This window comes from Phascolarctos cinereus, unplaced genomic scaffold, assembly GCF_003287225.1.
Source record: "Phascolarctos cinereus isolate Bilbo 61053 unplaced genomic scaffold, phaCin_HiC Scaffold_1;HRSCAF=81, whole genome shotgun sequence".
Lineage (NCBI taxonomy): Eukaryota > Metazoa > Chordata > Mammalia > Diprotodontia > Phascolarctidae > Phascolarctos > Phascolarctos cinereus.
This window is the reverse complement of record NW_027555514.1, coordinates 101,553,486-101,625,574: the sequence shown is the minus strand read 5'-3', so window position 1 is coordinate 101,625,574 and position 72,089 is coordinate 101,553,486. Positions and strand designations below refer to the sequence as shown.

The window sequence follows — 72,089 nt, the reverse complement described above, 5'->3', positions numbered from 1 at the left end:
AAAACATTTCCATAATAGTCATGTTGTGAAAGAAAACATAGATAAAAAAACAACTCAAGGAAAAGAAAGTAAAAAAGTATGCTTTACTCTATACTCAGACACCAACAGTTCTTTCTCTGGGGATGGATAGCATTTCACACCAGAAGTCCTTCAGAGTTGTCCTGGATTGTTGCATTTCTGAGAATAGCCAAGTCATTCACAGCTGATCATCTTACAATGTTGTTATACCTTTGTACACAATACATTTCACTTTGCATCAGCCTATGGCACAATAGTATTCCATTATAATCACAATTTGTTCAGCCATCCCCCAACTGATGAGCATCCCCTCAACTTCTAACTCTTTGCCCCCAGGGAAAAAAAAGCTGCTATAAATATTTTTGTATATATAGGTCTTTTTCCCTTTTTTTTTTTTAAATCTCTTTTGGGATACAGACCTTGCAGTGGTATTGCTAGGTCAGAGGACTTGCATGATTTTATAGCCCTTTGGGGATAGTTCCAAATTGCTCTAGAGAATGATTGAATCAATTCACACCTGACTCTACCAACAGTGCATTAATGTCTCATTTTTCCCACATCCCCTACAACATTTGTCATTCACCTTTTCTGTCCTATTAGCCCACCTAATAGGTTTGAGGTAGTACCTCAGAATTGTTCTAATTTGCAATTCTCCAATCAATAGTGAGAGTATTTTTTTCATATGGCTATATATAGTTAGCTTTGATTACGTCTTCTGAAAACTGATCATATCTTTTGATCATTTATCAATTGTGGAATGGCTCTTATTTTTATAAATTTGAGTCATTTCTCTATATCTTTGAGAAATAAGGCCTTTGTCAGAGAAACTTGCTTCAAAATTTTTTTTTCACAGTTCCTATTGCTAACTGTATTTCCCTCTATCCTGTCCTCTCTGTTTATTCTATTCTCTCTCTCCTTTCACCTTGTCCCTCCTCAAAAGTGTTTTGCTTCTGACTATCCCCTCCCCCAACCTGCCCTCCGTTCTGTCACCTCCACCCTTTCTCTTATCTTCTTCCCCTCCTACTTTCCTATAGGATAAGATAGATATCTATGCCCAATTGAGTATGTTATTCTCTCTTTGAGCCAATTCTGATGAGAGTAAGGTTCACTCAGTCTCCCTCACCTTCCCCCTCTTCTCTTCTACTGCAAAAGCTTTTTTCTTGCCTCTTTTATGTGAGATAATTTACTCCATTGTACTTCTCCCTTTCTCTTTCTCACAGTACATTCCTTTCTGACCCCTTAATTTTATTTTTTAGGCATCATCTTTTCATATTCAACTTACACCTCATGGTGCCCTTTGTCTCTGTCTCTCTGTCTCTGTCTCTCTCTGTCTGTCTCTGTCTCTCTCTGTCTCTCTGTCTCTCTCTCTCTCTCTGTGTCTCTCTCTCTCTCTCTCTCTCTATATATATATATATATATATATATATATATATATATATTTATATACATACACACACACATTCCTTCTAACTACCCTAATAATGAGAAAGGTCTTATGAGTTACAAATATCATGTTCCCTCCCATGTAGGAATATGAACAGTTTAACCTTGTTAAGTCCCTCACAATTTTCCTTTCCTGTTTACCTTTTTATGCTTCTCTTGAGTCTTGCATCTGAAAGTCAATTTTTTTTATTCAGTCCTGGTCTTTTCATCAAGAATGTTTGAAAATCCTCTATCTCATTGAATATCCACTTTTTCTCCTGAAGGTTTATGCTCAAGTTCTGCTGTATAGGTGATTCTTGGTTGTAATCCTAGCTCCTTTACCCTCTGAAATATCATATTACAAGCCCGCCGATACTTTAATGTAGAAACAGCTAAATCTTGTGTTATCCCAACCGTGGCCTTATGATACTTGAATTGTTTTTTTGCTTTTCTGGTAATATTTTTTCCTTGACCTGAGAATTCTGGAATTTGCTATAATATTCCTGGAAGTTTTCATTTTGGGGTCTCTTTCAGGAGATGATTAGTGGATTCTTTCAATTTCTATTTTACGCTCTGGTTCTAGAATATCAAGGCAGTTTTCCTTGATAATTTCTTGAAAAATGATGTTTAGGCTCTTCTTTGATTATGACTTTCAGGTAGTCCAGTAATTCTAAAATTATCTCTCCTGGATCTATTTTTACAGGTCAGTTGTTTTTCTGATGAGATATTTCACATTGTCTTCTATTTTTTCATTCTCTTGGTTTTGTTTTATTGTTTCTCAATTTCTCATAAAGTAATTAGCTTCCATTTGCTACATTCTAATTTTTAAGGAATTATTTTCTTCAAATGAGCTTTTGGACCTCCTTTTCCATCTGGCCAGTTCTGTTTTTTAAGGCATTCTTCTCCTCATTGACTTTTTGGACCTCTTTTACCATTTGGCCTAGTCTGTTTTTTAAGGTGTTATTTTCTTCAGTATATTTTTTGTGTCTCCTTTTCCAAGCTGTTGACTTGTTTTTCATTATTTTCTTGCTTCAATCTCATTTCTCTTCCCAATTTTTCCTCTACCTCTCTTACTTGATTTTAGAATCCTTTTTGAGCTTTTCCATGGCCTAAGACCAATTCATATATTTTTGGAGGCTTTGGATATAGGAACTTTGACTTTGTCATCTTCTTCTGAGTATATGTTGATATTCCTTGGAATATCAAAATATCACCATAGTAACTTTCTACAGTCAGAGTTTTTCCTGTTGTTTCTCATGTTCCTAGCCTATTACTTGAATTTTAACTCTTTTGTTAAAGTGGGGCTATGCTTCCAGGGTGGAGGGCATACTGTCCCAAGCTTCTGGGGTTTTGTGCAGCTGTTTTCAGAGATACTTCCAAGGACCTGTAAGTTTTCAGTACTTCCAAGGTGCTATGATCTAAGAAGAGGTGTTTACTACTCTCCTGGCCCATTTTCTGGTCTGTGAGTGACCACAAGCACTCTTTCCTGCCCTGGAACTGTGGGTAGGGTTCCCCCTCCACTGTGGCCACAAGCTCTGCTATGCTAGTGTTTCTCTTTGCCCTGGGACTGCCCACCAGGACTGCCCCCCAAGGACTACAATGTGGATCTGAGTATGGGCAAAGCAATAGGGTCCTGCCTCAGTGCTAGCAAAGAGACCCCTGCAATCTCTTTCTGACCAGTTGTTTGAACCCGTTACCATGTGTGGGCTGAGAACTCTGGAAGTAGCCACTGCCAATGCTGATTCAGTCACTCCCAAGGCCTGCTCCTGATTTGTTGGAGCTGGGGCAATACTGGCGTGGCCTGCATTGGACTGTGCTCTACTCTCACCCAGGTGAGACAGACTTTTCCTGCTGACGTTCTAAGCTGTTTTTCATGTCTGTGGGCTGAGAAGTCTGGAAACTGCCACTGCTGCCAGTGATTCAGTCACCCCCAAAGCCTGCTCCACATTTGCTTGGGCTAAGTCCATGCTGGTGTGGCCTCTGCTGGACTGTACTCCTCTCTCACATGGGTACAATAGACCTTTCTTGCTGACCTTCCAAGTTGTCTCGGGCTGCAAATTTGTTTCACTCCATCTTTTTGTGGGTTTGGCTGCTCTAGAATTTGTTTAGAGTCATTTTTAAAGGTATTTGGAGGGGGCCTGGGGGAGAGCACAGGAGATGGCCTTTATACCGCAATCTTGGCCCCCCCCCCACTTCTCATCATCTAAAAGAAAAATCCATTAAGCAAGAATATTTGGTAGAAAGGTACTCAATAGTTTAGGTAAGAGATGATGAGGGTCTGAGGTGTATAGTGGCAATTGTGGTGATCATGGATGCTAAATAAGAGGTGGCCATGGGCAATGCCCAGAGAGAATGTAAAAATAATAGAGTAAATAAGACTTATAAATTGATTGAATGAAAGAGAATAAGGAGTCAAATACATATGACTGTAAAACTGCAAATATGGATACCTCTCAGAATGATTGTGCCGTTGGCTAAAATAAGGAAGTCAGGAAGAGAAAAGAATATAGAAGAAAATGTTTTAAGTTCAGGTTTGGATATATTTAGCTTAAGATGCTGGTGGAACAGCCAGGTAAAGATTTCTAATAGGAGCTAGAGAAATGCAAGTCTGGGGCTTAGAAGAGAAGTTAAAGTTGAAGATACATCTTTGGGAGCCATCTGCATAGGCATGATAGTTGAAGCTATGGAAGTAGATAGGATCACCAAGGGAAAAAGTATAGAGAAAGGGGGGTCAGTAGCAGAGACCTGGAAGAAGGAAAGAGAAATCAGAGAAATGGCAGGTGAGAAGATGACTAGGAAGAGTATAGTGTCATAGAAATTGAGTAGAAATTACCAGGATGAAGAGGAAGTAATCAATAATATCAAATGTTGCAAGAGGGCAAAGACCAAGGATTGGATCTAGTATTTCAAAATTCATTGACCATCTTTGAAAGAATTTCTGTGGAGAGATTAAGATCAAAACCTGATTGCAGTGGGATGAATGAAAACTCAGTGGGAGTTGAGGCAATACTGAGTATAGACTACTTGTTTAAGAAATTTGACAATTTAAACAAGAAGAGAGATGATACTAGAAGTAGTAAGGTCAAGGGAATTTTTTTTTAAAGAATAAGCATGGCTTAATTATGTTCGTAGGCAATGGGAAAGAATAGAGATGGAGACAGGTTCAGTATGCAAAGAGAGATGCAAATACTGGAGAGAGGAACTCTATGGATTAGAGGAGATATGTAATTAAGAGTACAGGCAGATCAGGAAAGGAAGGAGGAAAGGCAGATCGAAAGCACCAAGTGGTTTTTAGGTGAAGAGGGAAGAATTTGAAGGAAAACCTGTGAGAAAGCTGCAATTTCATATGTATGTGTGTGTGTGTGTGTGTGTGTGTGTGTGTGTGTGTGTGTGTGTGTGTGTGTATATATATATATATATATATATATATATATATATATATATATATGGAGAGAGAGAGAGAGAGAGAGAGAGAGAGAATGAGAGAGGATCAAAACCTAAAAACATAAGGGGAAACATTAGGGCTTGAGGAGAGAGAATAAAGTTTGTGTGACATCACCTGTGGTTCAGAGTTTCCCGAGGACTTTGGGCTCACAACAGACTGGCTTCGATTTTGGAAACTTGATCCAAAGAAAGCATTATGTCTCTTTGGCTTGTGCCTCCATCCTGGAGTTTTCCTTGGGGGAAATCTCCAAAATCAAGCTTAGATATATGTTTGTGTTTAGGTTTCCTCAAATCTTACATAAGCACTCAAAGCACTACGACTATGGGTTATCAGATGGCCTTTAATATTCATCATGAAAATGAAGGATGAGAAAGACTGACAGAAACCCATGAGCAAACCTAGAAACTTACAGCCTTCAAAAAATCCATTAGACTCTTTCCAGAGGGTGAAGACATTTGGGAGGTGGAGTTGATTAACACACAATTCCCATTACATTAAACTTGCTCTGTGGCCTGACCAACCACAGCAATGGCAGGTTTGGCAAGGTTCAAATGTCTGCACCTTCTCCCCCTGCCTCTCAACTCCTACCCAACATAGCTTCAGCTATAGTTTGTTGTTGTTCAGTTGTTTCAGTCACTCTTCTTCACCCTATTTGGGCTTTTCTCTGCAGAGAGCAGTATTTAGTCTAGCTAACTTATTTTAAAGATGAAGAAATGGAGCCCCATAGAGATTAACTGACTTTCCCAAAGTCAGACAGTTTAATGCTAGGATTTAAATCTGGTTCTAAAGGGTTAGTAATTAATCACTCAACAAATGTTGGGAGTATAAAGACAAAAATGAAACTATCTTTGCCCTCAAGGACTCATATTCTATTGGGGGAAATAAGCATATGTATATATACTATTCTTCTGGGGGAGACAAATGTGCATAAATAAATCAATACGAAACAGATGTAAGGTAATGGGTGGAGAAGACACTAGAAACTTATGGGGATAGTAGTGCTTGAGCTAAATCTGGAAGGAAACTAGTAATTCTGAGCTTTAGGTTCTCTGTGGAGGATCTCTAAGGCTTCATCGATCTCTTAACATTCTATAAATTTGAGTGGTCAAACATTGCCTTCATGCTCCCGTTCAGATAGACTTTTCCAACATATGTCTTGATCTCCCACAGGAATCCAGACTGCATGAGGACAAAGGTTCTCAGTGTCATATTGCTTTGATAGGTCCTTGATTTGACTCATCCTAGAAAGTAGAGGTAGAGGGATTCAGCTCCCATTTCAGGTGATGCTGAGGGCAGATAAGTGAATTGAGGTAAATGGAAGGATAAAGGATAGAATTCATGGGAAAGATAATGATTGATACATTTTTGCACGTATATGTGCGTGCATGTGTACGTGTATTATATAAATGTGTCTATCAATGAAGTGCACTAGCAGTCATGTGTTCCTTCTCTTCAGCCTCTCCCTTTTCTTCTAGGTGCCTCAAAATCATCTGGCAGGATTATACCTTCAATGACCGGCAGCCCACTGAGCAAGAGCTACCTTATGAAAAGGTCATCAGTCACCCGAATTTCACTTCCATTTCTTCTGAACATGATATCATGCTGATCAAGCTGGCCACATCCATTCAATTAACAAAAAAAGTTTCAAAGTGTAAAATTGCCTCCTGAAGATAACAATATGGATACAGAGTGCATCCTTTCAGTCTGGTCATGGAGTGATAATAATTTCAGTGAGTGACTATCAGATTGATCATGCTATTTATGTTAGAGACCAATCTAATTAGTTCAATCCAACAATCATGTACTGTGTTCCAGGCTCTGTGCTAGGTCCGGAGGGGATATAAAGATGAAGTGAAAGATAGTCGCTGCCCTCAGAGGGCAGAACTGGACATTCTGAAGGAGATAGGGAAATAATGGAAACTCACTAGGGTAGGACTGGATTTCTGAGCCCCATAATAGCTAATAATATCTATCATTTACACAAAGTTTTAAGGTTTGCAAAGTGTTTTACAGATGTAATCCTCAGGGGTTACTACTACCTTCTTTTATTATAGTGGACAATGTCACTTAATATTTTTGAGCCCTGGTTTCCCTGTCTACAAAATGGAAAAAATAATTTCTGCTTTATGTCATAGGGTTGTTATAGATGTGAGACCACTTGAAACCTTATAAGCGTTAAATAAATATAAGGAATTATAACAATAATAATTATTGTTATTATTTTATTATGAGTGGCAGTGATAATACTTTAGAAGGGGCAGGCAGAGTGAAGGGAGAGCTGGATCTCCCTTTCTTGCTCAGGCTGGAAATAATAGCAGCCATTTATGTACCTGATCTCACTACTGATTGACATGGGAGCTTTGATCTACTCCCTCTGTGACCTGGGCCAGTTCACCTGTCCTTAAGCAGCCTGGTGCTCTTCATCCCACCCCACTTCCAGGTAAACACTATATTGGTTCCTGACTTGTTTAGACAATCCCACTCCCCCTTAGACACTAATCTTACTTTAGCTCAGAACTTCTGTACTCAAGTGATCCACCAGCTTTAGCCTTCTCAGTACCAGGGATTATAGGTATTCATTATCATTTATGGGGGTGACAGTGGATAGAGTACTGGGCCTGAAGTCAGAAAAAAACATATTCCTGAGTTCAGATCTGGCCTTAGACGCTTACTAGCTGTGTGACCCTTGGCAAGTTTGCCTCAGTTTCCTCATCTGTAAAATGAGCTAGAGAAGGAAATGGCAAATCAATCCAGTATCTTCGCCAAGAAAATTCAAGTTGGACATGACTAAAAAAATGACTGAACATCATTATCAGTTATACTAGTTGCATAATTAAACAAGTATAAAAGCTATTCCTAAACTATTCTAATGCTTCTTCCATCACCACTCTCTATCCTTAGGGATCAGTGACAAACCCTATTATGTTTAATATTTTTACCATTGACTTGTATGACAGCATTAACCGTTGACTTCCCATTCTTTTCCCATCTCCTTGAGAAATCCCAGTAGAATATAAGCCTCATGAGGACAGAGGCTGTCTTTCACAGATTTGGAGAGGGATAGGGTAACATTGATGACAGAGTCAGGCTCTCAAAAGATCTTGAGAAGCCAGACTGTTGGGTTGAATCTAATGATATGAAATTGAATAGAAATAAATGTAAAATTTTACACTTAGGTTCAAAAAGTCAACTTCAGTGAGCGCAAGCTGGGGAAGATGTGGCTAGTAAATTCATCTGAAAAACTAAGGGAGTTTAAGTAAATCATAACCTCAATATGATTCAACAGTGTGATACAGCAACCAAAAAGGCTACTTCGATCCAAGCATTGCATTCAGAGACAACATAATATCTTGGGAAGTAATAGTTCAGTGGCACTCTGCTTTGGTCATTATACTCAGTTCTGGCAACCACAGTTTAGGAAGGTTATCGACAGAATGGAGACCATCCACAGGAAGGCAAACAGTGAAGGGCTTCCAGATTGTGCCCTATCAGGGGTATCTAGGAGGTTCAGGGGGTAGAGCACCGGTCCTGGAGTCAGGAGGACCTAAGTTCAAATCCATCCTCAAACACTTACTAGGTATGTGATCCTGGGCAAGTCACTTAACTCTGATTGCCTCTTTAAAAATAAATAAATAAAGATTGTACCCTATGGGCATCTATTGAAGGAAATGGAGATATTTAACCTGGAATAGGTAAGACTTACTGGACTGGTAAATTTTCTCTTCAAGCAAGCAATGGAGGAGGCAGTGTGGTATAGTGGAAAAGGGTGCTGATTTGAGAGTCAAAGGACTTAACTTTGACGCTCACTACCCATGTGACCACAGATAAAGCACCTAACTTCTCTGGGGCTCAGTTTACTCAACTGAGGAAAAAATAAAGATGAAATAAGGGAAGGCCTCTGAGAGATCCTTTCTGGCTTTTGATATATGATCTTATAAGCTTGAGGACTATGAAGCTGAAGAGGAATTAGACTTGTTCTCTTATCAATGGGCAAATTTAAGCCTGATTTAAGGAATAACTTCCTAATAATTAGAATGAGCTACCTAGGCAAGTCATGAATTCTCTAAGGAAAAGCTAGGAGGCCACTTGTTAGGTGTTTTGTGAGAGGGATTCTTGTTCAGCTGTGAGTTGGCCTTCATGGCCTCTGAGGGCCCTCCCAGTTCTGAGATTCTGTAATTTTCTAGCTCCTTGCAATGGGCTATAGGGAAGAGTTCATTTATAAGTGGTACATATGACAGATATGAATCATGTCAGGAGGTAGAATCTGATGAAGAAGAACCATAGAGGGGAAGGGGAAGATCATAGTCAAGACCTCCCACAAACTACTCTTAGGCTATCCTTGGTCAGGCCAAATGCCAAGTTATATAGGCTAACTCAGTGAGACAATTCTTACATTATGTTATATCTTCTACTTGTTCTTAAATAGGTGTCAGGAAGATAACAGAAAAGAAGGCAGGAAAGAGAAAGTCAAATACAAAGGAAAATCTCTCTCTCTCTCTCTCTCTCTCTCTCTCTCTCTCTCTCTCTCCTCTCTCTCTCTCTCTCTCTCTCTCTCTTAGAACAGGATCCTAATATTCTACAGATCTTTAGAACTGATTGGATCCCTAGCAGTCAGTGCATCTATGGCTATCCAGGAAAACTCACAAAGAACATGCTTTGTGTGGGAATTATAACAGAAATATCCTACAACTGTCTGGTAATTCTTCCGGGTTCCATTTATCCTTTTTTCTTGGTCATTGTTTGTCATGTCTTCTCTCTTTGTTCAGATAGAAATCTTTCTTAATGGTCGAGATAAGAAATGAAGGAGAATGGGTCCCGGAGAATAATACTTATTCCTCTCCTGCCTTTGATTACAAATTGGGGGTCCTTAAGAAAGCAGAAATGGAGAGGAATAGAAGGTCTTTGGGTCAAGCTGCTTTCTAATTTCCCCTTGGGGTAGGTTAAGGAAGGATGGGGAGACAGGGACAGTCAGTGGGATGACCAAAAGGCTAGCGTAAAAGTAACCATTATACTTAGAGACTTAGGGCCCACAAATTACCCTAAGTCAAATCCCCTGGGCTTCTCTGCACCAGGCACTGACCTCATTTATTGGCTGACGTGAACTTAGCTCCAGGGATATCTTTAACCTCCTTTCTCTTCTCTCTCACAGGAAGTCTCAGCTTCTCCAGCCATATGTGATGGATTCTTACAGGGGATTTTGTCCTGGACTGATGGGTGTATCCTCACCAAGGTCCATAGCTATGTCTCCTGGATCAAGAAGATTACCTCTACAGACTGAGTTTCCTTTGACCTCTTTGATCCCCCTGGAAACTCACACCCTGTCCCTATGATGTACATTATGGGATTTAGAGCCCTGACTTTGGACCCTGTCTCTGGTTACAGAACAGGGTCCCAGCAGAGGACTCTGGTTCTACTTCTGTGTCCCTGTCCCTCTTGTGACTCTCCATTTCTTCGATACTGCAAACATCTGGAAACTCCTGGACTTGATCAAAGAGTGAGGCTCATGTGGAAAGAGATAGATCCCTCCAAAATCTCAAATATATTGTTTTTTATTTATAACCCCCCTCTGTGTTACACTGAGGTGTGTGTGGCGGCTGTGTGGACCTGGATAGAAGGGGCAAGATCTGAGAATCAATGTAGAAGGATGCTGGCAAACAACATACAGCTATCGAGACAGAGATTGAATTGCAAGCTCATAGCTTTAGAGCTGGAAGAGTGCTTAGAGACCATTTAATCCAATTCCCTCTCATTTCATGTATGAGTAACCCAGAAAGGTCAGGTGACTTTGTCTTAGGCCACACATCTGATGAGAGGGAAGTCAGAACTAGGAGGAGCAGGAACATAACACACAGATCCAATCAGGTAAGAGACTGAGTTTGAAGAAGGCTCAGTCAAGGCAGAGGGAAGATGAAGAAGGTAAAACTAAGACTATGGCCCGTGAGTCCAAGGAGTTATTCAAATTGATACTGGAGACTTCAGTGTCTGACCCTGTGGGCAGGAAATGATTTTGTATTTAGGTCTCCAAGGTCACTGTTTCCAAAGGAGGCTAAATCAGACCTGGCACATTGTTGTTTAGTCATTTTTCAATCACATCTTTGTGACCCTTTTTTTGAGTTTTCTTGGAAAAGACCCTGGAGTGGGTTTGCCATTTCCTTCTCCAGCTCATTTTACAGATGAGGAAACTGAGGCAAACAAGGTTAAGTAACTTGGCCAGGGTCACACAGCGAGTAAGTGCCTGAGGCTAGATTTGAACTCAGGAAGATCTTCCTGACTTCAGACCTGGCACTCTATCCACTACACCACCTGGCTGCCCCATACTAGGTTTTTAATAAACTTGTTGAATTGAGACCCCGAAGGTGAGTTATGTCTAACAGACGAGGTGTGGCCAGGCCACAGTGCATCCGGAAAAAAAATCACTGAATTTTAGTGGACAGAAAAGTTTATATGAGTTCACATAGGGATGTGTGTGTATGGGGGAAAGCTATAGTAGTCTTAAGCCGGAAGAAGAGAGGAGGCAGTGTCCAGGAATAGAGATTTGCTCCCTGACTGCATCATCAACTGAGGGTCCCTTGTGAAGCTGTGTCTTGTAAGAGGGTGCTCTTAGCACTTGCCAGGCGACCCTGTCATTCCTTAAGGAGGCTTTGTTTCTCAAGGAGGCAGGGCTTTGTTCTGGTAGTAACTGAGAAGCTTAAGAGCTTGACAAAGCAGGAAACTTGGAGAGGTCTGGTTAAGTCCTTGCTGGTTCCCATAGAAAGTTATCCTGCTTTTTAAAAAGGTTTGCCTGGGGGGTAGCTAGGTGCTACAGTGGATAGAGCACTGGCCCTGGAGTCAGGAGCACCTGAGTTCAAACCTGACCTCAGACTAGCTGCTTGACCCTGGGCAAGTCACTTAACCCATATTGCCTTAAAAATAAAAAAGCCTTCAGGGTTTACCAGCTAGCCTTCCTCTGCCTCAAAGGAGCCCATCTTCCCAAAGGCACTAAGCTTCATAAAAATGTCTTTTACCTCCTGTATCCTAAGAAGTCAAGTCTAATGTGGGAGTTATGTTCTCAGGGTGTAGAGGGGAGCTTAGGGGTAAGTTCTAGGATATGCATAATCTCTTCCAAGTTCTTAGGTCAAGGGACTGCGAAGTCTTGGTAGGTCAGTTAGCCAACTAGCATTTATTGAGCACCTACTATATGCCAGGCCCTGTGTTAAGCACTGGGGATACAAAGAAAGGCAAAACAATACTCTTTATTTTCAAATCCCTCACAGTCTAATGTGACCATGATAATGATGCACAGAAATCCAGGATACTGCATTTTTAGCTATGGTACTCAAATTATGATTGGAGATCCTTGAGAAGACATGGAGAATATCAAAAGCACTAAGAGCTATATAATAATAGAAATTTACAAGTTATACTTTCCAAATGAAGTTTCCCTAGGAGGGTAGATCTGACACAAAGGATTTTTGAAATCATCTAGTTAGACTTTGGCATTTTAAGCATGGGAAAACAGATTCAGAGAACATCTTATCTGCAGTCACCCTGTTATTTATTAGAAGACCTGGGTCAGGAATCTGAATTTCCCCCCTACCCTCCACCCCTGTTTTGCAAAATATCTCTGAAAACATCTTTAAATCCCCCAAATGAACAACTTGCTTGACTTTTATTTGTCTCAGTTTTTACAGGTATTGTAGCTATTATGCTAGGTACTTGTGGAATGTCTGACCTGTTGCTAAGGACAACAGTGATGATGTGGATAATGGAGATCCTAGTGATAATATGGTAGAGAAGGGCCAGTGCATATAGTACAAATGACCCTTATCATTAAAGACGAACTGTAATGAGCAGGCAAGACAAACCAGGTTTCTCTGGGGAAAGATGTAGATAACCTGCCTCTGGGTTGTTCTACTTTGGGGAAAAAGGAAAAAAAAATCTCTGAGCCCTGGAACCCCCTGCTCGGACTCAAGCTCCTGTCCTACAGCAAACTCCTTCCTAAGACCACTGACTTCTCTGTAGTACCACTGGGGAGGGGAAGAGAAGAGGAGGAGACTGGGCTTCTCTTCATTCTCCTTGTGGGTGAGTGTCTGTGGATTTCTGTCTTTATTTACCAGAAAGAAATTTAAATTGTTCCAGATTGGGAGAGGGAGGAGTGCAAGTAGGGGTGAAAAGTAGGAGGATCACCTAAAATCACTTATGGATGCCCTGTGTTCTCTTTGCCCAGGCTCTGCCTTTAAAAAGCATCAAGTACTTCTCCCCACATCCATCCTACCACCCCTCCCCCTGCCCCATTTCCAGGTGATTGGGCAAGTTTCCATTTCCTACTTAATACTTATTGCTGTCCTCAAAAATTGAAAACAGTATGGGATCTCTCCTTTGAACTCATTTTACTACAAAACATGACTCCATTTCCCTCTGGTGACCCGTTTCCTATTCTAATAGGAATTCTAAGAAAATAAAACTCAGGATCTTGGCCACTTCTTGAATCTTAGAAGCTTGTGGTAAGTTCTTTTTTACCCTCTTACCCAGACCACTGTCCTTCTGAAAGTATCTGTGGAGAGTTTGGTGGGGTGGGACCGCTTCACTTTACCATTCCTATTCCTCCTTTCTTGCTCCTTCTGTTTCATAGTAGAGTGAAGGCAAGAATGAGATAGAGCAATCAAGGTCTGGGATGAGGCTTGGGGTGGGGTGGCCAAGGAAAACCAAGATGGAGGCTGTACTCTCTTTTTTTTCTGATCCTATAATCTGTCGTTCTCCCCTTCCTTCCCCTCCCCTCCCTTCCCAACCAGATTCATTTTCCTCTGGTCATGGAGCTGGGCAAGATGAAGGTCTTGACCCCCACATATTACAGATGGAGAACCATTTCAAGTCCTGTGAAGATTTCACCCAGAAGGAATGCCTGCCAGTAGCTGCTCACTGTTATTTACGGTGAGTATTAGGGGCTCTAACCTTCAACTTCCACTTCCAAGCTCTGATGGAGCATCCTCTTCGTCGGTCTTTTCCAGATTTGTCTAGCCTATAAAGTCATCCCATTTTCCTTTAAGTGAGATAGTTGTTGGCCCAAAGACATGAAAGGGCTAGTAGTTTCTTCTCATCCAAAAAATCTATAGAAATGAACAATTAGCAAAGTGAGAACTACCTATACAATAACAGCAACACTGTAGCTACAAACAACTTTGAAAACTGTAAGAACAATGATCATGTAATAACCATTCATGATGTCGAGAGAACTGATGATGAAACACATGCTAACCATCTTCTGATTGAGACATTACACGTTCAGGGCACAGAATGAGACTAGCCACACCTCGTGTTTACATACACACATACGTATTTCAAATCCTTAGGTCATGGGACTAGGGAGTTTTGGTATGTCAATTAGCCAACTAGCTTTTTATTAAGCTCCTACTATGCACCAGGCCCTGAGTTAAGCACCAGGGATACAAAGAAAGGCAAAACAACAGTCTGTACTTTCAAAGGGCTCACAGTCTAATGTTACCAGGACAATAATGAACAGAAATCCAGGATATTACATTTTTAGCTGTACTTCTTGGGTCATGGTTGGAGACTGAGAAAACATGGAGAATGTCAGAGGCACCGAGGGCTACACAATAATTTAAACAGAAATCTCCAAATGATATTTTCCAAGTGAAGTTTTTGTAGGAAGGTAGATTTTACATAAAGGATTTTTTAAATCACCAACTTTGGCATTATATATTATGTATGTATACATACATACATTATGTATGTATAAATAAATACCTACCTACATATATATGGTATATATGTATATACATATATGTGTGTTTACATGCATAGTCCTTATAACAAATATGCTGTCAAGCAAAACAAATTCCCTCGTTGGCTATGTTCACATAATATATGTGACTCTGCAAATTCATCAGACAGCTAGATGGTGAAGTGGATAGAGTGCTGGACCTTGGGTTAAAAGACCTGAGTTCAAATCCAGCCTAAGACACTATAGCTGTTTGACCCTGTGCAAGTCACTTCACCCTGTTTGCCTCAGTTTCCTCATCTGGAAAATGAGCTGGAGAAGGAAATGGCAAACCCACTCCAGTATATTTGCCAAGAAAATCCCAAATGGGGTCATGGAGAGTCAGACATGCCTGAAAATGACTGAACAACAACAACAAATTTATTCTTCCACTACACTCAACCCTTTCATCCCCTTTGCAGAGACATCAGATTGATGTTGAGAAATTGCACGAGGAGGATTAAGAAAAGGAAAGAGCTGATCACTAATTCTAGCCGGATCATTCAGCACAGATTTTTTCCAGGCTCATTGCCTGGTCTCAGCCTACAGTTCTCCAGGATGTCCAGTCAATGTCCCTACCTACTCAAAATGTTCCTACAGGCACTAAACATAAGATGTCTAGTGGTGGTGAGTACTTATCTGGAAGAAGAATGGAGCCTAGAGGGGGAGGAGGAGTATATCCATGTTAATTGTTTCTAACAGACTAATTACCTCCAGTTTTGTTCAATTTATCTTGGGTTCTTTTCTTTTTCTGAATCTAGTTTCTCTGAAAATATTTAAAATCCTTTCTCAGGGCCCTTTAAAAACAACGACAACAAACCTCATTTCCTCCCAAGTCCACTCCATTCCCATCAATGTTTACCTAAGGATGAAGAGGAAGCAGAGCAAAAAGTGTCTGGATGACAAACAAAGGTGTGTGGAGAAAACCTTGGACTCTCCTAAGTCAGAAGACAGGCCACCTGGTCTTCTAGACATGCCAATGATTTTATTTTGTCTGTTTGTTGTACCTAGACATACATTATTTCATCTCTCCATCTCTTGTTCTCTTCTGAAAAAGTCATTCTTTCCATTGATACTGTTGTAGCCACTGTGCATATTATTTTCTTGGATGTGCTCACTTTACTCAGCCATCAGTTCATGTCTTCCTATGCTTCTCGAGTTCCTCACATTTATCTTGTTATGGCACAAAATATTCAATGACATGCATGTACCCAGAATTTGTTTAACCATTATCCTAGTTGATGGGTATCAACTCTGCTTCCAGTTTTTTGTTACAACATTAAAAAGTACTGCTACAAATATTTTGGTGCAAAAGTGACCATTTTTTTTTTCTGCCTTTGACCTTAGCTAGACTATTGTAGTAGTTTCCCAGTAGGTTTCCTGTATCTTGTCTCTTCTTCCTCTTGCCTCCAAGAATCTCTAACACAGCTGATAAATGAAACTTTTCCTAAGGCACAACTCTAATCATTTTTTTTTCCTGATCAAAAACCTCCAATGGCCTCCAAATACAGGAGGGGTAGGAGGTGGTGACCACAAAAAAACCTTAAACTTTAAGGTATTGTGCTATTGTTGTAATGTATACGCAAGATCTTCTCTCTCAATATCGTTTTACATATCTGGACACAAAAAGAATTTGAAAAGAATAATGGTTAGAGGGAAGGGTTAGAAGGAAGGCAGAAACTTTGCATCTGATACTATGGAAATTCCATTCCTTTTTTCCTTCAGGTAAAAAACCTTGGTCTAAATTTTAAAGCCCTCTGATTGGAGAGAAAAAATTCCAGAAATTGGAGCTAGGGAAAGTCAACCAGAATAGGAAATACACGAAATTCTTTAAGTCATTCAAAAAACTTTGCCTGGAAATCTGGTAACTCTGTTCTTGTATCTTAGCTTTTATGTGCCATGTAAGTCAGTGTTAAATGGAATAAACTTGTAAGTTCACCACAACATTCTCACTTCAAAATTGTGAGAATCTGTCCCAGACTCATCTGAAATGTATATGTACCTCCTACTCTCTGTGAAGAAAGGGCTTGTTCAGTGAGTTAGCAGGTGGTGTTAAGGGTTCGCATTAAAATTGGTCTAGAATCTCTACATTTTAGCACATTGTTATATTGATTTTCGTAACTATATGTTCTGCAAAGCAGTTAAGACATCTATTTCATGATTAAGGCTATTCACTAATTAATCCTCTGGCACCTGCTTTTAAGCACTTGCATTTAGTGCTAGCCAGTATAGCAGGGCAATACCATACATAAAAAAACTGCATTAATTTGGAGTAGAAGACAATATAAATTTGAGAGGTGTGAAGCTTTATTCATGCTCTGATGAAAGAGGAATCATTTCTGATCACGGAGGCTCCTTAAAATAAGTCTTCTCCCTGATTAAGTCTAAATTAGGCAGATTTTACTATACTGTATTTTGTTGTCTTCTCTCCCAAGATGGAAATTTTGTGGGGCCAGGACAGTGACTTTTTCTCCTTGAATTCCTACATTGCATTTATTCAAGGACTACTTAAAATATATTTGTCCTTGTCTATCTCTATCCTCTCCAGAACTGTACAGGAAGCAGAACAAACAAGATTTCACACAGTGAGGGATATAGAGTTAAAGCTACCTTCCCACTCCATGCTAGAAATAAACCATGAGTACTGGCCCCTCACTCATCAAATTAATTCTCTGGTTTAATTTTTTTTTTAAATTTGCCAATGATCAAAATTCAATAATACAGATATTCCTGCTTTATAAATTTGGCCATCCAGAACATATACCCTTATTTATAGTGTTATTCTGATTGTACTGCCTTTCTCTTTCTCTCATATTATTTTATATAACATTATGTTTTTAGGACATCAATTAACAACATTAAGTGGCATATAACTATAATGGGCAGGCTGTCATTTTTTAGACCCTCCAATCTCTTGATTGGTGTTTAATGTATTCTAGGTGGTTAGGGGAAGGGCAAATCTTTGGATAAATGTAATTTAGGGATTGCATGCTTGGCTACCCCTAGGATATGCCCAGTTGAGAATGGTTAGTGGGGTGTTCATTAGATTAGAAAGTCAAAGCTGATCTAAGAGTGTCCCTCCCATCACTAGGCTCTTCTTTAAGGACAATGTGCCCGACTCCCTAGGCTCTATTACTGAAATATTATAAAATCATAAGATTTTAGATTTTTAAAATACCTTAGAGATTTTTCCTACTTTCAGTAGTCTAATACCTTCACATAGATGAGAAAATACCCTATGAGAATATATTTTCAATAAAGTTGTGATCTTGGTAATGATAGAATTGAGATTTAAACTCAAGTCCAATGATGATCTCTATAATTGTTTTTTCACTATGACATACTGTCCCCATGGTGGGGGTGGGGTGTTGGGCTCTGTTTCATCTTAAGGCCAGGGGATATCTCAGCCAGAAGAGTATCTCTGACCATCTTTTCCTTCTCTCTGTTTCTTAGGAAATGGTATTGGCTGCTGTCAGCTGCATTGACAAGATCCAGAGCAAGAAAGGTTAGGCATTTCACAGGGGCCAACATCAGTGACATTTACCACTATATCCTCTCAGTCCAGAAAATTTTATCAACAGCATGAATTGTCTCTATTGCCTCTGGAGCCTTGTTGCTGTTGGAAACAAAAATCAATGTGATACTGAGTTATATTAAAAAGCATATCACATTCAAGGGCACAGAAATAACCCTTACTTGGCATTGTGTTATCATTTAAGTGTACTGTGTTTAATTTGCAATATCATCAAGAGATTGAAGAGACTACAGCAGGCTCAAAGAACTGTGGGAAAGATATGAAAGGGATGGAAAACAAGTCAGTCTGAAGAAGGGATGGCAAAAGGATTGTTCAGTTACCATGTTCAAGTAAATAAAGAGTTTCCATGGGGAGGATGCTAATCAATATGTCCATTTTGCCCATGAAGGACAGAGTACAAGAAGTGGATGTAAGTTAAAATGGAAGAAATATTGTTGGAACTAAGGAAGGATTCCTTGATCAGTCTTAGAGACACACTGAGATCCTCCTCTTCACATCTTTTTTAAAACAGTGAAAATAACTGACTCTTTTGTTTGCATTTGTTATGTCAAAAATATCCATTTCAGTATTCAGCTAAAAAGTCTCATATTTATAGATATTTCATGGATTGAATTTCAGATATTCTTCCTGATGGCACATAGGGAGAGAGATTAATACCACTAGTGAACAACATTTGGATTTACACTGGGGTGTTTTTGTCTTCATATCCTCAGCCTGCCTGCCTGGCATATAAAAAGTGCTTAATAAAATAAAATAATAAGTGCTTTAAAATGTTAATGAAATAAAATCAAATTAAGGGCAAAGAGTGCTCAATAAAATGTTGTGACTACATGACTCAAGTCAGCCTATCAGGTGAAAAGTTTATATAGTCAAAATTATTCCTGAAAATCCCTTAAGCCCAGAAGATGACAGAATCAAGTTCAGAGGGAGATGCAGAGTAGGATGGCATATGAACTAAGTTTTGAATTTATTACTTATCCCCTCCCGGCATAGAATGGAATTTCCCAGTTTCATACGTGATCTTCCTTGTATGTAGAAATGTTCATGTTTGTTGCTGTTTAACTTCAGAATAACAAAAATTCAAAATAAAAAACAAATCTCTTAACTTGTCCACAAAGTGCAGTACAGTATCTTTACACAGTTGGAGCTTAAAAGGAGCTAGAGTCTTTTAAAAAAAGAACACTGTATCAGAGCACAGGTGGAAATGGTCAACATTGGATGGACTGTGGGAAGACAGGCCCACAAATTCACTGCTTATGGAATTATTCAATGGTTTTTTGGAATTGTACAAAAAAAATTCTACTTAACTGTTCTTGTCCTTTGACCTTGTCATCTTACTACCGGTTGTATACCCCAACAACAGAAAAAAGGTCCCATTTATTTATACATAATAGCCTTTTCTGTGCTAGCAAAAAGAAAAGAAGGGGGGATAAAGTGTGTGTCTATCAGTTAGGGAATGGCTGAACAAACTATGGTATATCCCCAGAACTTATCACAGTGACTGGCACATAGTAAGTACTTACCAAATGTTTGCTGATTGATGTTTTTTGGGATTATGAAAGTAATAGAATACTATTTCACTGTACAAAATAAGAATTATCAGGAATTCATGGAGCTGTTATAGAATGAAAAAAGCAGGAGAAACAGAAAAATATACAGTATATAAATACAATAACATGCAATATACATAGACACATAACACATTATAGTATAAACGCAAGAATACACACACATCTAGATATATAACATGTTACAGTATAAACACAACACACATATATACACAGATACATATTTTTTGTATATAGGTATGTGTGTATCTAGCTATGGGTGTATGTAAATATATGTATATGTGACTTATATACATATATGTATATGCACATTATGTGTGTATTCATGTGTGTGTATACACACACACACACAACCACTTGGCATGTGTAAAGCTTCCCTTCCTAGCTGTTTCTGGCTACATGTGACTCATTGCTGAAGGACTTAGTTTTGAAATGACAAGGTCTGGCTTCCGTATGAGAAGATGAACACTCAGAAGAGGATATGACTGAGCCTGGTTCCTTTTGACAGATGACATGAAATGGGAATTGTTTGGAATGCAGAAGTAGGGTGAAATATAACCATAGCTGTTCAACAATCCTAAAATCTGCTTTTTATTGTGATGAGGTTCAGTCATCAACCTCCTTGGAAGAATAGAATTGTTAGTATAGGTGAAGTTGCTGATCCTATTTTAAGTCTTACTGTGAATCTTTTGTCCTTTGGAATTTCTCTTGTGCATAAAATAAATACCTGTTCTAGAGCATACACTGAATATCTTTCTATTTCCTTCTTTGTTAATACTTAGACATGAGCCAAAGCCTAAGATTTATGCAAAATTTTAAGAGTGGGAAAAAAGGGAGATTAACCCTTCTCATTCAGGGCCAAGCTCCCCTAGACCTCAATCCAGCCTAGAATTGGTCCAGAGTAGAGGGTGGACACAGTGCCTCAGACCTGCTGGACTCAGTGGCCCTTCTTTTTGTTAGATATGGGGAACTACTCCATTTTTGAGGGTCTAATTTCAATAAACCCTACATGTTTAACCCCTTTGGGGACCTCCACATGTGATCAGTGATCTCTGGCTTTGTTTTGTATTTAACTAAACCTATTTGTCTTATTGTCAGTTGAATTAGGAATTTCTGAGTGGAGTGACAGGTCTCCACTGGGAAAATTTCAAACGTCCTATGTGTTCAATAATCCCCAGGAAATGTTTTGTCGAGTTCTCAAGTGAGATCACCCAATGTGTTACCAGAACCCTTGGACAAATTTTGGTGTAGCCTGAATGTTGAAGGAATACCTGAAGATAGTTTGTCTGGGCCTCTGGTCAGATTGTCCTATGCGATGAAGCTAGGTGGTGCTGTGGATAGAGCACTAAGCCTGGAGTCAGGATGACTTGTCTTCATGAGTTCAAATCTGGTCTCAGATACTTACTAGCTGTGTGACCCTGGGAAAATCACTTAACCCTGTTTGCCTCAGTTTCCTCATCTGTAAAATGAGCTGGAGAAGGAAACGGTAAATCACTCCAGTATCTTTGCCAAGAAAATCCCAAATGGGGTCATGAAGAGTCAGGCACAATTGAAATGACTGAACAACGATATGATGAAGGGAATAATTGAAGGATTTTTAGCCTGAAGAGTTTGGTTTCAGGAGCTGACTTCCAGTGGACCTTTAGGTCACTAATCCTTATGAAGAGAGCCTCATATTATTTTGGGAGTTCATTTGAGACTAATCCTGCTCTGAGAAGGAAAACTTGATTTTCCTTTTCCCTATTTTTCCTTTGAGTTGTTTGTTTCATTACCATTTTTTTCTTCTTTTTTTTTTGGGGGGGGGTTGGATGGGCCTTTTAAAAATAAGCTTCATAAAACATCACTAATTTGTTGAATTCACATAACTTTGTACCTGAGTATAATTCTGGTCTTCAGGATCATTAGCTGTGGTTGGTCTAAGACCTTCCTAAAGGCTCTTAAATTTGGGACAGTATAAAGGACTATAGTCTGAAGAGATTATTGATGGCATTTGGGGGACAACAAGAACTGTGCTACATGAACCTTTTGAGACTGTTAGAACATAGCTTGAAGGAGACAATTGAAAAGCATTGAAAGAGCAATGCTCAAACTTCCCTCAAATTCTACAATTGGAAACTTGAAAAACTTGCCCAAAACAACCCCATTGATTTGGTAAGGGTAGCAAATATTTGGCTGGGAGAAGAGTATTGCCAGGACCATTTCAGAGCATCCACAAAGCTACTCTTCCTGACTACTTGCATTGCAGCCAAGTGTTACTCAGCACTGGACAGCATGGTATCTTGAGATGACAAAGCTAGGATGCCCTGGGGGAATAAACATAGACCATATCCATGTCTCCAGATCAGAGGAGTCCCTTAAGGAAAAAAGAGTAGATACAGTACTCCAGCTCCTTAGGCTAGGTAAGTGGTTTTAAATATTAGATTTTTTTAAAAAAAAGAATAAGGAAGACATTGTTTAAAAAGAATTAACTGAAAAGAAAACACGACCAATCCAAAGATTGATTGGATGAAAACAGAAATTGGAAATTTTGTTTTTTGCAAAACAATTTTTTGTAATTTCTAAGAGATCACAGAGGGAGAGGTTTTAGACTCTGGAGATAAGAAAGTATTTACCCGTTTTCAAAAGGACACAAAATGTATTCATTCTGAAACTAAAAACTGGTGAGAATGATATCAATGCCCTACAAAATTCTTAGAAGAGATTACTAAACAAATGGTTTATAAGAACTTACAAAGGGAAGTGATGATCATACTTACATGGATTCACTAAGAATAAGTCATACCAAATTAACCACAATTCCTTTTTGGATTTCAGAAGGGAAATCAGCAATGTGTTTCATACTAGTCTCATTGACAGAATTAAAGACTCTGGGATAGAAGATATAATGAGTCACATGAATTTGTGGTTGGTCGCGCAGCTGTATTTAAGTAATATTGATTAATGGATAAATATCAACTTGGAGGGAACTGTCTAGCGATCTAGGGAAGGGCTTTGCTATTGGTCTTACTCCATTTAACATTTCTTTCAAAGATTTAGATGAAAGCATGAATGACATGATTATGAAATTTTGAGTCAGGTGACTCATCTGAGAAGGATATCTAATATTCTAAATTACAAAAATAAGGATATACAAATATTTTGACAGGTTGAATATTTTGACTGAGTATATAAATTCAAAGGTAAAACAAATCTTGCCCTCAAGGAGTTTATGTTCTATTGTTATATTCTATTCCAAGAGACTGAAGTTAGCAACATGAAATTTGATAGAAATAAATGGAAAGATCTTCACTTAAGTTTTTAAAAAAATCATTATCACAAGTATAGAATGAAGAGGATCATGGTTTTTTGTTTTCATTAAAAAAATTTTTTTTGTTTCAACAGATTGAAGTGGTTGCCAGAAAAGCTAATGAAAACTTTGTTTCTGTTAATATACAATAGAATATCATACTATCCAGAAAGTGAGAGTAAAAGTCCCCTTTGATTCTGTATGGGTCAACCATATTTGGAGTATTATGTTGAGTTCTGATTAGCAAATTGATTGTAATGGGAATGTTCTAAAGAGGATGAACATGATGAACATGTTCTAAAGAGAATCAACAAAGTATACCCAGTTTCCTTTAACCACTGGTCATCTGACAGTTTATATACCTATCACCATTCCTAGTAGATACACATTCCTAAGTAAATCTCTTTTTGCTAACTGTGAATGACCTACCAGTGTCTCATTTTGTCCTTATATCACTTCCAGGGAAATGGCTTGATTTAGGCTTAACCCAGAATAAATGGGAAAGTCGGCATATAGGTCAGTAATTATTGATATCATCTCGATTTCTTTTTTTGGGGGGTAATATCTGTGTTTTCTCTGTGCTTTTGGTATATTTCTTCCCATATACGTTGAAAGTCATTTTCTTCATGTCATACCTCAGTAGGTGCAAAATGATTCATATCCTGCCAGATATGGTTATTCTGTCAGTCATTTTTTTCTTAAATGTTTTTCTTTGTTAAAAGGAAGCTTTCAATGAAGAGGCTAGAGATATTAACAAGTGACACATGGTGTAAAAAAAGCTATCAATAAAACATTTTAACATAAAACAAAAACATATTATGCTAGACTATTTCTTTTTCTGATTGGGTTACTAAATTGATAGATCAGGCAAATGATGTAGATATTATTTACTTAGATTTTAGTAAAACATAATAAAATCTATCATTTTTCTTGTGGAAAAGACAGAGTTTTGGTCAAGGTGACAGTATGACTCAATAGACTGTGAACTAACTTAATGGCTGAATCAAAAAAATAGCAATTAATCTTTTTATTGACACTGACAGTCATCATCTTCTCTTTCATACTCTCCTCTTTCTAGATTTTCATGACGATACTTTCTCAAAGTTCTCTTTCTAATTGGCTGACCATTTCTTCTCAGTCTCCTTTGCTGGATTTTATGCTACAACCACTAATCATGAGTGTTGTTCAAGGCTCTGTCATGGGCCTTCTTTTCTTTTTCCACTATACTATTTCACTTGTTGATCTTATCAGCTCCCAAGGAATCAATTACCATCTCTTATAGATGATTCCTAGATATTTTTGTCTAACTTTAATTTCTCTTGACCTCTAGTATTACATCTCCAACTGCCTATTAGACATATTGAACTGAACATCTCATAGTCATATTAAATACAACATATCCAAAGCTGAACTCATTTTCTTTCCCCTCAAACACTCCCATGTTCCTAACTTTCCTTTTATTGCCAAGAGTACTCCCCCTTATTGAGGCTTGCAACCTGGGTGTCATCTTTGATGCCTCATTCTCATTTTCCATGTCAAATCTGTTACCAAATCCTGTCTCGTTGATTTGACCTTCACAACATCTCTAGTATATTGCCCCTTTTCTCCTCTGACACTGCCATGTCCCTGGGGTAGACCTTCATCACCCCACACCTGGACTATTGCAATAATTCTGACTGGCCTTGTTGCCTCAACTTTCTCCCCACTCAAGTCCATCTTCCTCTCAGCTATTAAGCTGATCTTCCTAACGCACAGGTCTGACCATATCACATACCCTCCCCACCTTCCAACCAACTTGGGTGGCTGGCTCCCCTATCACTCCAGGATCATTATAAAATTCTTTTTGTCTTTTAAAGCCCTTAATAACTTGTATCTCCCTTGCCTTTCCAATCTTCTTACACCTTTTCTACCTCTATGTACTTTATAATCTTGTTACTCTGGCCTCTTTGCTATTCCTTACACTTGGAAGGTGGTTTCTAGTGGGATATCCAAAAGATCTATGCTTGGCCCTGCACTGGTTCATGTTTTTATCAATAGTTTGGACAAAGATGGTATGCTTGTTAGATTCGTAGATGACACAAAGCCAGGAAAAATTGCCAATGAGCTGACTGAGAGAGTCAGGATTCAGAAAATCTTAATAAGCTAGGACAGTGGGCCATACAGAAAATGAAATTTAACAGGGATAAAAGTAAAATCTTAATTAAGTTAAGATATTCAGTGGGTATTGAGTTTAATGTGCTTTTATGTATCTCACTACCCATATGTACCTTGGCTGCTCTAATAAGGGTAGGTACTTGTCTAGTCTATTGCTCAGGACAACGAGGATGATAATGATAATGACAATGGAAGGGAGAAGGTGTGGTCATTGAGAGAGGAGGGTCTTATGTAAAAACAAGTGTATGTATATACATACACACACACACATATTATGTATATTCCATATGGTTGGTTACTTAGAGGGGAATCCTGTAGTGGGGGGGAAACTGGGTCCCAGTTTCCCTGGAGAGAGCTGGAGATTACCTGAGCTTGGAATATCCTACTCTGGGGAAGAAGGCAAAAAACTCTGGCCCTGAATCCCTTTCTCCCATTTAGGTTCTGGATCTCATTAAAACTCCTTCCCCAAACCCCTTGCCATTCACTATTTCTATGCAGTACCATTGTGGAGGGAGGAAGGAAGAGGGAGGAGGATTCTGAGTTTCATGCCTTCCTCGTCTGCTCACTGGGACAGACTCTTGAAACAACAATGAAGCTCATTCTCTTGATCTCCTTGTGGGTGAGTGTCTGTGAATCATTAGTCGGGAAATCTCAGCTTGTGTTGGTGTTGCTATTGTTGTTAACACTTCCTTCTCAAAGAGGACCAATGACCTCACAAGGTATGAGCAGAATCAAGAGACAATGGTTCTGAGTAAAGATGGCTTCTTTCACCTGAATTTGCACCTTAGAGAAGGGACGGATAAATCTCCCCACATTTCCAGGATACAGAGAAAGTTCTGCCTCCAGTCCCTTTGGATGATTACTCCTGAACTGGTAAATTGCCAACAGTCTGGGTCTGTGGTTATGAGAACACATGGGCCCCACTCTTTCCTAGGGAAGTCTTATTCTTATCACAGGAACATGAATCTCAGGTAGGACCTCTGCCTTTTCTCAAATCATAGGATCATAGATCTGGAGGGTCATTAAACCTTGGAGGTTGTCTTGTCCAAGTTCCTTACTTTCTAAATGAGGGAACTGAGTCCCAGAGAAGTTAAGTTACTTGCCCTAGATTACATAGGTAGTAAGTAGTAGAAACACAAACCTAACTCAGGTGTGGTGACAAGGGTTCAATACTCATTCCACTATGCTCTGTGGGGGCCCCTCCCCCTAGAAGTTTAGAATTCTAGCCTATGCTGAGTTCACTCTTTCCAGCCCACTTATATTTATGGGAGTGTCTAAAGACATCAAGTTTGGTTGGTGGGGTGGGCAATCCTCCTCATCCATTTTCATTCATTTCCCTTGCTGTTTATGTTTGATATTTATCACAGAGTAAAGGAAAATAATGAGGTAGAAATACAAAGGCCTGGAACAGGGTGCCAGGAATATTTAGAAGGCTAGCAGGAGGTTTGAGAAATGCTATATTTTTGATCCTCTAATGTGTCTTCCTGCTCCCTCCCCCCAGGAACGTTTTACTCTGATCATACAGCCAAGCATTAAGAAGACCTTGCTCCTTAAGCCAGCGTGCATCAAAAACCACTTCAGTCCCTGTGTAAGTGTCCTTATTCATGGACAGTGTTTGTTGGCAGCTACTCAGTAGGGACAATGGGTCTTGATTACCGAGCCATTTTTTTAGGTTATCCTAAAAGTTTCAGATATTTAAAAGATCTTAGATACTGTTCCCACCTCAAAGAATGCAAACTCCTCATTTTACAGATGAGAAAACTGGCTCTGGCAAGACTAGTACTTTGCACAAGAATGCATGTGTAGCTGTGTCTTTGCAAGCAGCAGAGCTGGGATTCTCAGTATAATACTCATTGTAGTCTCTCTGGGGCACATTGGGGCATGTCCCAACCAAAAGGACTAGGAATTTCTCAGCTAGGAGAATGATTCGACACTGTCAGTTCTTTCTTTATTAAGAAGTGGTACTGGCTACTGTCATATGCAATGACAAGATTCAGGGCAAGATCAGCCATTTCCTTAGAGATAATATCAGCGTCTACATCAATATCTTCTGCTGTACCCTGAGCATCTGGAAATTTTTCCTCAGGATAAGTTGCCACTATGTTTTCTGACCTATGCTATCAGAAAAAAGTCAATGATGGTACTGGATTGCATGAAAAGGAATATGACAGTCAAATGCCTAAATATAATCTTTCCACTGTACTCAGCATTAAGCAAATCAGTTTGAGGAGCATTGTATATTTAATTTCAGTCTTCATATTTTCAAAAGAATGAAGAAACTAGAATGAGCCCAGATATGGAAAAAGGATGGAAAAAGAGGTGCTATGATGAAAGGTTAGAGTAACAGTGAGCTGTATTAGCCTCAAGAAGGGATAGCTAAGGGATAAAATTTAGCCTGTTCCAATAAATAGAAGGTTTCTATAGATTAAATTTGGTGGTTTCTCCTGGCCTGGTTTCGAGTAACTCAATGGTTAGGGTTAGTGATGTATTATACACAAGAGGGCAAAGGGATCTGGATCCTTATTTTTTTTCAAATGCCAGTTAGTTAGTTAGTTGTTGTTCTCCTTCATGATGTCAGGATCAGATACAGCGTGTCTGACTGTGGCTAATCAGACTAATACGAGGTCGGAAGGCTCTACCACAAGTCAGGCACAAGCAGTCCTTTTGAACATTTAAGTGGAGATATCTCTAAATTTGCATATCTCACATTTATTTTGAGCTACTGCAATTTGGGTATGGTTTATTTTCACAAAAATCATCTTCTAATGTCTTATCATGGCATAGGATGACCTTGGATTCTTGAAGGCTATGCCAATGGAGAGCAAACTATGACAGGTTTTATCATTCTGGAAAGAAGGCAAATACAATAGCATTGAATTAGATGAGGTCAAATTGGAGGGAGATATCTAATGAAGAGATCCATAAAGGTACTGTCTTTGGCCTTTGTGCTGATCAATATTTTTATCAATGACTTGGATGAAAATATAGATGGCATGATTATTATGATTCAAATGACATGAAATTTGGAGGAATAGTTACACATTGGATGATGAGTCAAAATCCATAGGAGTCTCAACAAACTCAATCAGCTGAATTCAAATGAATATTTAATAGATATAGTGGAAAATTCCATATGAGTTTTACAAGTTCATCTTCATCAATCCATAATGGGGCAGGGAGTGTAGCTAGACAATAGTTCTGTGAAAAAAGATTTGAGGGTTTTAGTGGACTGCAAGCTCATTGTGAATCAACTTTGTAATCTGGTAGCCACAAAAGGTAATACAATCTGAGGCTGGTTCAGGGAGGCATTATATCCAGAATAAGGGAGGAAAAGGTTCTGCCATACTTTGCCCTGGTCAGAACTTATTTGAAGAATTGTGTTAAGTTCTGAACACCAGTTTAGAAAAGGCATAGATAAGCTGGTGTATGTCTAGAAAGTAATTAGGCTGTTGAGTAGACTATAAACCTATCTTAAGATCATCAGTTGTAGGAACTAGGACATTAAGCCTGTAGAAAAAAACTTTTAGAAGGAACATGAGAGTTGCCCTCAAATATTAAAAGGATTATAATTTTTAATGATGTTTCCCATTATACATAAAATCATTTAAACATATATATTTTTAAATTTTGAATTCCAAATTCTTTCTCTCCTTCCCTCCTCTCCTAACTCATTGAGAAACCAAGCAACTTGGCACAGGCTGTACATGTGCAGTCCTACAAAGACTATTTTCATATTAGTCATGTTGTGATAGAAAAATATAGATCAAAAACAAACAAACAAAAAACAAGAAAAATAAAGAAAGTTTAAAAAAAAAGTATGCCTTGGTCTGCATTCAGACACCATCAGTTCTTTCTCTGGAGGTGAATAGCATTTTTTCATCATATGTCCTTCAGAATTGTCTTAAATCATTGAATTTCTGAGTCATTCACAGCTGATCACCTTATAATATTGCTGTCAATGTGTGTACTCTTCTCCTGATACTGCTCACTTCACTTTGCATCAGTTCATGTAAGTCTTTCTGGGTTTTTCTGAAAGCAATCCTGCTCATCATTTCTTATAGCACAATAGTATTCCATCACAATCATATACGATAATTTGTTTAGCCATTCCCCAATTGATGGACATCTCCTCAGTTTCCAATTCTTTACTACCACTCAAAGAGCTGCTATAAATATTTTTTTGGTGCATATAGGTCCTTTTCCTTTTTGTTTTTTTATCTCTTTGGGATACAGACCTTGTAGTGGTATTGCTTGGTCAAAGGTATGCATGGTTTTGTGTAGCTCTTTGGACATAGTTTCAAATTCCTCTCCAGAATGGTTGGATCAGTACACAACTCCATCAACAGTGTATTAGTGTCCCAATTTTCCCACATCACCTCCAACTTTGTTTTTTTTTAAACTGTCACATTTATTATACTGTAAAATACAATGATTATCCCTCAAGTTCCTGTCTCTTGATAAAAGGGTATCAGTTGATTTTTTTAAATTAAAAGTGTAAAGGAAATTAAATTTATCTTGTATTCATAGATTCTTTGGGGTTCCTGTAGCACCACCCCCCTTCTTTCATGGCTGTATCATTTCTGAAGATGATTCCCAAGAAGTGGGGTAGAAGACCATGAAGCTGATTCCAGCCTCCAGGCACCTCTGGGCCAGAACCCTCCCCATATTTTCACTGGCATTAACACTTCGAGTTCTGTAGAGGTGCTTCTTAATAGCCCATTCTCGGGTGGATGCTGAAAGCACAACACCGCCATTATGATGCTCAACAAATGTTTCTAGGTGGTGCTGGGTCTGATGAGCTCACAACCTGTGCCCAATAGGCCCAGGGTGGCCATACGCTTGCCAGCCCTGATCAGTCAGTGAATTCCAGCCCGATTGCCTCTTTTCCTTCGTGTTCCCCTAGGGCACCAGGGCCAGGTTGGGGCTGGTGGTGAGGGCTGCCAACCAAAACCCGGGCTTCCTGCGAAGAGCCAACAGGCAGTGCCATTGTGCTGATGACCTCCGGACAAGCGACCTCCATGATCGGCTCCGTATAGCTCCAGGGAGCAGCAGGGCCTGCCTGGGAGAAGCCACGCTGGTTCAGAGCCTCCAACTTTGTTTGATATTTACACTAAACCTATTTGTCCTATTGTCAGTCAAGCTAGGAATTTATCAGTGGAGTGGCAAGGATCCATTGGGGAAAATTTCAAGTGTCCTATGTGTTCAGTGATCCCAAGGAAATGTTTTGTCCAGTTCTGTAGGGAAATCACCCTCAGTGTTACTGGGATCCTTGGACAAATTTCAGTGTGCCTTGTATGTTGAAGGAATACCTGAAGATATTTTGTCTGAACCTCTGGTTGTATTAGCCTATGTGATGAGGGAGGCAGGTAGGTGACACAGTGGATAGAATGCCAAGCTTGGAGGCAGAAAGACTCGTCTTCCTGAGTTCAAATCTGCTCTCAGACCCTAAAGTAGCTGTGTGGCCCTGGGCAAGTCACTTGCGTGGGACAGAGACCACTACTCAAAATCAAGACGAAGACTTAGATACCTTGAAAGCAGAAAGGAATTTATTGCTTTCTCATGAGAAAGGGTACGCCCCTCATCGCACTAATGGTGCTGGCCAAGGAGTATGGCCAGGGCGTGCAAGTTGGTTACAGAAAGCAAGGCTTATTTATACCCTAACACGAGCTCCTCCTCCCTAACCCTTTTCCCCTTATCCCTTTGGCTCGGCTTCAGGGGGCACAATCTATTCACAGAAATCTTCCCCAGCAACAAAAAGAGGGGAAATTTTGCAAGGGTAAACAGTTTAGGTTGGGGGTAGGGCTATTCTTTCTGCTACATGCTTAAAAAAAACCCCAGGGTCTGAGCAGGGGGGTTTTGACAAAGTGAGAAGGGAGTGTGTTTTAACAGTACAACTAAATTCCTTGAGAAGGCCATCTACAACAGTTCCCTCTAATTTCTCTCCTCTCACTCTCTTCTTAACCTCTTACTATCTGGCTTCTGACCTTATCATTTAACTGAGACAGCTCTGTCCAATTGACCAGTGCTGCCCTTACTGAGAACTATTAACCCTTTGAGAAGGCTTCACTTCTGAGAGATCATTTCTCACACACTTAGTTTCCTCATCTGTAAAATGAGCTGGAGAAGGAAGTGGCAAACCACTCTGGTTTCTTTGCCAAGAAAGACCCAAACGGGGTCGTGAAGAGTCTAATGTGACTGAAATGACTGAACATCAACAACAATCTAGATTCAAATCAGGCAGTCAGTGAGAGAAATCACAGGTTCAGAAACCTGCTTTGGGGAGCAAATGGACACACACAACCTTTTAGTCTTAGAAATAAAGGTAGAAGGAATTGAGTGAGAAGACTAAACAAAGACTTGTTGGCCATTTATAAATATTGGAGGGATTGTAATGTAAAAAGAATAGATTAGTGCACTAGTCTCATATTGGGGGCAGTTATGGGGTACAGTCGATAGAGCGCTGGGCTTGAAATTAGGAAGACTTATCTTCACGAGTTCAAATCCAGCCTCAGATACTTACTAGCTGTGTGATCCTAGATAAGTCACTTCACCCTGTCTGCCTCAGTTTCCTCATCTGTAAAATGAGCTGGAGAAGGAAATGGCAAACCACTCCCATCTCTTTGCCAAGGAAACACCAAAAATTGGGTCATGAAGAATCAGACGTGACTGACCTACACAACAAGTTCCATATTGTTGTTTTCTGTAGTGTTTGGTGATTTCTGAGCACCTCTCTACATTTGGTTCTAGCAGACTTCAGCTCACTCCTGACGCCATGGAGCTGAAGCTATTCAAGGAGAGGCTTGATGCTAGATGCTGTCTGAGATGCTAGAAAGGACAGTTGACTATACAGCTGGTGAGGTTAGACTAGATTTCTAAAGTCCTTTTCAACTCTTAACTTTTCTATTGCACCACGGTGTTCAGTCAGGATGTTGGGACACTGAGGTATGTCACAAACCTGTCTCTTGTGGCCAGCTGTATCCTGGTTTCCTAACTTCCCTTTGCTTGGTTTGGTCCATGGAAATTATAGTTTTTTAAAAAAAGATATGAACAATCATGGAGGGACAGCTAGGTGGTATAGTGGATAGAGCACTGGCCTTGGAGTCAGGAGGACCTGAGTTCAAATCCAGCCTCAGACACTTACTAGCTGTGTGACCCTGGGCAAATCTCTTAACTCTGATTGTCTCCAAAAAATGAACAACCCAATCACAGAAAGAAGTCAATGTGTTGATATATGTGTGTGTTCATAGCTGGTCCTATTTAGAATAGTTAGTCACCCCCCACAACAACATTTAAAGGATGCTTTTAAAGAAATATCCCAAGCCTAAAGGGTGATAGTACTCATAATCAAACCTCAGACCACTCTGAATGAGATTTTCCTTACTTTCTAATAGGCCACATCTCAGAACTGTTGTGACAACATTCTTGCTACCACCAATCTCTGCAGAGTATCTGGATTTCTGTAGCTCTAGTGACCTAGAAAAGAATGCAAGTAATTTTCCCCCCTATAGTTCAATCAAGACACAATGGTGTGGAAAAGTTTTATCAGGTAATTAAGAAAAAAAAATAAAAATAAAGTACATAAGCTTAGGATGAGCAAGTTTATAGAACGATAAAAGGCACTTGTTGAATTTTTTTCTCACGAACCTCTGCCTTCAAATCTCTTTTTCTAAGTCCTGGGCCTTTCCACCTCTAACCAATGCCATCTCTTCTGAGTCCAGAGACAATGATTTATTACCTCCTGGATAGCTTCAGAATTTCATAGGTGTTTCACTGAGTGAAGAGGAGGTCTGAGAGGCACTTCTCTCCATGGCTCCATGGCCTTAGTGTGTGTGTAGGAGGCATGTCCCTCTCTCCTCACCTTAGGGAGCCGTGCCAAAATAATGGGGATTACGAGGCTTTCTTCTCACATATCCATCGATGGGAAATCTCACAAGATGACTTGTCCATGGTTGGACTCAGCCCTACAGTCGCGCAGTCAAAATGTGGCACGTAGTTTGTAAAGCTGGGTGGACACAGAAGGGAAGGTCAAGATGTAGCTACGTGATGAGGCATCAGAGCCATGACCCAGACTTGAATAGTGACTGGGTCTCATTCTTTGGTACTTCCTATTGGTAAGCTATTGCTCAGGCCACTCTACACAAACAGAATTCCCTACATCTCCCCTGCCCCTTTTTTTCCCAACAGTCCATGGCCCTTGTCTGCTTTGAAACCTGGCTCAAAACTTACTTTCTCAGTTCATATGGACAAACATTTCTCAAAGTGATGGTGTTCTAAAAGCTAGTTAGTCATTGTTTTGGAATTCGGAACACATTTTCACGTAGAAACAATGTTAAAAATGGTGAGTAGGTTCCCAAAATATTCCACAAAAGCCTATTTTGTGCATAATGTAGCTGAAGCATAGAAGTAATTGTGCTAGCTTCAGTTTGGGGGCCTCAGGAAGGCAAGCCATTCAGGAAAATGGAACAGGTAGTGAAGAAGAAAATAAAGAAAGAAGAGAAATATGGTTTGTCTTTGGCACCCGTCCTTCTCCCTTCATGCAACCATCTCCCACCAACCAGGGGACTCTTACTTGGCTTCTAGTGTGCTTCTGCCTCTCTCCTACTGTTGCACCTCACTTAGGTTTGTGATACCCTGAAAATATTCAAAATATTCAAAAATAATCCACCTCTTCCATCGATCACAGTTTCCATTCCATTGTTGTGTAGTTGTGTCTGATTCTTTGTGACCCCATTTGGGGTTTTCTTGGCAAAGATACTGGAGTGGTTTGCTACTTCCTTCTCCAGTTTCCAGGAAACTGAGACAAACAGGATTAAGTGGCTTGACTAGGGTCACAGAGCTTGTAAGTATCTGAGCTCAGATTTGAACTCAGAAAGATAAGTCTTTCTGACTCCATGCCTGGTGCTCTATCCACTGCACCACCTAGCTGCCCCTCTAGCCCATCAGGGTCCATTATCTCACCTAGCTTTTTAGGAAGAATGCATTTCGAGAAAAGTGGTTCACATTAAGTTTTAATTAGCCCCTTAACTCTGCTTAAATGAATCTCTAATTGATAGAATTGTAGAAAATATAATAAAGTGAAGTAGAAAAACTGAGGGGGCAGGGATAGTTAAATATTTGGAGCAAAAAGACCATTTCCTGGGATACTGCCACTCTCAATTCTTCTGAGCTTTTCCTGCTCTTTAAAAAATGTTTCTCCCCCTTTTGAAGCAATAAGTTCTTGAAAATTTCTGATGGTATTTATGGCTATGGCAGCTAGGTAGTAAGGATGGGTACATAATACTGAGAGATAAAGGACAGCAACAACTACTTGTAGGTGGGGGCACATAGATGTAGAGTTGGAAGGGATCTTGGATGTTATATAACCCAATCCTCTCATTTTAGGATGGGAAAACTGAAATCAAGCGACTTGCTTAGGGTCAGAGAAATAGTAAATAGCAAATCCAAGATTCAAACCCAGGCCCTCTGACTTTAGATCCAGAGAGTGGCACAGTGTATAGAGCACTGGGCCCCCAGTTCAGGAAGAGCTGAGTTCAAATCCAGCCTCAACCACTTCCTAACTTTATGACCCTGATCAAGTCACTTATGCTTTGTCTTCCTCAGTTTTCTCAACTGTAAAATAGGGATCATAATAGGACCTAACTCCCAAAGTTATCATGAAGCTCAAATGAGATAATGCTTTTAAAGCTCTTAACATACCATGTAGCCCATAGTAGGTGCTTAATAAATCCTTCTGTCACTGCATCATGCTGGCTCAATATGCTTCTAGCATATTGTATGCTTCAGCCTTGTCGTCTTTACAATGAAATGGTCACATTTGTGTCCTGACTCAGGGAAGGTTGTCATTAAGCTGAATAATTTCTAATCCAAAGACACATCTCTGATGAGCTCTTTACATCTTCTTCTGTTTGAGATTCCTCATTTGGAAAAGATGCTGTGTCTCTATAGGACCTCGTAGGAAAAGGCCACTAAGAGGTGGTTCAATAAGATGGGCAGGGAAGAGGAAGAGGAGTAAGGAGGATCAATTCTATATCTATTGAGTAGTCCTTGACAACAGAATCATGGATCACGTCCTCTGTGTTATGTCAGATGAAATCCCTGAAGTCTGTCTACTTACTTAACCTGGAATCCTGAACCATCGATCCACTTCCACCTTTTTTGTGAATGCTGGTATCGAAGGCCAATGAAATACACCTCTAAACCAGCTCTCTCCTGGAGAAACTTCTGGAAAGGAAATTGGGCCATTGTAACACCAAATCTCACCGCCTCAGACTGAGACCACAGATGTGACTGTCCCTGCTACAGTGAGGGGTTATTTCTCAGCTTTACAGTCAGTTCAATTACCCATTAATGAAAGGAACCAGTAATGTACAGAAGCCAAATCAGCGAATAATCCAGATCACAACAACAACAACAGCACAACACTTTGAAATACCTTGATATCTGTACCCTTCAAGACCCCCCCACCAAAACAATAACAAAAACAAGAAGCAATAGCAAACAAGAAGCAATGACAACACTTTTCTGGTTCAATCTGTGTTTCCTGACATATCCTAAAAGAAGACACCATGGTGTGATATAAAAATGTGCAAATAATACAGAAAAAGATAACCAACAACATATTGTAAACAGAGTTCAAATACTGGGTCTGTTCTTGACTAGCTATCTCTTGGGCAAGTCATTAAACTCTCAAGACCTCAGTTTTTTCATCTGTAAAATGAGGGAGAGGATCTTGGTAATCAATGAGTATCCTGACTATATACTGAGTACAGGTCTAGAATTTAGGTTCATAAAATTAGAGCTAGGAGCATCTTTAGAGATCATCTGCTCATACTTGCTTATTTTGTAGATGATGAAACCTTGACTTAGAGAGATGACTGATTGACTCAAAGTCACACTGTATATAGTAGAGCTGAGATTTGAATCTAGGTCCTCAATCTGCTTTCCTTCTTCTCCCCTCTCCTCTTCTCCTTTTCCACATTTATTCTCTTCCTCTTTCTATAGGAGACCTCCAACCCTTAGAAACAAGCCAGTCACAAAGCATCTCTCTTTCAACCTATCATGCCCTGGTAGTCCTATACAGTCCTACTCTGTCTGGCTCTTCTGTCACCCCATTTTAGGAATCACAGTATCACAGAATCTTAAAGTTGCAAGGGACTCCTTCATTTTACAGATGGAAAAAAGACTGAAGCCTAGGAAGGTTGTGATTTGCCCATGGTCACACGGGCAGTAAGTCTTAGAAATGGGACTAGTTAGTGTTCTTTCATTCTTTTTAAAAGAATTCTCTTTTTATTTTATTTAAATTAACAAATATTTATTTTCTCTCCCCATGAGGAAGAGAAAAAAGATAAACAACAACAAAAAAGGAAAAAAACAAAATTTTGAAAACGAAACAAATACACTTAATCAAGCAAAGTTGTTGTTGTTTGTCCTTTGTTTTCAACCAGGACCAATGACATCATGGGATGATGTCTTGACTAATGCCTGAATTGGACTTAAGTGAGGCTGAGTTGCAAAAAGTCGTCAGCCTCACTCTCCTCCAGAGTCATCAAAGTCCAGTAGCAAGACAAAAGTCAAGATGACTGGCAATGGCCTGGGAGGCATCGGATGGCCTTGGTATATTTGATGTCTGACCAAGCTCTCAGCACTCCATAGCGCCTGCATCTGCACCTTCATGGCCATTGGAACAAATTGTTTTTATCCATCCATTCTAGTACTCTTTCTACTGTATCTGTAGCCTCTCAAGTGACCTCCCTGATTCTCACATTCTTTCCCCTCATAATCTCCATCTTCCTTTATCTCCAACTCTAGCTAGAATGCCCCTCCTATTTCCTTTAGATAAGCTGGGCATACCCCTAGCATGCTAGGGCCATTGTCTTTCTTATAAGAAAAAGGCTGAACATTGGAATATCACTCCATTCACTGAACTTGGTGTGCATACCAAATGGGAGTAGGGAAGCAGCTTCTCATCTCTGCTCCCAAAGAAGATACTTCTATCCTAGCCAGGGGTCTAGAATGGTGTTCTTTTCCTCTTCTGGTATGGTGCTCTCACCTGCTCCTCCGTGTTGTTGATAATTGCCAGTGTAGCCCCTTCATTAGAGCATCGAACATGACTATTGTTCCAGTTTTCTTCATTGGTGGAGAAGAAATAGCATCTCCCCTTATAAAGATCCCACCGAATGGGGCAGCCTGGAGGATGAGAAAAAATGATAAAGGGAGACGGTGAACAAGCAGTCACTTGGGGAGGTGATGATCTATTAGGTTTTTGAAGAATCTGATGAATGAAACAAATAGGGAACAAATAAGAGAAAATTCAGACCATCTCTATGGTACATACCTGCTAGTGCAGGTGTTTCCATATTAACTTTTTTTTCCTGTATTCCTGTCTTAATTTTTTAAATAAATTGTAAGTTCCTTGAGAACAATGATAGTTTTAGTATTTGGTGTTTTACTTTTACACATTGTCTTGTTTAATAGATGTTCTTTGAATTATATGTTATTGTCTCCTAACCCCCATCAACCAGCAAACAAAGTCTGGAAATGGTTTATAAAATTATTTGGAAGGCAAAGAGCCTGAAATTACATTAGAAAGCTTTTTTTTCCCCTCCCAGTAGCCCAGGTGCTAAGTGCTAAAGGCTTGAATTTACTTAGGAGTAGTAAAAATGGAAAAAAAGGAAAAGACAGATCCCAAAAACATTTTGCAGAAAGAATCAAAATGACTTAGCCATTGATTGGCTATAGGGATTGAGGAAAAGGAAGAGTCCAAGAGTCTGGAGACTGGGAATGATGTACCATTGACAGAAATTAATCATTTGGAAGAGGGAATTTAGTTTCATAGTGTTGATAACGAGTTTGGTTTTGAACAGATTATGTTTGAAGTAGCAATGGAACATTCAAGTGGAGATGTTTCAGGAAGGTGGGGAGAGGAGGTGTTGTGAGACGTTAGGAAATAAGGGGGAAGGAAAAGGATAAGTCAGGAAAGATAAAGGAGAAAGATTTTGAAGAAGCAGTTTGTAACGCAACAGAAAGATTAAGGAGAATAAGTTCAGAGAAAAGTCCATTATATTTCACGAGAAGGAGGTCACTGGTGACCTTCTTATGAATAATTGTAATAACACATTCCGGATGGAAGCCAGACTGAAAAGGTTAAAGAGAGATTGGTTGGTGAGAGAATGGAAATATTGGCCTAGTTCACTAGTTTAGGAAGTCATCAAATAATAAGTACCCTTAAACTTCCCTCATCCATAGTCATATCTACTATCCCTTAATAAGCAGTATGGTAACTCTTTAGTAGTAAAGAGAGCATTGAACTTAGATCAGGAAAACTGGCTTGATTCTTGGTTCTGATATTTGCTATAAGCCCAATTTACCTCTCTGCCTCAGTTTCCTCAAATGTAAAATGACTAAATCATAAAATTACTATTTTATTAGTAATCTCTCTCTTCAACTCTGTCTTCTAGTTTCCTTCAAATCCCTGCTAAAATCCCACCTTCTGCAAGAAGCTTTTCTCAGCCTCCTTTAATATTAGTTTCTTCCTTCTAATATTACCTCTAATTTGTCCTGTCCATAGCTTATTTGTACATAGTTGTGGGCAAGTTCTCTCCTCACCCGATTGAAAGCTTTTTAAAAGCAGGAGCTGCTTTTACCTTTCTTTGTATTCCCAGTGCTTGCATGGAGCCTGTCACATAATAGTACCTAATAAATAAACACTTGTTGACTTGTCGTTTCGAGCAGTGCATTTTGTGAACCTTAACTAATGCTTGTTGTTTTGAGCAAAGAGTTTTGTGAACCTTAAAATGCAATCAAGTGATCTATGATTGTCTTCCTAATTATTCCAAGAAAAACTTCCAAGGCACCATTGACAAACAGCCAAAGAGCTCTAGGAGAAAAGAGGTTGGTTTATTAAGATATGTGCATAAAATATCTCTCTTTTCCCTGGCAAGAAAAAAAATGTTTTCTTTTCCACTTGCTAATTCATTTCTGAGAAGCTGTATGTCTGCTTTCATCCAGGTGATTTGGTAGACTAGGAAAGTGATTTGCATCTTCATGTTTATTATAATTGAATTCCACAGTGATAAAATAATTTGGATACTCTTCTTGAGTTTATTAGAATAAAATCACATTTTTAGTTTATATCAAAGAGCTTTATTCTCTACCTAAATTGACCCCGTTCTTTTTAGTACTTGAGGTAATCTTGGTTCCTCTGAAGGACAGTAGACAGAACTAAGATGAGATTTTATTTATAATATCATTGAATGTACAATATGGTACAGCAGCTGTTGAATCCTTTTAAGTCACATCTGACATGACCTCAAAGCCCATTAAGTCCAATTCTCTTCATTCCACAGATGAGAAATTGAAATCCAAAGAAGTGAAGTTGACTTGTCTAAGGTCATACAGAAAATAATTATCAGAGCCAAGATTTTAACCCAAGTACTCTAACTCCATATCCAGTGCTCTTTACACTGTACCATGTGTTTTCTCTGGGCTTCAGTTTCCTCATCTGTCAAGTGAAACGGCTGTCTCTAAGGTCCCTTCCAATAATCACATTTGATGATTCTGCAGTGGTTTTTGTTCTCTTTAAATGGTCATTCCTGAATTACTTTAGCTTCTTGCCCATCTGTGCTGCTCTCTCATTTCCTACTTAGAAAGAGGAAGAGTAGAGAAATAGAGAGAAGGAATCAAAGAAGGAATGAAATAAGAAAGGATAGAAAGGAGGAAAGGGTGAAAACAAAAGTGGCAGTAACTTGACCATTAGGAGAAAAGGATGTCAGAAAGCAGATATTGAGAAGAGATCATCTATAGTCCAAACTGTTGAATTCAAGTGGTGATGGTTCCCCTAGAAGTTACCTGTTCCCCTGTTCTCTGGAGTGATGTATCTGTAGTTCCCTTCAGAGGTGGCAGGTGAGGTCGATCGAACTGCAAATAGAACCAATTGTTGACCTTGACCCTAAAGAAGACCAGGACTCAAGTCTTGGCTTTCTTATTTACTACATATGACCTCTCTGAACTTCAATGTCTTCTTCTGTAGAACAAGAGAGCTGGAGATCTAAGGTCCCTTCCAACTCTAAATGTGAATGTCTTTCAAAACCCAGCTCAAGAATCATCTTTTTCAAGAAACCTTCCAACCCCTCCCACACACAATCTTTCTTGTAATTTCCTCAGCACTTGACTGAGGGCACTGGATTTTGTGCTCCATAGTTATTTTGCATGTTTGTACTTAAAGCTCCGAGTGCTTGAATGATGCTTATTTTGTAAACCCTGTAGCAGTAGCTATAGCAGGGAGTGGCAATTGTTGACAAGTGGAATGTCAAGGTTCCAGTCCCTTGTTTTCTGGTTCACAAGGCTGAGGCTGATTAGGATGCTGACCCTGGTTCACAAGGCTGAGGTTGCTAAGAATGCTTTTGAAATGGCAGAAAAGGGACAAGCCGTGGAAGATGGTGGTGGTAGTTGATCTATGTGTCACTGAAATTACACAGGCTAGACTTCACATAGGTTTGGAACTGTAGAGTTCTTTACCTAGTGTATATTCAAAAAATGTTGAAATAGGGTAACAAGGAGTGGGAGAGTGAAGTCAGGAAGGGAAGGGAAGGGAATGGAAGGAAAGAGAGGGCAAAGGAGAAAAGGAAGAAGGAGGAAGAGGGAGAAGGGAAAGTGAGGAAAGAGCAAGGGAGGGGAGAAAGAAGGGAATTTGAAAACATAGGTGGCAGTGAGTGGACAATTAGGAGAGTAAGATGTCATGAAGGTGACAATGGGAAGAGGTCCCCAAGAACCCAGACTATTGAAGTCAAATGGGGACAGTCCCCCTAGAAGTTACCAGTTCTGCTGTTTTCAGTGGTGGGGTAATTGGAGTTATCTTCAAAGGTAGTGGAAGATATCCATGGCACTGTAAGCAGAGCAGTGTTGGTCTTAGCCCTGTACTCAATTCTGGACACTCTTATTTTTTATCTGTGTTTCCCTGGAGAAGTCACTAACCTCTACAAACCTCAGTTTCTTCATTTGTGAAGGAAGGAGATGTCCCTTCCAACTCAAAATTCTATGAACTTTTTTTTTCAGAACCCAGCTCAAGAATTGGCTTCTATAAAAAAGCTTTCTTAGGTGACCCAGGCCTCATTCCCACCTAAACCACATGCTTTCTTTGAATTTTTTAAAATACTGTGCTTCTCTAGTCAATACCACATTGTTATTTATTGATTTTTGTTCTCTAGTTATGTCACATCCCAATTTTATGTCTAGCATGCCAGATTTATGTTTACTGTTTACTTCTAGTAAACCCAATATAATGTCTTTACATTTTTTCTTATCTCCTGATTCTTTCTCTGGTGCATATAAACATGCCCGAGTCTCTTTCACCTTTTCTTTCTTTCTTTCTTTCTTTCTTTCTTTCTTTCTTTCTTTCTTTCTTTCTTTCTTTCTTTCTTTCTTCTTTCTTTTCTTTCTTTCTTCTTCTCTTTCTTTCTTTCTTCTTTCTTTCTTTCTTTTCTTCCTTCCTTCCTTCATTTTCTTTCTTTCTTCTTTCTTCTTTCTTTCTTTCTTCTTTCTTTCTTCTTTCTTCTTTCTTTCTTTCTTTCTTCTTCCTTCCTTCCTTCCTTCCTTCCTTCCTTCCTTCCTTCCTTCCTTCCTTCCTTCCTTCCTCCCTTCTTTTCTATTATTTTGTGGGGGTTGATGAAGAGAATCCATTTTTTTTTAGCTCTATGTCTTATCCTGGAATCAGGCTCATATTGTTGTGGTTGTTGTTGTCATTCATTTGTTCAGTTACCTCCTACTCTTTGTGACCCCTTAGACTATAGCATGTCAGTACTGTCCACCGGATTTTCTTGGCAAAGATACTGGAGTGGTTTGCTATTTCCTTCTCCAGTAGATTAAGGCAGAGGTCAAATAACTTGCCCAGGGTCACATAGCCAGTAAGTGTCTGACTCAGGTCTTGCTGACTCCAGACCCAGTGCTATATTCAGTAAGCCACCTAGCTACCTTTTTTGTTTGTTTGTTTGTTTAAATTTAATTTTTTGGTACATCCCTTTAAGGGACAACCCTATGCCTCCTTCTTTAAAACCAAACTTCCAAAATGGGTCTTCTATGCTCAATGTTTCTCAACTCTCATTCATAGACATGGACTCCCACTGCCTTCTCAGTATGGTGCAGTAACAGCAGAATTTCTCGGCCCCACCTTTTTCCAAGGTTAACCAAGTAGCTCTTATCTGCAAAAGGCAGCGGTCTTTTCTAAATTCTCATTCTACTTAATGTCTGAAGTTTTTAGCGATGTTGATGTCCCTCCCTACTCCATAATCTTTCCTCCCCAGTTTCCATGACATATGCTTTCTTGATTTTCTTATTATTTGTCTAACCATTACTTCTCATTTTTATTTGCTAGACCCTCATTCTTCTCCTATATATTATGTGTGGGCATCCCCCAGGGTTTTGTCCTGGGTCTTCTTCTTTTATCTCTCGATTTCTCAGGGAGTTCATCAGCTCCCATTTGTTCAGTTACCACTTCTATGCTGCTTTAATCTCCCTTCTGTCTTTCAGTTCAACATTACTGCTTATTGTACAATGATAATAATGGTAGCAGTAGTATTAATGACTAGCATTTATCTAGGACTGTCTAAGTATTTCCTTTTATTCTCACAACAACCCTGTGTGGTAAGTACTATTACTATCTCCATTTTACAGTTGAAGAAACTGAGGCAGAGGTTAAATTCTATCCATTATGCCACCTAGCTTGAATCTCAAGTTCAAAATACACAAAGCAGAATTTTAGCCCCAATTTATCTATTTTCCCAATTTTCCCTATTTCTGTTGGAAACCACATCTGGTCAGCTACTTGGGTTCACAACCAGAATGACATCCTTATTGGGAGAGGAGGAAAGTCTACTTTTCTCTCCCCCCTCCCATATAATTAGCTGCTAAGTCTTATGGATTAACCTTCAAGTATCTCTCCCATCCATCCTCCTCTATCTTTTATCTAGCCTTTACTTTAGTTCAGAGCCTCAGCACCTCTGGCTTGAACTATAGAAATAAGTCCACAATTGCCCTCCCACCCCAAGTGTCTCACCTCTCCAAAGGAAAGAAGATGGTAATGGAGTGAGGCTAAAACAGGAAGAAACTCGACAATCAGTAAACAAGAATGTCAGGAAAGGAATAATGGGAGTGGTGCACCAAGAGGCCAATCCATTGACAGAGACGTTACCTGTTGTGCTTCTTTCTGTGCTGGTAGAGTTGAGGCTTTCTTCAAGGACAGGAGGGAATATCTGTGGCACTGGAGACAGAGTTGGCTGTTAGCATAAACCCAGAATCTTCTCCAATGATCCCAATAACATGACTCAACTCTGTTGTATAATACATTTCTCTCTATCTTTCTGTCTCTCTCTGCCTCTTAAAGGTACAACTCAAGCCTCTTCATTTTAGTCAAAGTCCTAATGGGAGTTTGGGGATCTATTGTGACAAGCCAGAAACTCTAAAATATTTTTTTTCTGTTCCTCTTCCACTTCCCACACAAGGATGTCTTCTATGCTACATGGCTAGCCACATCCTTATTCTCTTTTCATCGTCTCAGGCATGGAAGTAGATCTTAGAAAAATGAGGGGAAGGCAGGATAGTGGTGGAAAAATCCTGGATGGGGAAGTAAATTCAATCCTTCTTACCGTTGTCAGCCTTGGCCACCAACAAACATCTCCTCAGTGTGTGCCAGGTCAAACCCCACACCTCCTTTGGACTTCCTCCCATTTTGAGTATTCCAAATGATAATTTGAGAACAGCCAGCTGGGGGAGCTGGATTTATGCAGAATCTAGGTATTCCAAGCCTTCTTACTATTCTAGAGTAGGTGTAGGGCAAAGTCTTCCTATGAGAGAAAGGAGGCCATTTTTTCTTTTTCAGTCCAAATTACATCTTCCTAGTGAAGGAGTCTGGGGATGGGGGTGGTGGTTGGGATGTCTTGTCTTCAATGCAACCAGGACTTATTAAGTGCCCACTATGTGCTGGACTTGGGAGGTTCAAAGACAAAACAAATAGTCTCTGCCTTCAAGGAGCTTATGCTTACTCCTGTAGACTCTAGGTTTCTATAGAAGCAGCAGCAATAGTTTAAGACACTGTATATAATCCCCTCAGTAGCCTGGCAACCTGAGGATTTGCCCTGGGGGAAGTTATTCCATTCTGCTAAAATATGATTATTCAAGTTTAGATCATTCCAATCTGACACAATAGGGGACACCATGGACCTGTATAGTTGGGGAGGTGTTGGTTTACTTAATCAGTAAGTGGCAGCATGGAATAGTGAAAAGAACGGTAGGCACTTCAGTCAGGAGAGACCTGGGTTTCAATCCCACTACCTGTTGACCTTGGGCAAGTCCCTCTACCTCTTCAGGTTCTGGTTTCCTCACATGTAAAATGTGGGGAGTGTGGATAGAATATTAGATCAAATGACCTCTGGTGTCCTTTCCAGTTCTAAATTCTAGGGCCCCCGGGGCAACTAAGGGGTGCAGTGAATAGAGCACCAGCCTTGGAGTCAGGGGGACCTGAGTTCAAATCCAGCCTCAGACACATAACACTCACTAGTTGTGTGACTCTGGGCAAGTCACTTAACCCCCATTGCGTCACCAAAAAAAAAAAAATCCTCAGGTCCTAAATCTTACTCATACAATATGTCTCCTCATTATGGGAATTCCTGGTGTGCTAATTTCTTCCACAAGTGGAGATTGCATCCATTCCATAAGTTATAGTCTTAAAAATTTCCTGAGTCTTCAAAGGTTAAAAAATGATAATTTTGATAGCTAAAATTTATATAGTGCCTGAAGGTTTGCAATCACTTTACATATGTTATTTTATTTGATTCTCACAACAACACTGGGAGGTAGGTGCTATTATTATGCCCATTTTACAGATGAGGAGACTGAGGATGATAGATTAAAAATCTTGCCCAGGGTCACACAGCTAATAAGTGTCTAAAGAAGAATTTGAATCTAGGTCTTCCTGACTCCATGTTCAGCTCTTTATATCCCCCCTATGTTACATGGCCTTTCTTAATTTAGGACGAATAACATAAAAATTGTGTATATATAAGGCAAATTAACATCCAATTTTGATCTCCTAACTGAAGGAATCTTTGTAATGAGCTTGCATCCCTTATCTCCATGATCTTATTTGAAAATTTCCATGTAGGATGGATCAGTTTTAGTTCTTTGAGGACAGAGATATTTCTTTGTATCTCTCTCTCAATTGTTAGTAGAGTATCAGGCACTTAAACAGCAATAAATACTTGCTAATCAATGGTTTCTTCCTTTCCTTTATCAGTCAATAAGTATTTCCTAAGCACCTACTAAGTGCCAGGCCCTATGCTAAGCATTGGACATACAAGGAAAGGCCAAAGACAATCTCTGCTCCCCAAAAGCTCACAGTCTAATGAGGGAGAGGGCAAGCAAACAGCTGTACACGAACAAGCTAACCTCAGGATAAACTGGTGATAATCAGCAGAGGGAAGGTACTAGCATGGCATTTGGGCCTTGAAAGAAGCCAGGGCAGCCAGGAGGCAGAGATGAGGAGGAAGAGCGTTCCAGGCATGGGAGACAGCCAGAGCAAACTCCTGGAGTTGAGATATGGGAGTGTCTTTTTTGAGGATCAGCAGGAGGGGCAGTGTCGTAGTGGTGGAAGAAAACCAGAACTATAAGAAGGGTCCAGATTGTAAAAGCTTTAAATGCCAAACAGAGGATTTTGTATTTGGTCCTGGAGATGACAGAGAGACATTGGAGTTTGTTGAACTGGGGTGGGAGATGCCATATATCTTTCCTGTTTTAGAGCTCTAGGGATGGCCAGATGCGGGGGAAGAGAGCTTCAGATTGGGTAAGGAGTGAAGACTGCTTCTTGCACAATTTGTGACTCCTAGGAGCATTTCCTTCCTCATTTCTTCCTCCATTGGGTTTGGAATGGAAGCTTTGGCACGGGAGGAAGAGGGAATTTATAGTACCTTGCTTTTGTACTTACAATAAGATCATCCTTCAGTTAAGATGCCTTTTATACCATGCGTGACTCTGGGCATATAAGAATGCTATGGATGAATCACCTCACATCCCCCGTCTACTTGGTGTTATATACTTTGGTCTAACATAGTTACTATACACTATGGTATGAGTACCCTAATTGCCTTACACCAGCTTCATAATTAGATAATACTGGATCGTCAAAATTCAAGAAAGAAAAACCTCAATTGCCCAGACAAATGGAGAGAACAGAAGGTATCAATATTTGGGACCTGAATTACCTAATTATACAGCCTTAATTTATTGAATTCTTGTCTATTCCACACTTAATTCCATATAGTATTGACCTAGACCTGTCTTGCCCAGTGTAGGCATTTGCAATTTCACAAATAGTTCTAGAGGTAAAGGACCGGACTTAACCTATACACTGAGTCTCCCATTCAGGGGAGGGGCATGGATAAAAGAGAAAGAGGTGGGAGGGGAACCAAGTACTTACAATAAAGGAGAAAAAAGGTTGTGCCAACAGCTTTGACAGTCACAACAATGGCTACAGAGATGACTATATGCCAGTTTACACAGGCCATAGTAAATCGTGTAGGGAACCTACATGGATCAGAGAGAAGCACCATTAGGCATACTGCTATTTGTTTCAGTAGGAACTTGCCTATGTACAGATCTCTGAAAGTTGCAGGGGACAAGCAAGCTATACATATTGAGAAGTGGCCCGGAGGGCAGTTAGAGTCTCTGGCCCCACACGGAGCATTTAAATCATTCTTCAACCCCCAGCAACTCACCTTTCTTAACTAAGGGGTAGAGCTTGGGGACTTTCTCTCTCAAATCCATTTATGGCTTGCCATCCCCATGGTGTGCAGTATTTAAATGGTTTTCAGTTGAAATTTCTGCCTGAAAAAAGTATGCTCACATTTTGAAAACCTGGACTAGGCTCTAGAATAGCCCCCCAAAACACTTAATCTATATCTGTGGCATTGCCTCAAAGCTTTTGGAAATCTAGGTTCCTCAAATACAATCACTAAAAGTGCCACTGAGGAAGAACAGATAGAAAAACAAAATTCAAGAATCTATTGTCTTCAATAAACATATCTTGAAGATACATACAGTATGAAAATGAAAGACAGGGGAAAAAGTCACTATGCATCAGAAGATTCCAAGAGAGCAAGAGTTGTTATTAGGCTACCAGAGAAAACAAAAACAAAAATTCAAATTATCAAGAGAGTTAGGGAAACTATGTTATGTTTAAGGAGCTATCGCACCAGTTCTGTACGTATGTATGTCAGATGATGTAGCATCTAAATTCATAAAGCAAAATTTAACTGCATTGTAGAGAGTGCTCCTAACAGATTGAGGAGGAAGCTTAAGTTTTGTAAAGGAAAAAAGATTGACTTGACTTACGTAGTACCTCCCTCTGGGAGGCAGCCTGAGGTGGGCTGTTCTCAGAAAAGTCCCGTCTCCCCAGCAGGTGGTCGTGTCTCTGGGAGATTCCAGACCCTTGATCTTCCACTAAGTTAGGATGCTGCCTCTGAGACCGTCTCTTCATCTTGCCAACATCCTCTGCTTCCTGTGCCTCTTCCTCTTCTGGCTTTTGGGGGTGGAAAGAAAGGGGGAGGCCAGTTGGGGGGGGTTGGGGAAGAGGCAAAAGGTTTTTTTTTTTAAACCCTGGTAGGCAAGTGGGGGAGAATACCTACCAGAAGGAGGAGGAAAGGGGCCCATGTGCTTGAATCATGCTGTTGCAACCTTACCATGACTGCTTTGAAAAGAAATCCAGGCATCTTCACTGAGATATGCACCTTTTGCCCACATGCAACATGAAAGACTACTTTCTCCAAATTCATGTGAATTAAAAGTGATTCAAGTCTGGCCAGGGCTAGAGTATTTGAAATATATACATATACATATATGTATATGAGTGTTAAATGTACTACCACTCAAGACTGATGTTTGAAGTGAGAAGGCAGTGAGATTTGAGGAAGTCTGGTAGTTTGGGGGTGGGAAAGGGAAAGAGTAGAAGTGAAGAAATGGAATAAAAAAAAGAGAGAGAATCTTGAAGTTAGAAATCATGACTGATTGAGTCAATGAGGGAAAATGACCTCATTTATCTTGCCCTCAGTTTCCTCATTTGAAGGCAGTTAAGTGGCATAGTGGATAAATAGTGCTGGACTTAGAGTTAGGAAGTATTTAAACTCTCCCTCAAACAGCAGCTGTCTTAACTCTGAACAAACCACTTAACCTCTCCCAGCTTCAGTTTCCTCATCTGTAAAACAGGAAAAAATAATAGCACCAATATCATGAAACTATCATGAGGATCAAATGAAATAACATGTAAAACACTTAAAGAGATATAAATGCTAGTGATTATTATTAATAACAATAATGTTAATTATTGAAGTAATTAAATTGTTAAATATTTGTAATATTAATAACAATAACAATAACAACAAAATAAGGATACTAGAATATATGATTTTTTTAAATTAAATTTTATTCTTTTTCAATAAGCCAAAATCTGCCTTTTCTTCTTTCTTCCTATTTCCAAATGAGAAAGAAAGAAAAACAAAACTCTGCCATAAATATGTATAGTCAAGCAAAACCATTTTCCACACTGGCCATGTCTAAAAAAAATTCTAATTCTCCATTCTGAGTCCTTCACCTCTCTATCAGAAGGCGGATACCATATTTCATCATTAGTTCTTTGGAATCATGGTTTGGTCATTAAACTGAACCAAATTCCTAGGTCTTTCAAAGTTGTTTGTCTTTACAATATTGTTGTCATTGTATAAATTGTTCTCCTGGTTCTGCTCACTTCCTTCTGTAACAGTTCATATAAACTTTCCTAGGTTGCTCTGAAAATGTCCCTTTCATTATTTCTTATAGAACAATAGTTCTATCACATTTATATACCATAATTTTTTCAGTTATTCCCCAATTGATGAACACCTCATAAATTTCCAATTCTTTGCCATCACAAAAGACCTATAAATATTTTTGTACTCTTATTAGAATTTATTTTACTTAGATCTAATCCCTTCCTTAATCTACATGTCCTCTAATTATCCCTTCTTCCTTCTTTTTTCCCTTCTATTTCTCTGTTGAGTGAAATATATTTCTTTTCCCAACTATGTGTGTATCTGTATTTATGCATCCTTTCCTTCTTTGACCAGTTCAGATGAGAGTGAGGTTCAAGTATCAGTGATCCCCACCTCCCCCAGTTTGCATAGAGTGAAGTATACCTAAGTTTTGGTTTGCTTTTGTCATGGCTTTCAGGTAATCCAATAATTCTTAAAAATTATATCTCCTTAATCTGTTTTTAAGGTCAATTTTAAAAAATACATCTTGTTTTATTACTTCTGTCTTTTGACTTTTTTTTATTTTTTGTCTCATTGAGTCTTCAGCTTCTATTTGGTTCATTGTAATTTTCAGGGAGTTTGTTACTTGGGTAGGGTTTTGTACCTCTTGTACCAAGCTGTTCATTCCTTTTCTAATTTTCCTTCTATAGCTCTCATTCCCCCCCCCATTATTTTTCCTCTAGCCATCTCATTTAATTTATTAAAATTTTTTCTTAACTCTAAAAATAATTTTAAAAAATCCAACCTACCTCTTGCTTCATATTTTCCAGAAATTCTAGATAAATTTGTGTCCAAGCCATGTTTTTTTTCTGATGGTTTTTGTATAGATGTTTTAGTGTCATCTCTTCTGGATTTGTGTCTTGAATATCCCTGCCACTGCAAATAATAGCTTTTTATAGTAGGATTCTTTTTCTTTTTTAATTTGCTCATTCTTGTCTAATTTTTGACCTCAGACTTTGTTAAGGCCAGGTCCTGTGCCCTTCCAAAGCGAATATCTAGGCTTGTTCTGCTATTTTCTTGGAGATATTGAGTGCTGTGTTATTACAGAATCTCAGGTACAGCTCAGACTTGGGACCTGTAAGCTTTCACTCCTCCCAAAAGAAGTCTAATCTGCTTGTTGCATCCTGGATCTGAGCTCAGCATGTTCCTGACATGGGTTTGGGACTGATTGACAGGTCTGTGGGCTTACGCCATCTGGAATTTTAGTAGACTGCTGTTAGACTCAGTCACTATTTGCCAACTGGAAAGGCTGCTGGTTCTCGAGTAACAGAGATTTAGGCTTCCCTTTGGTATGGGCTTCTGGTCCTGGTTACTCCTTTTCAGGTTTTAGATTTGTCTGGAAGCTGTACCCAAGACTACTCTGCTCCCGGGGCCTGAGCCACATTGCTGCTATTTGCTTCTGAATTTCCTCCTTGCCCAGCACACAGCTTGGACCTGAATCTGCTCCTCACCCTGGACGCCACCCTAAGGCACAGGTCCCCTCCTCAATCCACTTTGGAATTATGACCCAAAACTTGTTAGTGAGTGACAGACCTGCCAACTGGCAACTGTACCTGCATCCTATGCAAGTTTGGGTCCCGCTATACTGGTTCTGGGACCTCTTCTTGCCCTGTGCACAGCTTCTTCCTTGCTCTGGAATGTTCTTCCTAGACTCTTCATAGTGTCCTTGTACCTGTCTGTCCGCCTATGCTTACCTGGGCTGGAAAAATGACTCACTGTGATTTTTTTTTTCCTTTAATTTCCAGGTCAGGATTCAGTCAGGTACTTTTGTAGATATTCTTGGAGGAGATTTTTTTTGGTATGTTTGTTTGTTTGGAAGGACAGGGTAGGGGGAGCTTGCTATATTTCTTGCTACTCTACTCTTTTTTTTTTAATACAAATTTATTTATTTATTTTTAGTTTTCAACGTTCTCTTCCATAAGATTTTGAGTTCCAAATTTTCTCTCCATCTCTCCCCTTCCCCCGCCCCAAGATAGCATGTAAATTGATATAGGCTAAACATATACATTCATGTTAAACTTATTTTCATATTTGTCTTGCTGTAAAAGAGAATTAGAATCAATGTGAGAAACCCTGAGAAAGCAGAAACAAACAGAAAAAAAGAGCAAATAATATGCTTTGATCTGCATTCAGACTCCATAGTTCTTTTTCTGCATGTGGACAGGCTTTTCCATCATGAGTCTTTTGGAGTTGTCTTAGATCCTTGCATTGCTAAGAAAAGATAAGTCTATCAAAGTTAGTCATTGCATAATGTGACTATTACTGTGTACAATGTTTTCCTGGTTCTGCTCTTTTCACTCTGCATCAGTTCATGTAAGTCTTTCCAGGTTTTTCTGAAGTCTGTCTGCTCATCATTTCTTATAGCACAATAGCATGCTACTCCACTATCTTGGTTCTACCTCACCTGGCCTGTGAGATCTTTCGAATCACCTCAAATTCTAATAAATTTCTGTGGTTTTACATTGCATGTTTGTCTCTCAATGATAGTCCTATGGCATTTTTCTTGGGCTGCCTTTACCAGAAAAAGGGACTATCTTCCTAGAGAAATTAAGGAGAAGAATTCAAGAGAATTGAGGTTTAAATAGCTACAAAACTCTTTTCCCTTGATACTTAGAATTACATCTGAGGCTCAGATGGACAAATTTTTGATTTCTTAATAATTGGAAAAACTCCAGAGTTGGACTGCTGCTAGAAGTGTGAGCTAGAAAGTGGCTATTAGGACTTTTATAACTATTAGCAGCCTGCTTTTTTATTTAAACTGTGCTCTGCCAAAATAATAACTGCTCTTACAAGGAGAAGCTTTATATGAAAATCTCCCCTTCCTATACTAAAACAAACTTTGTGAGCTAACTCACTAAGAGTGTGCATGTCTCTTGAAATTGCAGGAGAAATTATGAGAGAGGAGAACTGGAGGAAACACAAGGGGGATTAGGGTAAGGTGAAGAAAGGAAGAACTATAGCTAGATCCCATGTTTACAGAACAGATCTATTGGGTAGTTCTATCAGAAAACATCCCTTGAGGCAGCTAGGTGGCGTAGTGGATAGAGCATTGGCCCTGTATTCAGGAGGACCTGAGTTCAAATCCAGCCTCAGACACATAACACTTACTAGCTGTGTGACCCTGGGAAAGTCAGTTAAGCCCATTGCCTAGATAAAAAACAAAACAAAAATCCTTAATGTCTGGGGCTCTCTCTCTCTTTTGGGGCTTCTCTGTGTCCAAATCATTTATTCTGTTTTTCCTCAACACTTAGGCAACTAAGATACCCTATATGTATGCAGACCCAACTTTGAGGAACTGCCCCCAGGGGCTGGTATGCTGCTACTATTTTCTGCTCTGTTCTATTCTCTCCCAGGCATTCACTTTGAGTCATGTTCAGTTCTGGGCAATGAGAGGGGTACTCACACTTTTTTTGGCTGAAGTCCCACTCCCCGTACATTTAATTATAACAAATTAGATTATAGCTTACATCTTGGACCTCCCCAAAATGAGTGAGTAAAAAAAGGCCTACAATATACAAGATGAATCGGGTAAGGCACAAGTAATTTATTTCTACACACACACACAAAAAGAATACAAAACACAGAGTACTTAGAATGTGCTCATTTGACCAGAACAAATATATAACAAGATTCAGTAACTTAACCTATAACTACTGTTACAATATGTTGGGATACAGATATTTAAACCTCATCAGGACAAAAAGGAGTCTGTGAGACTGCCAGTTAAGATTTTTACATTTCATCTCAGCTTGGCGCCATGCCAACAATTGCTCACACGTGTCTGCCAGTAAAACAGCCTTGAGCAATCCTCTTGTTGGTGGGCGACTATGTCCTGCAATGAAAGAATTTCCTCTGTTGTCAGCTGATGCCACTCTGATGGATGCTGCTGTTTGGTGGACGTTGCTACACACACAGACCTCCTGACCTTTCAAAGTCACAAGGTTGCCTTCTAACCTGTTCATATCCATCTAGAGGTTACTGCTCAGTCACACCTTCTAGTGACGCTTGTGGAAAACCAGACTTGAACAACATTTAAGCTTCCTTCAGGACGTTTCTTGAAGTGCTGTTTGGCCTGAGGTCATTTTGATAAGGTGGAAGAGGGAAACCGACATTCTTGTGTCATCCCCCATGTATTCATCTAAAACTTTCAGAGAACCTGGGACATAAATTATACACACACACACACACACACACACACACACACTCACACACTCACACACACACACGCACACATAAACCTTATGCACAAGTGAATGTTTCTGCTTCTTATTTTTTTCATTCATTCATTCATTTATTCATTCATTCATTCATTTGTGTGTGTGTATGTGTGTGTATGTGTGCATGCACATGTGCACATGTCTAGGCTGTCTATTCTATCAAACTGGAAGCTCCCTGAAAGAAAGAACCTTATGTTTCTATTAAAAATGATGAGGTTTGGGAAAGATTGTATAGTTGCCACAGAATCATATATTTTCAAATATCGCTTCACTAGTATAAGGACTTGCCCCTATATAATAGGCTGTGTTAAAATTTTTTTTTCTTTCTTAATACGCCTCAGAAGACATGATTTAACCTGTGGTCTATCTGACTCCATGTTATAAGGGGATCCTATCACACTCTGGAAATGGCAGAATATTATCCACTGATTTTTTTTCGATTCAGAACAAATAGGGGGTACAAGTGTCATTCTGCCTGCTTAAATTGCCCATAGAGTTTTCTTTGTATTATTACTAGAATTTCTATCTTTCTTCAAGGCTTACCTCCTATTTAGTGCAAGTCCTTTCTAACTCCCCTAGTTCTCACCTTCCTCATATTAGCAGGTAGTTATTTGTTGTGTTCCTAGGATTATAGATTTAGATCCAGAAGGGGCCTAAAAAGCAAATTAATCAATTTCTTCACTATACAGATGAAATCCAGATGGGTTAAGTGTCTTTCCTGAGGTCATGAAACTGGTAAATGACAGACCTGGCATTTGAACTCAAGTCCTCTGACTTCAAATCCAATTTTCTTGTCACTATACTATTTTATGTCTCCTATTAGAATGGAAGCTCCATGAAGGTAAGGAATGTTTTTTCTTTTTTCTTTTTTGACTTTGTATCCCTAACAGCTAGCACAGTATCTTACAAATAGTGAGTGCTTAATAATTTTTTTTTTAATTGAATTCTGCCTTGGGCACATCCTGGAAAGTTTGTCAGGTAAGAGGAGAAGATTCCCATCTTCTGTTATAGAGGAGAAATAGATGTAGACTTGAAGAAGCTCTCTGTGATAGAATCAGTTTCTACTAGGGTTACTCATTACCCTGCCAAGTATGCGATACTAATTCTCTCCCTAAAAGGCAGGGAAGTCATTTCCAAGAAGCTGCAAAGTGGTTGATGCAGCCTTCTGGTGAGTGTGGGCTATGTCGACATGGTGAACTTTTTCTTTATCTTGTCTGGAACCAGGCCTCCACACCACTTCCAGGCCATATCCTCACCATGCTGCTTATGTTCCTGCCTTTATCCTCTTCTCCCCTCAATGCAACTTTGGACTCTGCCCCTAGGCGCCATCTTGTCACAAACCAGGCCCCCATACCACTTCTTAGCCATTTTCTCAACACGCTACCAGATATGTGATTCCTGCTTTATAGTTCCTCTTTATATATTGTCTTCCCTCATTAGATTGTAACCTCCTTGAAAGAAGAGACTTGGATTTATATCCTTAGCATTTAGCATAGTGCCTGGAACATAGTAAGCACTTAATAAATGCTCTATCTTGACCTAATGGCATAAGAAAGCAAATCTGGAATGAAATCAGGCAGTGAACATAATCTGCCCTACTGATCAGACACGTTTCCATTTAGAAATAGAGTTTGGGGGGCAGCTAGGTGGTGCAGTGGATAGAGCACTGGCCCTGAAGTGAGGAGGACCTGAGTTCAAATCCAGCCTCAGACCAAACACTTGACACTTACTAGCTGTGTGACCCTGGGCAAGTCACTTAAGCCCAATGGCCTAAAAGCAAGAAAAAAGAAAAAGAAATAAAAGAAATACAGTTTGGGTGGTGTGGGATGGGGGCAGGTCATCTACCAAAACTAAGTGTTATATCCTTTCCATGCTATGGCTATATAAATAATCTTCCTTTTGTTAGCTATTGAATGACTTAATAGCATTTCATTTCATTCTAGTATTGGAATGAAATGACCAGGGGACTGGCCTGATTGAGGCCTAGCCTATACTCTTTGCTCAAGGTCAAAGTGTAAATCCAGGTGTAGGAATCACCTACCCAGGTCTTTCAAAAGCTAGTCCAGAGCCTTCTCCACTAGACTACATATGCCTTTAGAAAGCACTGAACCCAGTGCAAAATGTTTTTGAGAGCTCTTTTCAACTTAGTATTGTTGAGAATCAGAATGATTGAGTGCATTGAGGGAGAAATACCCATTAGCCCCACACATCCTATCTCCCCAATCTTACTGGAAAAAATGAAGGTCAGGGGAAGCGAAGCCAATGTAGCTACAAATCTATTACATAGAGAAAAAGGAAGGAAATCAAGGACTTGAGGGCAGTGATGTGGGCCTCCAGGCTGGGGTCTCGAGAGCAAGTATTTTGGGCTGTCATTGTCCTCATGTGTCTTCCCAGGGAGATGATAAGGATGGTAGAAGATGCCAGGATGAGCACGAAGGGAAAGATGCTGCCCAAATTGCAAAGAGAGTAGAAATAGGAAAAAATGAAATTTTCTTTTATACTTTTCTCTGTGATGTTCTAAGAGAATAAAACTGTAGAGTTGGAGTAGAATGAACTGAAATGTTTCCACATGCAAGGGATGATGCTGACCCAAGGGAAAATCAGAGAGCCCAGTAGCAGCTGAGGTATAGCCATGAGGACCCAGCCCTTAAGCCATAGTAGGAAGGCATGAGAGACTCGGGCAATCTTTGCACAGTAGAGAATGCTAAGGCAGGTGGTGATCCAGAGGCTGGTTTGGTTGACAAGCATCCAAAATAAGATGATGGTTCTGTACTTAGTGTCCAGTGCATCCATTATCACTTGGAAGTAAGTAAGGCGAATGGCATCCATAAACAGCAAACACTGCAGGAAGATCCAAGAGGTGCCGAGGCTTAGCAGCACAAGGTCACTTTTGGACAGCTGGTGCATCCTCACCAGGTCCCAGGCATTCCCTAGCACAATGAAGCCATTGCTGAGGATACCCACTACCAGCTCCAGGATCAAGAAGAAAAGATATATCCACTTGGTTTCATAGGACACTGGCATGGCTAGGGTCAGATGAGCCACGCTGTTTCTTCTCTGGGTGGATAACTCCAGGCAGAACAAATACAAAAGCTTTTCTCAAAACAGAGTCTGAAGGAGGATTGTCTAACTTGGGAACTACTCCTTACAACTTGGACTTAATCTCTCCTGACCTGGACATGGAGGGAAAAGATGTGGTAAGGCTGGGTGGCACAATGAACAGACAGTTGAGCTTGGAGTCAGGAAAACCTGAGTTCAAATCCTGCCTCAGATACTTAGTACCTATGTGATCCTTTATATGCCTCAGTTCCCTTATTAGTAAAATGAGAGGGCTGAAAGATTGAACTTGGTTATCCCCAAGGTCCCTCTCAGTTTTAAATCCAAGATCCCGCAAGGATGGAGAAAAGCACAGCTCTTGAATTTTCTTTAGGGTATAGAATGTTTGGGTTTTATCTTTCCTCTTTTCACAAAGACCAGGCTCTGCATGTTCAGGTCTTCAGATGCCACCTCACAGGTGATGTTAGAACTTTTATCAAATCAGAGTGTTTCATAGGATATGGTTTCACCAGAAGACCCCGATGTGGGGATGCAAATAGGAGAATGTCTTGATTTCCTAGGCCCAGCTGTGCATATGTCCACTAGACAAGTACACATGGAAAAAAGATCATAATTTGCTTATGGATTCTCATGGGAAATGACAGGATGCAAAGTAAGTGCTCCGAGGGAACCTAATATGAAACCATATCTCTGTTCATTTGCATGCATTTCATTAGGTCCAGGACTTTCTTCTTTATTGGATGATAAACAGCCTACGATTTAGATCAGAATTTTCTTTCTCTGGGGCTCCATTGGGAAACTGTAGTTTCCACTGCCACCATCTGAGGGCTTTGAGGCTCCCTCTTGTGGCTATAGGATGTCACCTTTTTATCTCTCAAGGCTCTTGCAAGGAGTGTTTTGTCAATCTTAAAGCAATAAAGGTGGTAGTAGTAGAGCTTTAACCAAGTAAGGTAAAAAGCCACTCCTAGGACAGTGCTTTTTAAGTAGTTCAGCACAAAAGATCTGAAGTCAGAAGACCTGGATTAAAATCTAATCTCTGCTATTTACTTTGGGCAAATTACTTAACCTCTCTAAGCCTCAATTTCTTCACCTGAAAGTGAGGAAGTTGCACTAGTTGATTTCTGGGGGTCATCATGATTCTAAATTTGTAATCCTAAATGTGAAGATTTATAATAAAATTACGCAGAGACAAGCAAGCACGAGGCTGCCAAATAGATGGTGTTCGGTTTTACGTACCCAATTTTATGTACCAATTTGCGTATCAATTCTTAAGAAATGTTTCAGTTCTAAAGAAGGTTCAGCATCTTGAATCCAACCTATTCTTGGTAGATGATATCTTTTGCCTAGCTCCTTGAAAACTTGATATTCTTTTCCTGTTGGTCTTATCTGAGACTACTCCCTGGTTGTCCAAAGAAGTCTATCTTCTTGATAGCTCTAATATTTCTCTGAATAAATTTTCTTCTCTTCCTCTAATTGTCCACTTTGCTTCTTTCTAGATCTGAATATGCCTTCTTTTTCCACATAGTGCATTTCAACAAACATTTACTTAGTGCTTACTATATTTACAATATTTCTCCCTCTTATTTTCACTAAAAGGAGTCATTAAGATTAAGGCCTCTTTTCAAAAAAGTGTAAAGATGTTATCTTATTTATTCAAGGTACAGCTGAACTTATTACCTGTTATCATCACAGAGCTGATCTAAGCCCCAAATGTAACTTCACAAAATCTCTGGTTCACTGTTCTTATTAAGCATGGCAGCACTCTCTCCTTTCCCATTGGTTTCTAGTGCTATCCTTTGAGGACTTCAGAGCTCCTTCCTAAACTTTATGATTTTAGAAATGTACATTAAATGGAACTTGTCACTTGTTCTAGATCTTGTGATGCTGTTCCCACTCTCCCTTTCTGAAATCCATTTCATGCCTCTTTCCTCTTGCCTGATTTTAATCCTAACATGTGCATGTATGTTCATCAAAACCCTTGAGATGATTATGATGATGATGAATCATCTTCCCAGAAACTTCTCTCTGAGTAAAGAAAATAGGGACATGCAACATGCACAAATGTCAAGAGTGTGGGCTAATTAGTTTTTGGATTAACTTGATTAAGAAACCAAAGGTCATTTAAAGAACCATAAACATGATAAGGAAGATTGACAAAGTATTATTTTTATCACTCTATATTTTGTTGGTAAAGCACAAAGGAATTTTATGGAAAGTTTTCATGGCATTACTAATAGCAATGCTAAGATGAGGTTGGGTCTTGGAATGTTAGGGAAGAGTTGGTTAGGGATAATCTATTATTTTTCTTACATTATACAAAATAGAATATAGTATTTAGAGCCAGAAAGCCCAGGCCTTCAAATTCAGGCTCTGCTACTTACGATATGCATGATCTTATGCAAATCACTTATCTGTAGGCTTCAATTGTTTTTTGTCCAAAAATGAGTGGGTTGAACCAAATGATCTCTCATGATCCTTCAAGCTGTAAAAAAATAATCCTATGATATTTCCTGATACTTTCTTACCTCTTAATGTTTGGGCGGGGGGGGGGGAGAGAGAGAGAGAGAGAGAGAGAGAGAGAGAGAGAGAGAGAGAGAGAGAGAGAGAGAGAGAAGTAGGGAGCAACAAAGGAACAAAAGAAGAAAGGAAAGGGGGAGAGGAAGGAAGGAAAAGGAAAGAAGGAAGGTAATTCGCACTGGAGTTGGATTTAGAAGACTAGAAGACCTAAGTTTTTTCTTGGGTAAACCACTTCCTAATTGTATGATCTTACTTCTTTGATCCTCAGTTTCCTAATCTTTATGATGGATGTTACAATATTTATCTTATGTCATTAGGTTGTGTCAAATGAGCTAGTATATGTCAAAGAATATATAACAAAGAGAAAAAGCTCTAGAACCAAATTTCAGCCCTGACTCAGCTACTGACCTGCTCTGTGACCTTAAAGCAAGCCATTTCTTCTTTGAGTCTTGGTTTTCTCACCTATAAAAAATTGATTTAGGTTAGATGGTGTTTATTGTCCCTTCGAGTTCTAAGTCCTATTATATTAATTATGAAGCACCAACTGTCATATAAATATAAGTTTAGTGTTTAGTGTACCATATTACACTATATAAATATATTTTCACTTATTTATTTATTATTACAATTTATTTTTAAAAAAATATGCAAAGGGACCAAAGAAAGAGGAAAAGAACTCAAATGTATAAAAATGTGTTTAGTAGTTCATTTGGTAGTAGTGAAAAACTGGAAACTAAAAAGGCAACTCCCTTTTGGTGAATGGCTAAACAAATTATGGGAGGAAGGAAGGAAACAAATATTTATTAAATGCTTATAATGAGTCAGAAACTATGATACAAATAGAAGCAAAAAAGAAAGACAGTTCTTGCCCTCATGGAGCTTACTGAGGGAAGATACACACAAGGGAAAAGCTGTGTGTGTGTGTGTGTGTGTGTGTGTGTGTGTGTGTGTGTGTATGCACATATCTGCGTGTGTGGAAGGGGGAGTGGAGAATGGAGGTACTTGGCATAGGGACCTGATTTTGAAGTCCAGAAAGTCAGGAACAGGGACATAAGGGCAATGAAAGAAGGCCGGCCAGAGCCTTTTTGCCAAATGGAGAGGTTCCAGGAGAAGCTTACCAATGTGAGAAGGGAGACAGGCCCTGCAGAGGGGTAGTCCATGATGAGCAGGCCACAGGTTAAAAGCGCAAGAATAACTAAAGGAGAGCTGGGCCCTGACACTTGTGTGGCCAGATCAAGTCACTTAACTTTTATGTGCCTTAATTTTTTCTTATCTGGTAAGTGAGAATAATAGTTCTTGCTATACCTGCCTGGCAGTTACTGTGAGCAAAGTACCTGGTAAAATTTAAAGCCCTATATTCCATTGTGCTGGGTCTTCCACCTGGTCTCCAGTCCCCTTGGAAAGAGGAGGAATGCCATTCCATCATGCCAAATCTGTTGCTTAGTCACTAGCCTCCTCGGGGGAGAGTCGAAACACCATTCCATTGCTCACCTGCTTCCTGCCTTTTGGGTAAGGAGAGCAAATGCCATTCCATCATGTACTTTCTCTTGCCTAGTTTCCAGCCTCTCAGGGGAAGAGAAGCAATGCTTCTCCTAAGTCTCCTGTCTTTCTTGGGAAGAGGAAAACCACTGTTCCAACCAAAAGCAGAATCTTCTCTTCTAGGGAAGAAAAAGGCCATCCCATCAAGTCTCAAGCCTGATCTTCTGCCTCAGGGGAAGAGAATAACACTATTCCTTCAACTTCAAAAACTTGTCACCTCATCTGGACTGCCTATGGCTCTGAAAGATTGCCATCCTGAGGGCAGACCACTACGGACAAGGAAAATTTTCCTGAAATTATTTCTCAATGCTTAACCAACTACCTCCCTGGTCATAACCCTCTGCATCCCAGTGATTCTGAACTCTTGGTTGTCATCATGCAAACTCTATTCTCCATCTCCCACTGCCTGATTCCTTATTCCCATTCTCCTCAACCCAACCTGGACAATGTCCCACTATGACTCCTCATGGGAGCTGGTAGGATGGAAAGCAAAGCTACTTCCCCCTTCCATTGTACTCTCAGGAGTGTCTGCTCTATAGGCAACAAACTTGCTTTCATCTTAATTTCTTTTTTTTCCTTTGCAACTCCTTTCATCTTCTGGCTCTCACTGAGATCTGGCTCCTTCCTGATGATACAACTTTCCTGGTCTTCCTTTCTATCACTGCCTGTATTTTTGCTTATTCTCCCCAACTCACTGGTCAAGGTGGGGGGAGTTGGAGTACTACTGATTCCCCATTACCACTTCTAGTTCTCACTCTACTCTTGTTCTTTGAGGTTCACTCAATCTTATCTACCATATAATCAAAATTCTGGTAGCTGTTGTTTACTGATCTCTAGGCAACTTTCCTCCTTTCCTCAAATGAGTTCAGTGCCTGGCTCATAATCTCCTTCTCCTCCCCAACTCCTACCCTCATACTAGGCAACTTCAACATGCATATTGATACTCCATAAACACACTAACCTCAACAGTTCCTCAACTTGCTCATTTCACATGACCTACTCCCCAACTTCACTTCAACCACACACAAAAGAGTCATATCCTTCTTGCCATTGCCCACAAATACACCACTTCCTTGTTTATGAACTCTGAAATCCCCACATTTGATCACAATCTATTGCCACTCTTGCCTTCCAACTCCAAACCTTTATCTTCATCTACATTGTGACCTCCAATGCCTTGACCTCTCAGTTCTTAGCCAGACTATCACCCCGGCACCAGCTACACTCTCCTCCTTTACCCATTCTGACTCCTTGGTAAACCTTTTCAGCTCTATACCGTCCTCTTTTCTTGAATCTCTTACCCCCCCTTCCCCTTATCATATTGCCAATCATGCCTTGCCGAGCCTCTGTCTTATATCACTCTCACTATATACTGCCTTTGTTCCTCCAAACCTGCTGCTAAATGAAAATCAGGAAAATCATGAAATTGTATTGACCAGACCCACTACAAATTTATATTCCATAACCTCAACTGGGCCCTAACTGTTGCAATATAATCTATATTTGTACCATGCTGGATTTGGAGTTGGAGAACCTGATTTCAAATCCTGGCTCTTCTACTTATCACTTGGAGGCTGTAGGGTAAGTCATTTCACTCTTCTGGTTTTGAATTCCTGCATTTATAAATTAAGGGGGTTGAACTAGATTATCTCTAAGGTTTGACCTAGAGACAAATCTATGAGCCTATGATTTATGTCAAAGTAGAGAATTACCTCCTTTGACACAGACTACAATCTGTCTATGACTTAATAGATAAGACTTAGGGAATTTTTTGAGGTATGGGAGGTTAAGTGAATTGCTCAGGATCACATAATTTGTGTAAGCGGCAGAGGTCTGATTTTAACCTAAGTCTTCCTCACTCCAAACATAGCACTCTGTCCTCTACCTGGTGATGTTTTGATATTTCTAGCATTATTATACATATAATTAACAGATCACAAATCTATAAAAATACCTGTAGAATAAGCAAACCATTTCAGTGAGTAAAGGACAATAATAGACAAATGGATTGCATTTGTCAAACATAACTAATGGTAACCCATCATTGGATGGAACCTATGAAATCATGAAAATCCAAGTTTGAAATGATCATTTTGATTCTGTATCATCTTTTAATTGCTCCTATTTACAGTTAATTGATCTTCTCCTGTAACTACCTAACTCATGGTTTGTCTCTGAACTTAGTTCAGAAATTCAGTTGTCCTGTAATATGTTAATTTTAGAAATCCGGTTCTGCTAATTACTGTTCGATTCTTGACTCAAGGAAATATGCCGTACTTGAGGGATGGAGACGGACACCAGAGGGTTTGGTCCAGTATCTATACACCACCAAGCTATCCTTCAAGGATGTTTGATTTGTTATCCAAAGAAGTTTGGTCTACCATCTTTAACCTTGCAGGTGAACTTAAACAATGAACACTTCTTAGAACAGGAGGGAAGGAGGGGATTGTTGTTAGGTCCTCATTCCCAATTTCTGACCAAGCATATTGTCATCTACACCTCAGCTTTGTAACATATCATATTGAGCTCTCGTTCCCCACTTATGAAGTACTGCTCTTTGTTCTTTATTTCCCAAGACTAAAAAAAAAAAAAGAACTGTCCTCATTAGGGGGTCTTTGCTTGAGGAAATGGAGTCCCATTTATTGGTAAATTTTATCTCACTTGGACCTTTGTGTCTCAGTTTACCTTAATTTCAATTGTAACAAGTGGAATCAAAAGGCCCTATATGGGCAACATCTTCAGAAACTCAGCCAACAATGTATTAGCTTGACAAACAAGCATTGAGCAAACAGTTTAGTTGTGCAGGTTTATCCCTTGGAGTAGAAGGGGTTTATGACGGCAATCCTGGACCAAGTCATTTCCACTAGAAGCTCTTATTAACAGTTATAAGAGCTAGCATTTATATGTTGCTTTAAGGTTTGCCAAGTGCCTCACATATGTTGTCTCATTTGATTCTCACAACAACCCTGGGAGGTAGGTGCTGTTATTATTCCTATTTTCAGATGAGGAAACTGAAGCAGACTGAGGTTAAGTGGCTTGCCTAGGGTCACAGAGCTAGCTAGTACCTGGGGCTGGATTTGAACTCAGGTCTTCCAGTTGCCAAGTCCCACTATGTTACCTAGCTTCTTGTTTGTAATAGCAAGGAATACTACTATTACAATTAATACTATTAATGCCATATTTTTTTGTAGCGTTTTGTGGTTTACAAAGTGTTTTACCCTCAATAACTCCATATTCGTATAAATATCATAATTGGCAGTCTGTTCATTTCAACAGTAGAAAGATAGTCTTTGTAATGCCTCCAATATCTCTGCTTCCTGTTGAATGTTTATGTGGTATCTCATATCTGAATATATGGAAGATTCCACCATGTGACTTTCATTGGACCTTTTCAGCATCTGAGGTTATTTTTGTCTCTTATTTCATAGCCATGCACTTTAGGCAAATTATTCCCAGGTGATAGTAATGTGCCATCCCTCAGTTGCAAAGGGTGAGGTTGTGTGCTCAGTTCATGGCATACTTAAAAAGCAACCCTAAGATAAAATAAAGAGGTGAGGATGGGTGACTGTCTGATTTGTCCTTACTCATCTTATTACAACTTGCTTCTACTCACATGGTGTACATTGACCTTTGGAATTTGTTCTGAATTTTAACTTGGAGTTGAAATTCTCTAGGTAATTTGTCACTTAGCTTCTAGCCTTGCTGTCTTCTTCAGCAAGAGATAATTCTTTCTATAACTCCTGGTAAATTATTATCGTGAGTAGTAGCCTAATGCAGAGCTATGACTGGGGTAAGATGGCCTGGGCATGGGTTCTGCCTTCTGGGGCAATCTCTGTGGCCTTAGACAAGTCACAATTGCTCTGAGCCTGTTTAATCATCTGTGAAATGGAAAGGAGGCTACTTCCTACTTCACAGGACTATTGCCAGAATTAAATGAGATTCTTTCCTTCTTCATCTCTTTCTCTCTCTCCCTCTCTCCATTATCATATCTCTTTCTGTCATTATCTCTCTCATGATCTATCAATCCATCTTTTTATTATCTATATCTATCATCTATTTATCCATCTATCTCTCTATCGTTTATCAATCTATCCAACCATCCCTCTCTTTCTCTATCTCTCATGACCTATCATCTATCTTTCTATCTATATCTATCATCTACCTCTGTAGCCACCATTCTCTGTCTCTTTCATGATCTATCAAACTCTCTATATCTCTATCCTTCTTTCTATAGCCATCATCTGTCTTTCTCCCTATCTATCTATTGTACTAAGGGACACCATAGCATAATGGTCAGAGAGCTGGCCTCAGTGTCTAGAAAACCTGGGCTCAAATTTTATCTCTCATGTCTCCTGGCTGTGTGGCTCTGGGCAAGTCATTTAGCCTATCAGCGTTGTAAACAATTCTCTAAGACTCTGTTGCTGATATGTGTGGGTAGAGAGGTTTTCCTCATCAGGAGTTTTAACACCAATAAAATTAAATTTCTGAAAAGTAAAGCGCTATATGTTGTTTTCCACACACCCATACATATATGAAGCTCCTCAGCCACCATCGGATCAGTGGGAGATGGTTCTTAAATGTGGGTACTCTCCCTGTGCTTTCTTCAAGTTCTCTTGGTTGGTAAGTTTCAAGCCCTTACCTCCTTCCCTTTATCCTTCTCTTCCCACGCCCCTGGTGTAGTTAGGGAAAGTGGGGGGAGGCAGTCTGCCAGATGACTGAAGGGACATTGTGTCATCTAAGTCCTTTGAAAGAAGTCATCAGTTAACTGGAAGTTTCTCTAAGGAGAGGTCGGGGCTTTAGCAGAGGTGAGGATTTTTCCTATTGTAATTATTTTTTGAGCATGTTCCAGGTCATATTCCAGGATCTGCACAGAATATAGGCCAATGCACTGCCCAGGAGACAGAGGCTAAAGGGGAAGTGTAGTCAAACAGCTTGTAAGCAAACACGTGTTGGTAAGCAACGGGAAACTATTGGGCAGGCATACACAGAGAACTTGGGGGCAGCTAGACGGTGCAGTGATAGAGTGGGTGGGGGAGAGGGGCTTGGAGTCAGGAAGACTCATTTTCCTGAATTCAAATCTAGCCTCAGACAGACACTTACTAGCTGTGTGACCCTGGGCAAGTCACCTCACCCTGTTTGCCTCAGTTTCTTTATCTGTAAAATGAGCTGGAAAAGGAAATGACAAACTACTCCAGTATCTTTGCCAAGAAAACCCCAAATGGGGTCACAAAGAGTCAGACACAATTGATATGACTGAACAACAACAACCCAGCAAACTGAGTACTCTCTGATGTAGTCACTGAGCTGGTGGCTTAGAACCCTCTAGCTGGTTAAATGATAAATAAATTGATTTAATGATTAAAGTGGCAGCCTGCTTGCTTCTCTGGAAGCTGTAGAAAACAGGGTAACAGACGAGGCATGGAGGGATATAGTTTCAAGTATACATCTTGCACATACCTCCTGAGTCAGAAAGATTTTACAAAGAAATGGAGTATATGCTAATGTTACCCTTTAGAGCAGTGTGATCCAAACTTTTTTGATCTTATATCCTATCAGCAAAAATATTTTGAATGCATACTCCCAATATATGCAATATTTATTTTTTCATATTATTTATGTGTAACTATAATCATTATATTTTCAAACTTGCATAAAAATGTTGTTGAATAAGAAATAATACTTGCTCTTAGAGTCAGTAGGGAGCCATTGTTTTTCTTTATTGACTAGTCAAACCTGTGCTTTAGGAATGGAGAAGGGAGATAGTTGATGTAGGGCCACCAATTAGGAGGTTATTGCAATATCACCCACTACTACCGATATCAGCATATGATTAGAAGGGCAAGGAGGTGATTAGAAGTGCTCTCTCTCTCTCTCTCTCTCTCTCTCCCCCTCTCTCTCTCCCTCCCTCCTCTCTCTCTCTCTCTCTCTCTCTCTCTCTCTCTCTCTCTCTCTCTCTCTCTGTATTTTCCCAAAGGTATCAGAACATCTGCTGCTGGGTGCTCAGGTAGTGGTTAGGTTATAAATGCCTCAGGGAGAGAGATTGGAACTTGAACCACAGAGAAGGGGACAAAGTAGGGAAATAAATGAATGAATGAGTGAATGAATGAATGAAAAAACTTATTGTGTGCCAAGTATTATACTAAGTTCTGGGGATACAAATACAAAAGCAAAAATTCCTGCCCTCTAGAAGCTTATTCTGATGGGAGATAACATATATGGGAGCCTGGAAACAAGGGTGTGATATGTTCTTCTGAAGTTGGACAATGAAACTAGGGATTTCTGATATTTATCTTCCCTCACAGTTTATTACTCATTCAGGGGACCATTGCATTGCTTTTTTTTTAAAAGCTAACTTCTATTTTAGTTTTTCTTTTCTTTTTTCAATACAGTCTATGCTATGCTTCTCACATTCCTGAGATTAAGGTTGCACAATAATATTGCTGAAGCCATTTAAATGGTGAAAAGTTCTCTAGAAGACTTTTAGGACCTTACCACCAAAGGGTGGAAAGGTTAGGAATGCTGTCTTCCATTTAGGCAAGGCTATTTTTCACCTTAAAAGGTATTGAAACCATTCTCAATACTCAGTTGGATTGGGAGATCTGGTACTGAAGCACCACTGAGAGAGGTTCTTCTTGGGCTTTATACAAAAATCTAGCATGCAAGGAGTCAGCAACATCTCCCTCAAGCTTCTGACTAGTAAGCTTTCATGGATAACACAGAGTCTGGGAAACTGTGCTAAGCCGAATCAATGCTAAATACTTGAGTATCCTTTCTCAGCTATAGCTAAGTAAATCTTCTGTCAGCTGCTAGATATTCCATGAGTGACTCATTTCATTTCAGTTCTGAACCTAAAGCATCAGATCTAACCGAATCACACCTGACCTACATCATGCCCACTGGTACAGATTACACTCCTCCATGCCTTCTCAACCTATGTGATTCTTGTCCATGTCTTCCTGTCAATCATCCATAGAGTATCCACCTAATGGATTAGAGACCTTTCTCTGGTTCCTTTAATGTTTTGTAGTTACCATTGGAATACTTGAATATCCATTTGTTGTTTCTGACTTTTGCTACATGGCTATGACACCTTCTTTCTGATCTTGTATGTCCTTGATGAAGTCTCTCAATGTTATCTTTTCCATACCCAGTCATTATTAGTAATGTGTTAGAGCATAATATACACAGCATACATATTTCTGTTGACTTTTGGCTCACAAGACCCCCATGTGAGAGATGATTTTGAGACAGTGGATCCAGAGGACACTGGATAAAATGGTACACGTCCTCGAGGGTGAGGAGAAGAGAATGGATACAAGAGGCATTATTATGGTAGAATAGAGGATACTTAGCAACTGGTTGGAAGTGGGGTTGGGGTTGAACAAAAATGAAGAATCAAGTATGATTTCCCAAGTATTAATATCCTAAGCAACCTGCCTCTTTATCAGGTTTGTCGATTCACCAATCAGAGACTGAGGGATGGAAAGGGGAAGAAGGACAAGGGTGTCATTTATATAGGACCTACTGTATTCCAAGTACTGTGATAAATATTTTACAAATATTGTCACATTTGATCCTCACAATAAGCTTGGAAGGTAGGTCCTGATGTTATTCTTATTTTACAGTTGAGTAAACTGAGGTAAACATGAGGGTCACACAGCTAGTAAGTGTTTGAGGTGGGATTTGAATTCAGGTCTCCTTGATTCCAGGCCCAGTGCCCTACCAACTGTATTACTAACTTCTCCTATGCTGGTTTTTTGTACTTAGACACCCGAGAAGTTTGTTAGTCTTCTGTACTTTAAGTATTTCTTTTGTGGCAGAAGAAAAAAACTAGCTGTTTTATACCTAATTGACTTTAGTCATTGAGTGCCTTTCTAGAAGGGAGCATCTTACTCCCTTAAACCTTTTAGGCATGGGATTAGCTTGCTTAAGAAATTGTTCTCAGAGTTCTACACTAAGATGGTGGTATAATAAAGGAGAAAGTGTGAGACAAACCTCATTATCTTCTTTAAGAGATCAAGCTTCTCTTAGTACTGAACCTGGTGCATGTCAGTCCAGAGCTAGGGCCCTTCAGTGAGAGAGAGTTCCCCATCACCTGGTGTCCATAGGTAATTTGCAACAATTCATTTTAAAAAAGTTTTATTACAATTCAATTCAACATGCATTTATTTTACTAGGTATACAAAAGCAAAAAAATTTCTTCCTTCAAGGAACTGACATTCTAGCAGAGGATACACATGGGAAAAGATTGGAGTGGGAAGAGATTTGAGGCAGGCAGACCCACCTGCAGGCTCTGATCAACAGTGTCAAAGGCTGCAGAGAGATCAAGGACAGTGAAGACTGAGAACAGGCCATGGGATGTGGCAACTAAGAGAACTTTGGTAACTTTGGAGAGACAAGTTTTAGTGGAATGATGAGGGTGGAAGCTGGGGTTAAAAAGAGAGTGAGAGGAGAGAAAATGGAAGTACCTATTGCATACCCCCTCTTCGAGGAGTTTAGCCACGAAGGGCTGAGGAGTTATAGCGTGATAGTCATGGGGATTGAAGGACTAAGTGAGGGTTTTTTCAGGATAGGGGAGAAATAGATGTTTGTAGGAAATAGGGAAAGAGCCAATAAATAGGGGGAAATTAAATGAGAGACTCATATTTGTATTTCAAAGTTCCTACTTCATCTGATTTTTTTCATCATAACTTCTTCAGAAATATTGTCATTTTTTCCCTGTTGTAGGATTGTGAACTTTGCAGGGTGGTATGTTCTTGGTTGTGGGGCAGCTAGATGTCCAGTGGATAGAATTCTGAGCCTGGAGTCCTGAATTCAGATCTGGCCTCGTACACTGTGTGACCCTGGGCAGATCATTTAACTCTGCTTACCTCAGTTTTCTTATCTGTAAAATGAGCTGTAGAAGGAAATGGAAAACCATGTCAGTATCTCTGCTGATCAAATGGGATCACAAAGAATCCACGTGACTGAAAACAACTGAACAACAAACAGCATATCCTTGGTTGTATGTATCACTGTGTTTCTCTCTATGCATATACATGTGCATATGTATGTATAACATATGCATATTTATGTGTATGTATGTGTGTATTTATATGTATGTATCTATAGGTGTATACACACACACACATATAATATATATATTAAATCTATATCTATTATCCTCAAAGTCTTAGTGCACTTTCAAGTGATTAGAACCTAATATTGCACTAAGAATTTTGGGACATATTATATTTTATCATTTGAATATTATATTTCAAGATCTTCTCTGGTCTTTACTAGGAATTATCAGGTTTTGTGTGATCTTGACTATGCTTCTTTAGTACTTGAGCAGATTTTTTTCTAAACACTGTCAGTAGTTTTTCTTTGATTTTAGAGTTCTGCGTTTTGGCTATGATATTCCTGGGACTTCTACAGAAGTATTTCAGGTAGATTCTTTCTATCTTTACTTCTCCTTAGGTTTCTAATAGATCTGGATAGTTTTTATTTGTCATTTCTTGAAATATAATATCTAGCCATTTTTTAAAAATTATGGTTTTCAGGGAGTCCAATGATTCTTAACGTAGCTCTCCTTGACCCATTTTTAAAGTCAATTATTTTATATCAAATATCTTATATATTCTCCTATTTAAAAACCTTTATTTCCTCCTCTCTTACGTAGTTGTTAATTTTTCTTGGTCTAGCCTATATTTCATTAAGTCTATTACTTGGTTAAGATTTACCACTTTCTCTTATGAGCTAATTAGTATCATTCCAGTTCTTTAACCAAAGATTTCATTTCATTTTTTTAATCACTTGCTTCATTTCTTCTAGATACTCATGTAATCTTTGTAGAAAATAATTTCTTTTCCTTTGAGTCTCTATTTGAATCCCGCTTCTGGGGGATCTCTGGATTTGGAATAATTTTTGATAATGTTCTATGTCTTATTTGGTTTACACATGTCTCTGCCTTTAGTTCCTGAATTGCAACTTTGTGCTGGGGTCAGGCTCTGTCCTCAGCTGTGCTTTTGGTTGGAGTTGGTTGCCTGGGCTTGGTCTCTGCCTGGGTTTCCTGGATTCCTATACTGATCTCCTTCTCCTAGGGTCAGTCTTCTCTGAATTTTTAAAGCTCACAGTGACTGATCCTCAGGGCTGTTTATGGCATCTCAGGACAGAGTGCTAGAGACCTTGAACTCTGGGATGTCCTGGTCTAAGATAGTTTGTTACTTATTGCTTCTACACCCTTCCACACCCTTGGGTTTATAACTACCCTGGAGCTTTCACAGATGAGCTCTGCCCACTTGATTACTCTGGATAGAGATCCTGTAGGCTACAGGACTCTGGTCCATTTCTGTCCTCACTGGGAGGCTACTGGTTGGTTTGTCTGTGTTGGCACTGGTCTTGCAAGTATCCCCCCTCCCTCCCTGAATTGTGCTGCCCACCATTACAATGTCACAAGAAATTCAAAATTTGTTCTTTAAATATTTAGTGTCTATAAAATTAAGAGCATAGTTACCGCCCCCTTGTAGGACCAAATACCAAGATTTACAAAGAATAAAAAGAACAAAACAAAACAAGTCAAATAAAAATCAACATTGCTTTGTAAGATTTTCTTTTACTGTATTATGTTATCTGATTGTTTTCTCCAACTTTATGTCTTTTTCCTCTTCATTCAGTTCAATTCAACAGGTATTTAGTAAGTGTCAACCACTGGACCAGGCATAAGAGACACAGAGGGAAAAAAATGGAAATTTCTAACCTCTAGAAGCTTCTTTTTTATGGGAGTAAATAACATATACATACAAAATAGATAATTAAATACAAGTTATTTACCCAGAGTTTCTGAAAGGAGGGCATGTATAAGTCTGATATTATGATGCTGGATATCATTATGTGTTCTTTTTAAGAAGGAAGGAATGAACAAGAAAGAAAAAAAGAAAAAAGAAGGAAGGAAAAGAGGGAGAGAGAGGGAAAAAGGAAGGAAGGAAAGGAGAGAGGGAGAGAGAGGAAGGAGAGAAGGAACAAAGGAAGGAAGGAAATACAATACCAGTGGCTTGAGTTGGTCATACATTCCCACATGAGAAAGGAGAAAAATGTGTTCAAGTATCAGAAAATAGTGTTTTAAACATTTCTACTAATTTATTTAAAGGTGGCATTTGGAACTCAGAGAATTTCTACTGGGGATGCGAGAGGAGAGAGAGACAGTAGAATGAATTCTGCATTTCTCTTGCCCCAAACATTTGTTCACTAATCCATGTCCTCAGGTTTTAATTAATAAATGAATGGTACTGCCTTTATATAACTACTTATATTGTAGATGATTGGTTTTGGACTCTCAGGTTCAAATCTGCCTTTCAAATTCTCTCAGTTCACCTATAAACTATGAAAAAACAATGATCATTCTCTACAAGTCATGGTTTCATTTGTAACAGTTATGACAGACTAACCTTGTTTCCTTTTTCATGCTTCCTGGCTCAACTCACATACCACATCCTGATCCTCTGGTACCTATTTCCCCATCACTGGTATCATCCATAGTGTGCTCCTTCCCTCCCCCTTTCTCTCTTCCCTTTCTTCTCAAATTACCTCATATTTACTTATCTGTGTGCCTATTATATACCTCAGGCTCCTTGTAAGCAGGGATGGTTTGATTTTTGTCTTTGTTTTCAATGTGTCACAGATAGTAGGCGCGTCATCAATGTTTGTTGAAATAAATTGATGGGTCAAGGTCAACTTTGAGGAAAGTCTTTAGTAGAGGGCTTTAGGC

The 72,089-nt window shown here is 39.5% G+C and overlaps 3 protein-coding genes across 5 annotated transcripts; 1 reads left to right on the top strand and 2 right to left on the bottom strand.

Moving 5' to 3' along the window:
• The first annotated feature begins 12,630 nt into the window (after positions 1 to 12,630).
• On the top strand, positions 12,631 to 18,525 carry LOC144454481 (uncharacterized). 3 transcript variants are annotated; one of them, XM_078146612.1, is made up of 6 exons: positions 12,631 to 12,946; positions 13,310 to 13,368; positions 13,719 to 13,795; positions 15,065 to 15,269; positions 15,436 to 15,554; positions 18,096 to 18,525. In XM_078146612.1, the coding sequence occupies exons 3-6, from the start codon at positions 13,719 to 13,721 to the stop codon at positions 18,226 to 18,228; spliced, it is 534 nt and encodes a 177-aa protein (XP_078002738.1). In that variant the 5' UTR covers positions 12,631 to 12,946; positions 13,310 to 13,368; the 3' UTR covers positions 18,229 to 18,525. The 3 variants fall into 3 exon arrangements, with proteins under 3 accessions (XP_078002738.1, XP_078002732.1, XP_078002746.1); XM_078146606.1 differs by having other exon boundaries at positions 13,657 to 13,795; XM_078146620.1 differs by lacking the exon at positions 15,436 to 15,554 and having other exon boundaries at positions 13,657 to 13,795.
• A 14,184-nt stretch (positions 18,526 to 32,709) lies between these two features.
• CLEC5A (C-type lectin domain containing 5A) lies at positions 32,710 to 47,895 on the bottom strand. Its single transcript, XM_078153312.1, is given in 8 exon segments — positions 32,710 to 33,187; positions 35,300 to 35,406; positions 37,235 to 37,371; positions 40,033 to 40,101; positions 41,000 to 41,068; positions 43,370 to 43,438; positions 47,563 to 47,806; positions 47,809 to 47,895. Coding segments are annotated over 8 exon segments (882 nt in total). The 5' UTR covers positions 47,881 to 47,895; the 3' UTR covers positions 32,710 to 33,072.
• A 7,412-nt stretch (positions 47,896 to 55,307) lies between these two features.
• On the bottom strand, positions 55,308 to 71,858 carry TAS2R38 (taste 2 receptor member 38). Its single transcript, XM_020997976.1, is given in 4 exon segments — positions 55,308 to 55,507; positions 55,510 to 56,299; positions 68,628 to 68,728; positions 71,810 to 71,858. Coding segments are annotated over 4 exon segments (1,140 nt in total).
• Between the last annotated feature and the right edge of the window lie 231 nt (positions 71,859 to 72,089).

Bases quoted from the DNA above. Each gene is read 5' to 3' on its own strand.
- LOC144454481 (XM_078146612.1), top strand. From the start codon at position 13,719: ATGGAGAACCATTTCAAGTCCTGTGAAGATTTCACCCAGAAGGAATGC. The intron at 13,796-15,064 runs GTGAGTATTAGG...TCCCCTTTGCAG, and splicing joins GCTGCTCACTGTTATTTACG to AGACATCAGATTGATGTTGA. The intron at 15,555-18,095 runs GTGTGTGGAGAA...TCTGTTTCTTAG, and splicing joins TGTCTGGATGACAAACAAAG to GAAATGGTATTGGCTGCTGT.